We start from the raw sequence: 72,089 nt of genomic DNA, 5'->3' as shown, positions 1-72,089 counted from the left end.
GAAATTAGAAGAGCAATCAACTCCTCAAAATCAGGAAATCTTTCACGAACTGAAATGGATGTCCGAAACTGTGCATAATCCTTTCCTAGACCATTCAAGGTCACAGAAACTAAATCATCATCTTCCACTGGTGACCCAATGGAAGCAAGTGCATCTGCAATCTTCTTCACCTTCATGTGGTAGTCATTGATGCTCATATTTTCTCTTTGCACATTGTGCAACTCTTGCTTGAGCTGCATTTTCCTGGCTTGCGTATTTGTGCTATACATTTTTGACAAAGTATCCCATGCCTCCTTTGGCGTACTTGCATCTTGAATATGCACAATCATAGAGTCTGAAATGCTGATAGACAGCCAATACATAACTTTCCTGGCTCTCTCATGCCATGCTTTAAATGCCTGCATTTGCTGTTGATTGGGAACATCAGGAAGAACTGGTTCTTCTTCATTTCCTGCAACAAATTTCCAATATCCTTTTCCCATAAGGAAATTCGTCATTCTAAACTTCCATGCTTGGAAGTTGTTCTTGTCAAGCTTTTCAGTGACAATCTGTGAAAGAGAATCAGATGCCATTACAGAAGACTGCAAAAAATTCTGTCACTGCAAAAACCACAGCTTCACCCTCACAAGGGAAAATCTGCAAAACTGGCGAAAGTGGTATTTGACCACACAGTCACTTCCTAGTGACGATTTTGCATCAACAGGCAACAGGGATGATTCTGTAACAATGTCTCTGCGCACAAGCATACAATGCAATTTTTACAGTAACTATTCACCGACCTGTAGAACAGTGGATGCACAGCATAAAACTGGGCCTTTTCCTGAGTGCGTGCAGAAAACTTCCGCCTCCAAAACAGGCCCCGAAATGGCCTCAAATCAAAAAAACAAGGTTGCCAAGGGCTAAAGCCCTTACCCGCAGCATATACTGCCCTCTTGCTTCACCGCGAAAGGCGTCTCAACCTGAGACAATGCACTCCTGCACTTTCCGGCTGTGCTACCTGCAGAGATCTGCTCCCGAAACAGAAAATGAAAGCAACACTGCTCCTCTTACCAGAACACTGCGAGCTTGGCTTGCTTTCTTGAGCTCCTTACCACGAACAAGGCTCTGATACCATGTCAAGATTGTGGGAGAGAAGGAAGGAGTCTCGCTTGAAGCTTTCTTGCTTGCACAATGGGGGAAGACACACAAGGGTGGAGGCTGAAAACAGTTTTTTTCTCTTCTTAGTTGTGTAAGCCAAAAGAACTCAAGTACAAAGAAATAGAAGAACCCTATATATGGGTCTCAAACCAAACTCAACTAACTAAGGTGGCATACTAACTGAGCCACGAACTAGAGTAGATAAGGATAGCTATCATGTAGCTATTATTCAGGGGTGGTGTACCAACCGCATCTGCAACTGACAAGTCGGTGACATAAATACACAACGGTCACCCTGGCGTATCACGAGTGGAGCTCGATATCTCAACATGCTTGGTCTCAACCACCTGGTTAATCTCAACAATGACACCAAGCTATATCTTGCCACCATGCAAGCACAAAAATGACACCAAGTTGCAACTTGCCACTATGCAAGCAAAAATGACATACATAGGATGTTGTTCAATGTAGGAGAACTGACGAGCTCATCACAAGGTTCTCTCTCTGATTTGGTGTAATGAAGATTATTCTACATGTTAGAGATGCTCCAAGTGAGAACACATATTAACAAACCATCCTGACTGGGATATGAAGTACACAGAGCCATAGAGACCAAGCTAAAATCCATTTAATAGCCAAAGAACTAGACAAATACTAAGCTGGTGACAACCCTTACGATTTCATAGAACAATTTGAGGAAGTTTTCAAAGTAAATAATCTCGTGGGTAATGCCCACCAAGCTCAAGCATTTGGGGTTTGCCTGGTTGAAAAAGGACGCACCTAGTTTATAGGTCTAGATGCCATAGAGAAGACCTCCTTTGTATTGTCAAAACACTCATTTATCAAGAATTTTGTTGAAGTTGGTTATGGAGATAATCTCATTATTTAGGGTTGATGAATGTAGAATAATAGGAAGGGGAGGGCACGAGAGATTACATCTCTAAGGTCAGGAACCTATTTAAACACATATCCCTAGCAAAGAGACATGCTTTCAAGGTAATCACAAAAGCCTTTATCAAAGGAATTTGTGGTGAAAGGATTTATGAGACCTTAGCCAAAAACTTTAAGCTAAATCACTTCATCATCAATGATATCCCCTATGAGGCTATTCATGTGAATGTTCTACACAGAGAGGATAGTAGGGAAAAACGAACAATGGGATCCTATCTAGACAGAGCTATTGAGATGTCAAACTCTACATGAGCTAGCATCCACTACATACCTTGGTGATGTGGCACGATATTATTTACTAGCATGTTAGGTGATTGACATGAGGATATGCTAGTGATTCTACAACTAGACTACACCCACATAGTCCATCCTTGGTTATGGTACATTCATTGTGCCACATCTTCTTTCCTTGCAGGTTCACACTTAGTGACCTCATGTACATACATTGTGATACTTTCATATTAGTATTTTATCATGTTGTAGAATTAGTTCTTTTGTGGGAAGAAGAAGAAGAAGATTTCAACCCTATCACTCTGTGTTCTCAAGTCTCCATTGCTTTTGTTGTGTGTGTGCTCTTGGGTGCTTCATCTCTCTCCCCTCTTGTCTATTTTCATGGTATCAGAGCCATCCGACAGTTGGAAAAGTATCAATTGAAGGCTGAGGTGAGGGCATTGGAGTATGAAATCAAGTAGTCAACAGGTAATAAGCTCTTCCACCTTACTCAATTTACCTTAGGTTCTAACCATAGCAGGTTTCTGAGGTTGGTAGGGCTATAGTCTCCGATTGTAGTGAAACTTGGTGAGAAGAAAGAATGGTGTATTTATTGGAGACCAACTCTTTAGGGTTTCCCCACTGTGACTTTCACAGTTCTATGCCTATAATAAGTGGTCTCGATAGCAGTTTTGGGGTATAGGAAAAATTTAACTATGTTTACCATTTACAAGTAAACAGGTTACCAAATTTGAATATGTAAGGTCTTAAGTGTTTGTTGGGTTGTAAATGCAAAAGGCATGTGCATACAGATTACAGATTACAGTTATTGTTGTGCAATTAGTGAAAAAGGCTACATGTTTAGTTGTGTTGCACCTAGTATTAGCTTGCTTGTAGATTGTAGTTTTTTGCAAGGTTTTCTATTTGATCAAAATGTCAAACAACTTCAACCATATTATCAGTGAGAAGCTTGATAAGAATGATTGTCCTACATAGAAGTCCAATATGACAAATTTCTTGAAGAACAAAACTGTTTGGAATTACATTGAAGAAGACATGGCAGTAGCATATGAAGTTCCTGCAATAAATGCTATTGCATAACAATTAAAGGCTAATAAAGATTTGGAGCAAATACAAAGTAAAGTCATGTATTGGCTATATGTTAGTGTCATAGATAGCATGATGGGCTATAGCCCCAAGAACAAGAGATTTCTCTCACTCTTGATGCAAGTCACTTTCCATATAGCTATAAGAATGTCACACCCACCATTATTGCAACTCTTACATTAACTAACATTTCCATTTCACTCGCAACTTTGCTCAAAGGCAATCCCATGATTTGGCAAGCATTGAAAAATTGGATGGAAAGTAAAACCTTGCAAACCGGCCTACTTTTTCACACCATACATCACTTCTCAACATTACTATCCCTCTAACCATCAATGTCTTAGGGGTTAACATGTTCTGGGAAGGAGCTCAGTGATATGTTGTGCTTCTCGTGGAAACCCTTGGAGACAGGTGAGGAATAGTTGACACTAGAGCTAGTATAAGTAGTGTCAATCAGAGCATACTCCAAGCCTAGGTAAATCCACCAATTGAATCAGTACACATTAATTTGACCATGACAGATGGATTTAAAGTCATACCCTTGGGAGTCTTACATGATTGGCGATTCAAAATTACGAGAGTACAATTCAAAGTAAATTTTGTTGTCATGAATGGTATAGACTATGACCTATTTCTTGGAATATCACTTGTCCCATGAATGCTTGAGTCAAAAAGATGCACCATTTGCTACAACTCTCATCACATCAAACCTTTAATAGAATCCATTTCAGTGCCTCTTTTTATGATGAACCTCAACTCAACCACCACCACTTTCAAAGGCTACCCAACCCTAATAGATAGGCTTGCATTGTGTGAAATCCTTAGCCAGTGGTGGCTATGCTTTCAAAATCAAATAGACACCAATTTGATTGTTTTTTAAGAACCATGATCAACTCCACATGGCAATGGACTAACTTGCACCAAGTCCTGTTTGACTTCCACAATGACATTTTTGTCTTGCTAATGCGAGATCAAGGCATCAATGTTGAGGAATTAAGTGACTCCCAGGACGACCCTTTCATTCAGGACAATGAAGATTCTAATTTTGACTTTGTAGATTATGACTAAGACAATTGCACCATTGAGAAAATCTTCTTGAACCCCAAGCCCTCTCAACTTGAGACTTTGCTCATTGATGCTAGGGTTGTCAGGGTAATGTTCAAAGTGGAATGGCTTGAATATCTTAAAGCTCTAGACTACAAAAAAATGGGACATTAGAGCAATAACTCATGTTCTGACCTTGAGATATTGCTAGCAAAAAGTAGCAATCATAAAGTGTGGGAGAGCAAGCTTTGACTCCGATACAAAGGGCAATAGCAATTATAACCCAAACATTTCCTAGCTTGCCCAATCCATGTAGTTTAAAAGCAAACTTCGAATTCATTTGTGAAGAAAACATTTGAAGAACAATACATGTGGCACTGTATCATAATCTCACAATCCAAAAGAACCTAGAGATTTACCTCCACGCTTCACAAAATTCAACAAAAGCAATTGAGTAATCGTATTTCTTGGAGCTAAGAGTGAAGGAACATCTAATGAACACATTGAGGTACCAAGAAAAGTCAAAGAGGTGAATATTACAGAGCTTGGGGAACCCCCTAAACCCATGTATATTGGCGAAGGCCTCAATGAAGAGATGAAGCACGACTTGTAGAATTCTTGAAAGAATATTAGGATGTTTTTGTGTAGAGCTACTTTGACCTTAAGGGAGTCCCACCACAAGTCCTTACCCACACCATTCTGCTTAATCCTAATGCCAAGCCAATTAAGCAAAGACCATATTCCATGAATCCTCGCTATGCCCATCGTGTCAAGAAAGAGATTGAGAAACTAAAAATAGCAAGAATCATCTAATGAAATTGAGCATACTGACGGGATATCACCAATTGTCATGGCATTCAAGAAAAATGTCAAAATCTAAGTATGCATTAATTATAAGACCATTATCCCCTCCCATACATAGATCATATGATTGAATGAGTGCCAGAAAAGGAAGCTTACAACTTCTTAGATGGATTTTCATGATATAGCCAACCCAAATGACAGACCAAAAACTACCTTCGACACTAAATGGGGAGTATTTGCATATATTCTCATGCCTTTTGGGCTAACTAATACCCCTATGACCTTCCAATAACTCATAGGCACTATCTTTAAGGAGATACTACGGGAATGGATTGAGGTGTTTGCACATGATCTTTGTGTCCATTCTAGTTGAGAGGAGCACCTTGAGAAGCTCTAGCTCGCATTTGAGAGATATCAACAATACCACTTATCCTTGAATCCTCTAAAATGCCAATTTGGGATAAGATATGGCATCACCTTGGGTCACTTATATCCAAAAATAGAATTGCCGCTAACATAGCTAAACCTCTCTCCACCTACCAATCCAAAGGGGTCTAGTGCTTTCTTGGCCATAGCTATTATTGCATTTCTGTACTCAATTATGCTACAATCACTCAATCACTTTATAAGCTACTAGTCACTTGAGCATGGATTGAGAAATGCCAACCTGCCTATGAAGCATTCAAGAAGGCTCTCATGATAGCACCCATTTTAAGATCCCCAAACTAGACAATCACATTTCATGTACACATTGATGCCTCCAAGATTGCAATTGTCATAGTCTTGTACCAACCCAATGAGCACAATATGGATCTCCTTGTGCACTTCACTATAATCAATAGATCACCGACTCTGAGATGAATAATTCAACCATAGAATGTGAAGGCTCAGCAATGATTTATGTTTTAAAGAAGTTTTTCAATTATCTTCTTGCTATGCCTTTCACTTTCTTTGTGGACCATCAAGCATTGCTTAATCTTGTGAGCAAACCCTGCGCTATTGGTTGCATTGCTTGTTGGCTTCTCTTATTATTAGAATTCAATGTTTTTGTTGTTGCCTTGGAAAGGAAAATAGTACTTCATGTCGATCACTTATCACGAGTGGCTAGTGGTGAAAAGGCCATAGGAGTTGATAATTAGCTTCGTGACGCTCATCTATTCCACATTTATCAAGAAGCTCAACTCTTCAAGGTTGATTTAATACCTCAGTGGGCTGACGACATAGTGAAAATACTTGAAAAAGATCTACCAAAACGATCAATTGAGAAAGTACAACGAATACACTTGTTAATTAAACTCGACCTTACCAATTGATGCCAATCAATTGTATTTCCTATGGAAGGATGGTCTTCTTAGGAGATGCATCTGTGAACAAGAGATTGAGACCATGTTGGAAAAAGCTCACAATGCCATTGTAGGAGGACTCTTTGCCTACACCTCTACAGCTAGAAAAGTGCTTCAAACATAGTTATGATAGCCCACTCTTTTTAAAGATGCTACCCAATTTGTTCAATATTGTGATGAGTGCCAATTGAAAAAAAAAACTATCAAGTAGGATAAAATGGGGCCTTTTACTAGTAATCACATGCCAACCCTTTGAGAAGTGGCATATAGACTTTATGGACCTATCAACCTAGATGCTCAATACTTGCAAGCTACTATATTATTGTAACCACATATTATATGACAAACTAGGAGGACTTAGCTTTAGTTTGATGGAGATAAAAAAGATTACAGATGAAAATGGTTGATGATTGTAAGATATCGCTCTTAAAAAGATGTTGAGGACTAAAATGATTTGATTTTTGTTGTTTTTAAAATGCTGAATGATTGAATTTATGATGGAATTGATGGGTTTGAATGGTTTTTAAAAGTTTTTTGGAATGGGTTGAATATTTTTTAGTAGCTCATTATGATTTTTGATTGAGTTATGATGTTATATTAGGTTCTGTGATATCTATATTTGGTTCTATTATGCCTAATGTGTATCTATTTGAGTTTGTTTTCTTTCCATTTGAGAGGTTGAGATTGTGAATTGTTAGATTTTATTATGGTTGAATATATATTGAATGGTTTTGGTCTGAGTTATGATGTTCTATTGATATCTTCTGTTTGCTTCTGTGAGTGTTCTGTGGAATGAATGCTCAACTTAGGAAAGTTTTCTAATCTTGGAAAGAGAACAATGGAAGCTCTTTATATCTCAAAGAAGTGAAGATGTAGATATTGAAGAGTTGAAGTGAAGACTGAAGTGATAGTGACAGTAGGAAGATCTGAAAGGTCACTCTAGTATCTTTGGTGTCTCTTCGAACCATGCATACCTTCGAAAAGTGCTATTCAATTGTATTGGATAAGTATGATGATGTATGAGTGATTGAGAGTATATATGTGAGAGAGATTGAGTAAAAGATAGCTATTGCTATGCAAAAACGTTGTATCTATTAAAGTTTGTGAGAGATTGAAGAAGAAGACTATGAATAAGGAATAATGAAGACTATGATATCATTTCCATTCAATATTGAGCATTCATTTGTATTCATTTTCTTTATGGTTAGATATGAATAATAAGTTGTGGTGAATCTGTGGTGGGATTGTTTATGATGCTACATAGAGAATTCATGTTTTTGGTGTTTTTTTCCTTCATGTGGTTTCTTGAAAGCATGAAGAATAATCTAGTCAGTGGTTTTGGTGTTATGATGGTATCTTGATGTGGGCCTTCTATGATATACTATTCATGTTTCTAGTGTTTTTTTAAGTATTGTGGTTTCTAGTATTATGATGCAATCTTGATGTGGGCCTTGTGTGATGGACTATTCCCCTTATCTATAGAAGCAACAGAGATGTGCATTTTTGTGTCAACCTATTTGGGAGAAAACTAAAGAAGAAGAACTAGAGAGAATGAACATCAATGAAAGATTTGGCTTTCATTGAGGAGCTTTTAGACATTATCAAGTGGAAGATTATGAAAAAGCTTCAAGAGTCATGGTTAGTGGAGGTCCACAAGAATAAGAAGGACAAGAGCCGAGACTTGTTTGTGGATGCATAATAGTAGGACACGTGGGACACCTAGAGCATTGATAAGCTTCTCTTTGTCCAGTTGGCAATCCACTAGAAGCTAGTAAACAGAGTGTTCTTCACAATCTATGCCATTGAAACCCTTCAAAGTTGATACTAGGTTTTGAAGAGTAAATGCGAGAGGAGTTTATAAATTTGAGGCTCCTCTAGAGAACGAGTGGAAGTATATGTCTCTAGAATGGAATCCACACTAAAGAGATGGACCAACCATAACTTGGATGAAGGCATTCAGAAGGATTTTTCGTTGAGGCCTACAACGACAAGTTTTCATGTTCATGGAATTGAGAAGACTAACTAATCTACAAGCTATAGTGGAAGGTACAAGACTATATGATGAAGTTGAAGTAAGATTGTCTATGACCTCAAGAAGAGGAGTCCGACCTACTCTAATGCTAGGAATGGTGTATCCACCAAATGTAGTCCTAGATATTGTTCCCTAACCTTGCTAACAGTGCCTGAATATAGTGCATTGAATCCACAATTTCCCTATAGACAGTGCCTCAAATGATTCTCCAACCACAAAATCAATGGCTTTAGAAAGGTCCCCTAGTGGCAAATAAACAACAATAGTATAACCCTACCAATCAGAACCAATAGCTAATAATCCAAACATGAGCCCTGAGTTAGAATCAAAATAGAGGTCCCTCTACATCAACCCAACTGGTCTATGCAATGATTATAGAGACCCCCTAAACTCCCATTGCACGTGCTCCAAGAGGAGATAATTTGAAGGATTACTTATTCAATTCAATTTTAAACATCAAGAAGGAATTGATAAATGTGATTATAGAATGGTTACAGATACTAAAAGTAAATATTGTTCGCCTATCATACACTACAAGAGTAGGAACAAATGTCATGTGATCCAACACTTGGTGAGGAAAGTACCATCAAGTGAGGTATTTAGCCACTGAATGTATCCAAGATCCAACCATCCCTAGAGTCTTTTATTCTTATTTCCTATATCTTTTGTCCTAATTTGACATTCCAAAAACTGTTGATACTATCTCCTAGTTGCAAAAAGAGGTTCAAAAGCATTCTCATGCAAAGACATGGCATAAGGATAACCAACCTTATAGTTGTTATCAAAAGTAAGCAGGCCTTAGAGCCTGTGAAAGAAGTTGATGTGGCCAATGCTTTCCTGGATTGTGATACTCCAAAGACTTGTATATGGATAGAAAGATACTTCATCACACAAGTGCATTAATAGATGGAGGCTCTTTAGTGAACATCATGATGGGTGTGACAATGAAAGATCTAGGCCTACAAGGCATGCAGTTGACTCAATGGCTTATCAAACTCATAGATCAAAGTAGAATCAAGCCTTTAGGTATCCTTCCTTACATTAAGACCATAGTTGCACGAAGAGATTATTGGCTAACTTACCTCATGGTGAAGCCAAACTCTTATGGGACATCTTTCTTGCTATTGGTGGGAAGACCATGATGCCAGGAGGCATATTACACGGTGGATTCCATGCCACGGTGGATTCCATGAGGTTTTGCGGTGGATTCCGTAAACTTTACGGTGGATTCCGTGAGGTTTTGCGGTGGACGCCTATCCTTTTCGGGCGTTTTGTTAATTTTATGTGTACATGGGTAATTCCATAGCAGGTGATTCTGCAAAATACATATTTAAATTAATAAACGTTTATGAGTTTAGAGTGCGCATTCGTGATAAATTAAGATTAGAATTGATTTCTAACCAATTTATTTATGTAGCTGAAGACTGCTAGGTATGGTTTAATTGTATTATTTTTCTAACAATTGTGAATGCTTCAGTTGATGTGTAGAGCAAGCAGTGGTGGCAGTGGAAAGCATTGGAGGATAGCGTGTATTCAAATTATCTTCAATATTTTGATGGGCGAGTATCTTAGGCATGGCGCCTATATTTTGTCGCTCTTATTTATCAAAGCGCTTGACATTTATTTATTATTTTTGTATGTGCATGGGCACACGATTTAAATACTTGTATTGGACATTGTATTTGGGTACCGCCTGACTTCTTGAGCGCCCATTAGCTTTAATTCTTTATTGGCACAAACTCAAAAGCTAAAGCGTGCTATTTTGTAATTTGGGCTATTATTTGAGCTTGAAAATGAATAATATATGAAATACATGCTTTGTGGAGCGCTCACACAAGGCATGGGGGGAGATTGCACCCAATTGGTCTCTTGTTCATGTCGTGCAAGCTTTCTTCATTGATTTGTGTGCAAAAAGTAGAGTTCTTTTGTTCTTGGGGACCTTCTGATACTCACTACACGCACATACGGCGACCGATCTGTGCACCAGACCATGGCTATTTGAAGCATGAGCAAGGATGGATTGGTTCAAAGGAACCCTAATCCTAGGTAGGGAAACCCAAAAAAGTGGTGCTGAAGCTCTATGGTTTACAGAAAGGACATGGATCCACCTCCATAGAAGTCTCATTTGACTCTTCCAACAAAGTAGTAGATGGAACATCAGTGGAATAAGACATTGTCAAGATTTGTTTTGCAAAGAAACATGAAGCAGAGTCCCTAACAGTGGGCATCTAAGCCATCTTCCAAAAGACGTAAAGTCATTGTCAATGGCTGAATACCTCCTACCTTAACCAATAATGACTTTTGAAATCGACTTTGATAGCAATATCCTTTACTAGTGGTTTTTAGTTGATCTATACCACTAGTTTCTAGAAGGGATGATGATGATGAGCCATGCCAACATGCACCAACCTCGCAACAAGAAATAACCTTAGAAGGTCCTTGTCATATTACATTCTTGGACACATCCTCAAAAGATAAATCCTCAAGTTAGGAAGTGAGTATTCCACAACCCAAATCAGAGATAGCCCTCATATTATTTTAGCATCTAGAAGAATCTATAGAGTTGCAATCGAAAGCAAAGAAAGATGGTTCTAGCAGATTATCAAAGGAAGAAGCTACTCCCTTGAAGGAGTCAAATCTTTATCTAGAAGCTCTTAATGTAGAACCTTCATCAGAGAGGTAGAAATTGAAAAGAAGTTGACTTTTATTGCTGTAGATGGCACAAAATGACATCTCAAAGTGGGCTAATGTCTTCTAGTAGAGGAGTTGTTGATTTTTCATAGCTTATTGAAGGAGAACTTGGATGTGTTTGCTTGGTCTTACAAGGACATGAAAGGGATTGATACCGCTGTATACCAATATCACATCAACTTAGATCCTGATGCCAAGCATGATACAGCAGTATCAAAGGTAAATAAGTCCCAATCATTCTTCCCTAGTTAAGACAAAGTTGTTGAAGCTCTTAAAAACTGAGTTCATCTACCTAGTGGTCAACAGTGAATGGGTTTCACCCATTGTGGTTGTACCCAAGAAGATGGGAAATTGTAGATATATGTGGATTTCTATAAGCTGAATTCCAAAATAATAAAATATCATTTTTCTATCCCCTTCATTAATCAACTACTAAACATAGTGGTAGGACATGAACTCTATTCCTTGCTAGATGGTTTTAGTGGATACAATTAGGTGCAGATCGTAAAAGAAGACTAGTTCAAGACAACATTCACAATAGAATGGGGTACCGATGCCTACAATTTGATGTTGTTTGGGCTCTGTAATGCTCTTGCCACCTTTCAAAGAGAGTAATGACGATCACATTTCAAAACCACCTCCATGATTTCATTGAGGTATATTTATATGATTTTTATATCTTCAGTTTCCTTTTCCAACATTGGGCACAGTTGGAGCAGTGCTTTGAGCGATGTCGAGAGTATATGTAGTAAAAATGATGGTGAGAGAAAGAGGGAGAGACATTGAGATGAGAATGAATCACACTATTGTATTACACACTTGCATTGCAATAGTTGAGAGTACACATACATATACAAGAAAGTTGTGGATAAGGTAGGTTTTCCTACTAAAGTATCTTCCACATGTTCTAGATTCATCTTATCTAGTTCTCCTAAATATCTAAATATTGTCTTTCTAGATATTCTCTAAGTACATGTTCATATGAGTACATTTCATCATTCTAACACTCCCCCTCTCTAGAAAATGTTAACAATATCTTCTAACATTCTTCCTCCATTCTCAAAAGAAAATAGGATTTTCTTTTGCAGTACAAAGACTTTCTACCAATCATCTTGGCCACAAGAGTAGTAAGATTACAATGATGAGTATAGCATGAGACCTTGTCCTTGTTGTTTGAGAAAGATATAAATCAATCTTTGCTTGCAATGATTTAAGGGATGTAAGTTGATGATGAAGATATTTTGGCTTTGGTTGATGGATACCTTGATGAAGAGTTGATCGCCATAGTTTTCTTCATGATAAACTTGGACACATTATGTATTGAAATTGGAACTTGATAATAGTGGAGTGAAACATCTTCAGTAATAGTATACTTGGTATCAATAGCTCTTTTATCCATACAAAGTAGTTTGTAATAATGTGCTCATGCATTTCATTGTACTTTATCCATTCCTTTACCCTCCTTTGGAAGGCCAAGATAGTTGGCTGATTTGAGAAAGATACAATTTGTAGATGATGCTTTTGGTAAGGTAGCAGGTAGATCATTTCATGATGATACTGAGAAAAAATTGGAAGGGAGAATACTTGAGATTATTGATGAGGTTGTTGCCACGTAAGGTAGAATAATGATTGAGATTTGGGTAAAAAATTAGAGCAAGATGATTCTAGGAAGAAAGTAAATTTGTGAATGGTTAGATAGGATAGGATAAAAGAAAATGATGATTTGATGGATTGGGAGATAAATAAACATAGTGTGGATGGAATGTGATGGTAGGATAATATCATGTGTAGGAGTTTAGGATTGCAAATTGAGAAGTAGTAATGTGATAATGAGGACTTCAAGGAGATAGGATTTTGATGTGAACTTGGAAACATATGAAAACCCCAAATGTGTAGGAGGAAGCCAAGTGTGTGTAACTGTTGCATTTGGTTAAGAGATTGTGGCACAACATTGAAGAAGAGTGTGTGTGCGACCATACAAAGATGAGTACATAGAGAGAGTGGAAGATAAGGACCAATATATGATTTTGAGATTGAAGTGGAGTTTAGATAGTGAGTAGATGTAGAGTGACAAATGTAATGAAATAGGATAGTACTTAGAGATGTAAGGGAAGCAAAAGCGATGTACCTGATGAGAGAGTAACCTTGAAGATTGGTGGAAATATACAATAATAGCTAATGAGAGGAATGGTAGGAGTATCCACATTGTCAACTAAGAGAGTGACAAGGTTTTGCCATCTTTTTAACCACCAAATGTCTTGAAGAACACAATTTAATAGAAAGGCCATAGACACTGTTATCTTAGGCCTCGAGATGTAAGGTAGGAAGGCCATCCCCTTCTTTAATTGTTATTCCAATTGAGACAGAGTCTTCTATTTTAGGACGCAAGAGGAGAGATTAATAAGGGTGACAATCATTATAGTATTGAAAGCGACCAAGAGAGCTAGAACATGTTGGGATAGATGAGTTGAGAGCATGAGAACACAAAGTGGAAGAGTCATGAGAGAGATGTGGGTATGAGGGGCCTCGAGGCGTTCATCAAAGAATTTTCTATGTATTCGATTGGTTGACAAGAGAGAGTGAATAATGGACTTAGTGAGGATAGGAGGATGGAACACATGTGTTGCATGATATGATAGAAATATCTTGTGATGATGGATGATATGAGGGAAAGACTTTACATAAGGGAGAACATTCAGATTTTAACAAAAAAGGTGAGAAAATGTGTGGCAAGTGCAAGGGGACATTAAGATATGTCAAGCATGTGTGTTGGCAAGAAGCAACAATGTATGTGTGAAGAGGTGGATAAGCATTAAGTGTGAGGAGAATAGAAGTTAATTCAAATTGGTGGGGTAGAAGAGGAGAGATAAATGAAGTGTGTTTAGGAGAACTTGACACTTTGAGGATAAGGTTAGGTGAGAAATGATAGCAGTGGAGATATTATAGATACACCAACCTATGAGAAGAATGTGTAAAGCAAGTCCAAAAAGTGGCAATGAAGGCTAATGTGGGGCCCAAAAGTCAACTTGGAGAGGATTTTGGTGTGATAAGCTGTGTATGGGTAGTGGTTGGATGGGCCACAAAAGGTAGGTAGGGTTACCTGTGCTTACATATGCAGAGATCTTGCGTAAAGCCCATAGCATTGATGGGATAGGCATGCAACTATAATCTTGTGGGCCGTGGTTGAAGCTTTTGATCGAGTGCTCGATAGGTGCAGCAGTAGTAGATGGCGAGATGGTTGATCTATCTTGGGCATATGAGAAGACGATTGATCTGAGGCGGATCTGTGAGAAGTCTTAGCTATGGTCAAAGAAGGATCTAGAAAGCTCCTTTTCTTAATCTGGCAGGCACTGGTGGCAATTGCCTGAGGAACAGTCAGTTGAGGCAGAGGCGGCTCAGTCATCATCAACAACACAGGGATAGCAACAATGCTGGGGAGTAGGGGCTATCGTGAGGTGGAAATTGCTCTTAAGTGATGAGTACTTGGGAGAGAGTTGCAGGATAAAGGTTCCTGATGGCGATGCCCTGGAGTCGCTCGGTTGTTGTTGATTGGTGGCTAGTCATTGGAGCTGGGCGGGTGCTATTGTGGGTAGCAGCACAATGGGATAGTGTTGCTGGTAGTAGCACAGACAATGAGCTTTCAAAGCAATCTAGATGTTGATTCTTATGCTAGCATAGAAGCAGGAGGTTGCTGAGTTGTTGATTGGCGGAGTGGAGGCGCTGGGTAAGTCGAGCTAGTCGTGTGATTTAGCTCCGCGTAACTTTGAAGTAATGACTTTATGGACTGTTGAGGGAGATGTAGTACGCTGATGGTAAAGCAGCAAAGTCGGTCAACAGCTATCGTTGAGATGCAAGAGGAGCCGAGGAGAGTCACTTGATGGTAGTTGTCCATGTGGACATTTCTGGATTGTCGCCTGCTCACTGATTGATAGAGATGAAGGTAATGGTAATAGTGATTGCTCATTGGAGTGCTAATTGGACAAGAGGCCACTTCCATTGAACATGCAAGGATTTTGATGTAGGAGCTCATGCTATTGCTACTTGTAGGTGACAATGGCCTTTACTTGTTGATGTACTAGAAAACGAGTCTGCCGTCTTGGACCTTGCACACGGTGAGGAGTATATCTCGAGGTGCTTTTCCTCTTTTTTTTTTCCCCCTTTTCTTCTTTAACTCCTTCTTGAGATAGATGTAGTGAGCCAAAATACAATAGATAAAACCTCTAGATGTAATGGAAATAGATATTGCTCTTGCTTTCAAGTGATGATCTTTGAACCAACATTGATAATGTAGAAGGTAGAAGCAAGGTGGAATCATGAGAGTACCAAGAAAACTCAATGATGACCAACGAGTGCTGATCCAATCATGATAGCTCCTCAAGAGAACAACATTCTAGTGGGAAAAATAGATGTGCATATGTTGCAAACTGTAAGCTTTAAAATGATAGAAGTGACACTTGCCTTGTAATGGAATGCCAAATGGGGCTAAAATGTGGGCTCAAGTCCCACTTCCACTTGATAAAAAATATTGAGGATATATTTGCTCAAATTTAGTAGATTTGACCAAGATTGAAGGGATAGCAAGATATGATGATATTACCAACTCAATAAAATACTTCAATGTTTGTGTAGATATTGCCCCTTTTTTTTAAGTTCTTCTTATAAAGCAACCAATGAATATTGCCACTTTGTGCTCCAAGATAGATACAAAATATTCAAACTTGATGTAGAACTACTCTTTGAAGTAGACCTTTGGGAGATGTAGAGTTCATTGTGAATCTCTCAACGAAGAGCCCTTCTTGTTGATGTAGAGACTTCATCATTGCTTGATAGAAAATCTTTCTTGAAGTTGTTGATGTAGACATAACTTATATTATGAAGAAAACCACACTGAATGTGATGCAAACTCAATGAGCAAGAAAACTAAGATATAGACTAGTGCTTGTTTAATGAGAAGCCTTCCATGAGTGCACTAAACCTAGGCAATGCAACAATTAGATTCAGTGAGTTCTAAGATGCATACACAAACCTTTTAACCTAGGGCCAGCTCTAAGGTTGTAGATGATGGAGGATGCTAGGCCATTAGGAGCTTGATGTGCTATGATCCCATGTATTGAAATGATGGTGAGAGAAAGAGGGAGAGACAATGAGACAATGAGATGAAGAATGAATCACACTCTTGTATTACATACTTGCATTGCAATAGCTGAGAGTACACATAGATATACAAGAAAGTTATGGATAAGGTAGGTTCTCTTACTAAAGTATCATCCACATGTTCTAGATCCATCTTATCTAGTTTTCCTAAATATCTAGATATTCTCTAAGTACATGTTCCTATGAGTATATCTCATTATTCTAATAGTATGGGATCTCCCTCAATCTCGACAAATGTATATTTAGAGTCTCCTCAAGAGTTCTACTAGGGCATATTATTTTTGCATAATGGATAGCAACATATCCATCAAAGATTGAGAAGATTGCATCCTTGATAGCATCGAGTAATCTTAAATAGCTTAGAGAATTTCTTGGCCATGTGGACTACTACAAGAAGTTCACTACACATTTTGCAACTAAGGTAGCCCCTTGCACAAGCTTCTCAGGAAAGATGCCGAATTCATTTGAATAGATGATTATGAAGAAGCTTTCAACACCTTGAAGCAGTGTTTGATGAAAGTGCCTATCCTGCAACCGCTTGATTGGACGAAGGAATTCCATGTATACACTGATATATCAGTTGAATAGCTAAGTGTTATTCTCTCAAAAAGGTGTCTTAAAGCTGGACCAGCCTATTTATTATGCAAGCCAAAAAGGCAGTGATAGGAAAAGAAACTATATGATGACGAAGCTCAAGTGCTTGGCGATGGTGTTTGCCTTGGAGAAGTTTCGGCATTACCTTTTGTCAATGCATTTCAAATTTTATGTGGATCGTGAGGTTCTTTCCTTCTAATGAATAAGGTAGATATGAAGTGATAAATGATAAGGTGGAATGATGAGGTGGCTTCTTCTATTCTAGGAGCTTGATTTTAAAGTTGTCCAGTCATTTCCATGTCATGGCCGATCATCTATCACGAATCCCTCAAAGTGAAAAAGAGGAGTAAGATGATCTGAACCTTCCTGATGTAGCTCTATTTCTAGTGGAGACTATGACCCCATGGTATGCAGATATTGGAAACCCCTTGGCCACACAACAGTACCCTCTTGGTATCTCTAGCAAAGAGAAAAAGAAGCTTCTATTGGAATCAACCCATACACCCTACTAAGCAGTGCTCCATGCAAGAAGAAAGATAGAGACGAAGTATTTTGGAGATGTGTAGCAAGAGATGAGATTGCAATAGTCTTGAAGGCATACCATGATGAGCCATGTGGTGGACACTTTGCAGGAGAAGAAAATAGCTAGGAAAGCTCTACTCATAGGATATTGGTGGCTAACCTCCACAAAGGTGCCTATGATTATTGCAAGCATTGTGATGCCTATCAATGAATGGGAAAGCCCACTCAAACTAGTGCAATGTCATTGCATTTGATTCTTTTCCTAAAGCCATTCGAAAAATGGGGCATCAATTTTTTGGGACCAATCAACTCTCCAACCCAGAAGGAAGCAAAATAGATACATCGTGGTTTGTATAGACTATGTGACAAAGTGGTGTGAAGTCAAAGCTCTCAAGTGATGATGAAGCTCAAGTGCTTGGTGATGGTGTTTGCCTTGGAGAAGTTTCGGCATTACCTTTTGTCAATGCATTTCAAATTTTATGTGGATCGTGAGGTTCTTTCCTTCTAATGAATAAGGTAGATATGAAGTGATAAATGATAAGGTGGAATGATGAGTTGGCTTCTTCTATTCTAGGAGCTTGATTTTAAAGTTGTCCAGTCATTTCCATGTCATGGCCGATCATCTATCACGAATCCCTCAAAGTGAAAAAGAGGAGTAAGATGATCTGAACCTTCCTGATGTAGCTCTATTTCTAGTGGAGACTATGACCCCATGGTATGCAGATATTGGAAACCCCTTGGCCACACAACAGTACCCTCTTGGTATCTCTAGCAAAGAGAAAAAGAAGCTTCTATTGGAATCAACCCATACACCCTACTAAGCAGTGTTCCATGCAAGAAGAAAGATAGAGACGAAGTATTTTGGAGATGTGTAGCAAGAGATGAGATTGCAATAGTCTTGAAGGCATACCATGATGAGCCATGTGGTGGACACTTTGCAGGAGAAGAAAATAGCCAGGAAAGCTCTACTCATAGGATATTGGTGGCTAACCTCCACAAAGGTGCCTATGATTATTGCAAGCATTGTGATGCCTATCAATGAATGGGAAAGCCCACTCAAACTAGTGCAATGTCATTGCATTTGATTCTTTTCCTAAAGCCATTCGAAAAATGGGGCATCAATTTTTTGGGACCAATCAACTCTCCAACCCAGAAGGAAGCAAAATAGATACATCGTGGTTTGTATAGACTATGTGACAAAGTGGTGTGAAGTCAAAGCTCTTAAGTGATGATAGCAATGGCATGGCTCTATTCCTATATGAGAATATTATCTACAATATTTTCTGTCACAAGTCCACACCCTACTACCCTAGAGCCAACGACCAAGTCAAGGTCACCAATTGCATTCTGTGTTCAATCCTGACAAGGACAATTGTTGTGCATCACTGTGATTGGGACAATCGACTTACACAGTCCCTCTCAGCGTACAAAGCCTCACATAAGGCAACAATAGGATAGACACTCTTCCTATTGGTCTACGTCATAGAAGCTAGTGAGCTCGAATTTTTCTCTTTGCAAGTGGCTATCATAGAATGATTAGGTGATGTCGAGTCCTTGCAATGCCATCTCTTACACTTAGAATATCTCAATGAGGCTCCAAGGATGGCCTTGCACTGCATGGAAGCCACAAAAGCTCAATGCAAAGTTTAGCATGACAACTTTACCGAGTAGAAAGAATTCAAAGAAGGTGATCTTCTCCTGGCATATGTCGTGCTTTAGCAAGTATTCTGTAAAGCTCCAATAGTGATAAATGGGCCCCTACAAGATACTTTCTATCAACCTTAATGGATCTATGCAGATATAAGCCATATATGCCTCTAACGATCCCTTCCTAATTAATGGCTATCACCTGAAGAAGTATTTCCGTGGGGATCCTAACAATCACAGATGATAGCTCCTATTTTCCTTTGGTGTCACTTTTTAATTATTCTCATGCTACTTCTAATAGCCATCATCATTTGGATTTTGTTGACAAGGTGGATGCTTTCTTCTATTTCCTCTATTCCATCTCCCATCCCTATTCTCTTTCCTTTTCTTCTAGTCTAATAGATCTGATGTGGATGATTCTAAACACCAACATACTTTTCTTTTTAAAAAAACCAAAAAAATAAAAACAAAGAAACAAGATAGGTTATCGAAGAAAATGTCTTCGGTTCGCGACCTACTCTTCGAGAAAAGGTGGAAATACCCTACAGATAAGGGAGAAAAAAAGGGGGGAAATGTTATGGGAGAAAAGGAAAAAAAAATCTATTACAACAGGTCTCATTCCAAGGAAAGCTGGTAAACACCCTTGGGCAAGAAGTTGGATGTTTGGAGAAGGTAGCGACAACCCCTAATCCAAATAAATCAGACCTTTTGATTATGGTTTCAAGGTACAGTTCCGAAGACATCTCCCTTGGTGCATTGTGTCCCTATGACTCTAGAGAACGTCTGACTCCTACAACAGACATAAGATCTTTATTTAATCCAAGTTTCTAATCTATCGGCTACCTCCCTAGGTATACCTCTTCATCAACAGATGTTTGACGTTGTCAATAATTTGATATTGATTTTCATCGACAACCACTAAGTGATGTGAAATTTCATCATAATAGGATGGGATGTGAGTATGTGATACCCTCTATATTCATCAATAAAGCATGAGATAGAGGGTGGGGTGAGTGACTAGTCCATTTTCTTCAATTCAAGTGAGAGGTGAGATGTGTGAATGGAGTGTTGCATGCACGGTTTGCATCTCCCCATACACAAAGCACACTCTATTATGTGCACATCATAATAAGGCTTCTTGGCCTTCTTTCTCACACTCAAGTGTTTGTCGGGTAGGATACAAAACTGCATCATCAATTACGCACAAGGCATACAATATTCACATAAATGATAGTGAGGATTACACCAATGTGGCTTTTAGGAATTGGGTTGCCCTCTTGTATCTATCAACAGAGCATGAGAGAGGGGGGGGTGAATGTGACAAACCTTTTGTTTCAATAAATTGAGAGGTGAGGTTTGAAGGATGTTATGACAACTTGCGATTAGGTATGCTCTTGTTTCTCCATGTACACATGGGATGGTCCTTTGCAACCACAACAGGACATGTCACTTTGTTCTAGCACTATACTACCAAGCTCCTTGGCCTTCCTTTTTGCACGTATGCCAGACAGGGTAGGATATAATATTTCACTATCAACTATGCATGATGACATACTCCCCTCTAAGCCTTTCCACCTTGTTAAATTCTAAATCAGGTAGGAACCCCTCTTTGAGCAACATGATTACGTGGGGTGAGTAACTACTCTATCATCCTCAACATGAGTGATTGGTGAGATAGAGAGCTATGTGCTTTGTGACAATAACTTGGTGGTCTCCACTTGTACCAATACCTCCCTAGGTATAGCTGGATGGTCCCTCCCATGCTGACCTATGCCATGACGAGTTGTGGGGCCTCTTGTAGTCGACATTGACCCCTCGAGTGGCAATGAGTAACTCCAACATCTAGTGTGCTAATGACTTTCAACTATGACCAACTGTTGAATGGGCCAAATGTACCTAACCCTACCATTGCATGTATATATCTTTGTTATGTCAAAAGTGTGGGGACTCAAGGGTTGGTTAGTTTATCAGTGTCTAAGGTGTGGTTGATTATCATAACCCAGTTTGTTAAGGTTTTAAGTATGGGGATGTGTCCTTGCATGCCCGTTTGTATAAATGCATGACAACACCTTCTGTAGATATTAGATTTATATTATTATTTTTTGGCACATTGTTGGGGTCCCTTCCCACCTCCCCATCTTCTTGCACCCCACCCCATACTCGTGAGGTTTTCCCTTCCCTATTTCAATGGTTTTTAATTTTTCAGTCCTTCTATGTGAATGGATCCTTACTTCCCTAAAACTAGAATATGATATCACAAACCTATTTGTCTCTTTGAACTAGTCACTTTTCCCTTCTTACAGCTCCTTGTTCCGAGTTAGGGTTCATTATTAATTTTTGAAGGATTTTATGTGAATCAGACATGTTTCCATTTCCATGCCCTATCCTTCCTCTTTGACCACACGTTTCTTTTTTACTACTTGTTCGTACAACATGCAGATCAACCATTATTAATTTTTGCATATTTGAAGGTAACTTTGGATTGTGTTTTTGTCATTTTCTCATGTGAACGTACTCTATTGTCACAGGAGCTATGTTTTGACTTAACAATTTTATATGGCTCATCAAACTTGACATTTTTTGTTTTCATCGTACTCCATTCCAAACAAATTTTTTGTTATTAATTTCCCATTGTGCTTTCGTACGTGTTTTTTGATTTTTTTCCATGTGAACACCCCTTTTTGACACTGGATCCGTCATTCAAGTTTACCATTCCATTCCACGTGTTGCCTTGCCTACTTTTCTTTTTTTGCTCCTTAATTCGACATCTAAGTTTTTTGTAAGTAAAAATTTCATGTTTTGCCTTTGTGAACACCCATTCTTTGCCTCATGATCCATGTGTGCCTGCATGAACACCCATTCTTTGCCTCATGAGACACGTAATTGTTTCCGAAGCCTTGCATCCACTTGCTTGTGCATCCATCTACCTTTCGGTCTTGTCAGTGCAATTTTTTAACCCCGCCCTACACACATACACGACACACGGGGATAGGCCTTTCCCAAATTTTCTTAAAGGCAAACCACCTTTAATTTCTCACAAAAATAATATTTAAAGTTTTTTTAAACAAAATAAGAACCCCCTGCCCCCTAACCCGTCACCTCCCTCCCCCACTCCCTTTCTTTGTCTCCCTTCTCTTTCTCTCTCTCTCTTTCTTTTTTATTATTTTCTTCTCTCTCCTCCCCCTCTTTCTCTCTCCTTGTAACTTTCTCCCCTCCTCTCTCTCTCCCTCCCCTCTTCCTTGCGTACCGCCTCCTCATCCTCTCACCCCTAGCCATCTCCTCCTCCTCTTCTTCCTCCTCCATTCTTTCTTCCTCCATGCTATTCCTTCCTCTCACTTCTCCCTCTTCTCTTCCCACCCACTTCTAGCCTCCCGCTGCCTGGTGTCGGTGCATGTAGTGCCCCCTCTTCACCTTGCATGGCCACCCTTTGGTTGCCGATGTTGGTGTTTACAATGCCCCCTCCACCCCGCCTAGTAATGCCTTCTCCGTCGCCAACGTCGTGTTTTGTTTTCCCTACACCACCTTCGTGCCATCGCCAATCCCTAAAGTTGTTGCTCCTCCTCCCATCCACCACCATCTTGCCCTTCCTCCTCCACCTCTCCTCCCTTGCCCCCTTGCCACTCTCCCATACCTGCCCTCCTCCGAGCTCCCCCCCCCCCCCCCCCCCCCCCGCCCAAATACCAACTACCTTCTCCATACCACCTCCACACCCCCATACAAACCACCCCCTCCCTAAAAGCCACTTCCCCTTAGCCCCCTTTCCTGTACCCCCTCTCAAGCCCCTCTTCACGTGCAGAACCCCTTGCTCCCCCTCACATAAAAAACCAATCGACACCAATCCATACTTCCACCATCAGGCCACAACCGATGGCCACCTACACCCTCAACCTGGACCTATGATTCCACACCCCATCGTTGAACCTCCTTCACATGCAAATTGACGTATGTGGCTTTTCCTTACTACTTGTTTGTGTGTGGCTTTTGTTTTTTGTGTGTACGAGGTTTTTTGCCGTTGTTCATACACGAGGACACATGTGTGGTCTTGTTTGTGACAGGAGTTGTTGTTTACATGTAATACGACTGGTCAGAGTACACATATTGTTCTCACCAATTAACAAACATGTTTTTCAAAATAGAAAAAACAAAAATATTTTTAAATGCAAAATATATTTTCAAAATTCAAAAAATTCAAAAATTGACAAATGATAGTTTTTAATTCAAAATTTTAAAAATTACATAATTTTTAAAAAAGTCCTTGAAAAATCTAGTAAAATGATTAAGATTTTATTTTTTTGAAAATATAAAAATTATTTTTAAATATATAAAAATATTTTTTATTTTTATTTTTCATTTATTCAATTTATTTTCACATTTAAAGAAATACGAAAAATTAAAAACCCATTTAAATTCTCATAAAAATTAAGAAAATACGTAAAAGCTAAAAAGATGAAAAAAAAATTCACCCACACATTCATACATGTACTTTCACATCATTTTTTATTTTGGAACATGGTGTTAGTCAGTTTTTTATTTATTACTTTATGGGAGGTTAACTAGTTGCTAGTTGTCTATTTGTTTATTTTTTTTCATGGATTTTTCGACATCGCACAGGTGAAAGAGTTGCATTCCTTTCACCATAGTGCTATCAAATCTTGTAGGTATTCCACACACTTCTGGGTTCTTCCTTTTTCCTTATTCACATGCACCTTAAAATACAATTAAATGAAAAATAAAACTAACTAAACTATTACACCACAAAATGAACACAATGCATCCCATACATTTTAATTAAAATCAACTCGATCATTAATTTATAAAAGGAACCCATATCGCTACATGAGCACATTGCACTATAACTCCACCTAATTTTTGAATTGAAATAAATCCCCAATGTCACATATGCACGTACACACGTACTACAGACACATTATGTATGCACTTTGCACCAAAGATCATATAATTGTAAACATGAATTGTATTTTAGAGACCTTTGTCAAGTCAAAGTCTAAGTGGGGTTGGGTTAAGAAATCTGATTCACTATGCATTAATGAAATAAATTAAAATTATTTACTATCAAATATTTTAACTCCTAAAAGGAATCTGATTACTAGTCATTCACTTACTACACCGCACCATAGGGTGACAAAATGTACTTACGGGGATATGGCTATTGGGTCTTATCAGTTCCTGCCTATTCTGGTTGATAGTCAATGGTCGCCTTATGAGTTTCTTGTCATTGTTTGGCCTTTGGTTAGTGTCAAGTTCATGGTATGATTCATATTTTATTTTATTTTGGGTATTTGATTATGGGGTCTCAAGATGCCTCTGTGCTTGCATATTATGAAGCTATTAGTCGCACATGTGTAGGTCATGTCTAATTTATGGATTGTTTGGGGATAGTTGTCTTGTCCGTCTTGGTTTTTTCCTTGATTTTCTCTCAATCGTGGTTTTTGTGTTATTTTTGTGAGAATTTTGTTTCTTGTTTCTTGATTTTTATGTGCGTGTGTGGATTTTCCTATGTAGTCTGAATGGCACCCCCACTAATAATGGTTCAACATGTCCCAATACATATTCATGACTATTCCTTGTTGGAAGTTGATTGTATTCGTCAAGCCCATCTTTGTAATTTTGTCACCCTCACATTCGCGTGTATGGATACTAATCTCTATTATTCCTTTCTAGAATCCTATAAAAAGCATTTAGGCTGTGTATGGCCATAGCTTCTGTTTATCTTTTGCCAATATCAATGAGGCATTATTTTTACCCCTTGTTGCTTCTCCTATGCCTAGTGGTAACCATATGTTACTAGGTGAGAAGATCATTGCCCTTCTAGAAGGAGACTTATACCCCATTCGTGCCCAACAAAGTCATTACTAGCTTAAGGGCATCAATGGCTAGGATCTCTTCTCTAATATAGAAGCAGTTATGCTATTTCTTATAGGATCATTTTATATCTGGCAAGCTTGTACCAAAATGCATGTCAAAGAAACTCTTTATTGCTTCTGTAAAAATCCTTGAGGGTGTCAAGTTTAATTGGGTACAATTCCTAGATGGATTAGCATTTTCAGCAAGTTCAAAAAGGCTAACTTAGTAATGTCTCCCATGGAGATTTCTTCCAGCAAGTGATTACCCTTAAGCCTCCCCCAGGTGGCATCCCTATTCCTGATTCTGCTACTACTCATGTGCAATCTCCACCTTGAGTTCCTTCTCCTCCTTCAATGTAAGAATTCTGATGAGGAGGATGAACCTCTTATATGAAGACGTAATGAGCATTCTTGTATACAAAATCTTTTGTGTCCTATTCTTGTTTCTAATTCTTCTCCTATACAAGCTTCTATGCCTATTGTTTCTCCTAGTTTCCTTCTTGCATTCCTTTCTTGCACCAACTTATTTGCAATGCAAAGAGAAGGGAAACTTTATCCTCAAACTCCATCATTCTTAGAAATAGTATTGGTTGGACCCATGCTCACATAGATGGCCTCCTGTGTCCAGGCAACATTAGAAACAATGATGACTTCTTCTCTCCAAGCTATGTATACACTCTTTATATAGGAGTCTATACCTCTCTACAAGAAAAAGTGGATTCCTTAACTAGTTAGTTTAGTAAAGCTTTGGAGAATTAAGCCTCAAAAAAAGCTTCCCTAAGTGACATTCACAAGGAGATGACCAAGGTTATGACTTTGTTGGATGGCCCGAAAGAAAATATTGGTTTGATAACATATAAGTTAGTTTTTGCCAAGGATGTTCAAGCCTCACTACATATAGGAGCGTGATTGTTCATGTTTGTTATGGTTGTTTTAGCTTCAAAGCTTAGTAATTATGAGGATGAGTTGTAGCATTTTAAGGAAATTGTTGCAGCACAACAAAAGATAATTGAGTTACAATACAAAGTAATGAACTTTCTATTCCTAGCCCCTGCTCATGTAGTCTCTTCTATTACATCTTCAACAAAGGAGCTAGAAATCATAAAGTAGCATATTAAATTGTGTGATGCTCTTTCTGCTAAGATGGAATGTATTCAGTAGCACATTGATTATTTACATGAATATTCTCTTTGTTCTTTGAAGATTCTCTTTGCTAAACTAATCTTCTGTCACCTCCTCCTGCTTTTGCATTAAATACCAACAAAGGTTTGCCCTATATATGCCTTCAACACTCTTGACTTGGAATCACTAGAAGATGGGTGACACAATGTAGAGAAGAGTGCAAGCTCTACTGCCAAGAGCCACAGACTGTTAATTGTTCAAGCATTTCAAGCGAGCACTAATGGCTACCTCTCACATAGCCGATGCACTATCTCTCTCTACTACTGTAGTGAGCTTACCTTGATGCCCGATTGAGTTGTTTCCTCTCTCAAGCACTCCAATAGCTCCAGGATTCGTGATGCAAGCTCAAGCATCCTCAAACCTCCAACTCCAAGCTCCATCCTCCATAGCTGCACACGAGACAAGAGAAGAGAAGAGAAGAGGAGAGAAGAAGAGGAGAGGAGATGGTGGAGAGCTTCGCCTCCTTGATCCCTCACTCTCACACGCTCACTTCCTCACACTCTTATACTCTCTCCCTCAAGCACACACAAGCAAGAAAAGAGAAGAGAAGGAGAGAAGAAGAAGAGTCCACTTTTCCACACACCAAAGAATGAGCTCGCATTTATCTTTTGAACTTTATATACAAAGCCCTAAATTCCATTTGTGCGATCATCCCCTTTTTACATGGCTGGGGGCCCCCTTTTTTTTCCATTATTCTCCTATCTTCCTAGCTTCCTTCCTACTGCCCCTCTACATTTACAATTTTCACAAGTCAGAGCCCAATGTTCTTAAAATAAATCATGGTTCGCCTTGTGCTCCTTTACAAAAGTATTGACTTGCACTTTTTCTTGAGTGTCTCTTCTTGATTTAGAAATTTTTCACATTTCTTGTGTTTCCTGATTTTTCATGGCGTGCCTTTGAGGGCTGAAATGATGAACGGGTTGCCTCTTACCCATCCAACCTCCAATCCTCACTAAGAGAACTAAAGAGGGGCACCACCTAGCCAAAGGGAGGATGGGCTAGGACATCCCTTTTCTCAAAGAGAATCAAGAGAACCAAGACACAAATTTACAAGAGAGAATATATGTACTAGACACCATATTGGAATATAAGAGAGAGAGATGAGAGGAGAGGGAGACAAGAGGAGAAGAGGTAGAAGAAGCTTGCCATTATGCTACATGGAATGAGAAGATGAGAAGAGAGGGAGATAATAGGAGAATAGGTAGAGGAAGCTTGCCATTATACTATATAATAAAAGAACTTACTCATAGCTTACCTCAAAGAGATGAGGATATTCTAGAATGCTCTCATGGACTTTTCATTGTCCTTCCTCCCCCCTTCTTCATTCTCCATGGGCTCTTTATATAGCCGGATTAGATTAAGCTAATCTTCTTGATTAACATAATCCTAGATGATGTATGGCATCTTTGAAAATATGGAGAATAGTGGATGGGACAAGTCCCCACCTTGGTCATCATGCAAGAAGCCAAGGGTGGTGGTAGACAAAATAGAGAAATTGAGCTATATTACAAGAGGTGGGGTGCCCAAAGCACATTATTATAATATATTTACAAGAAGGATAGAGTGGAAAGTTGGTGTGGTGAAAGAGAGAAGAAAATTGCATGTAGCCAGCAGTCTGCGCCTTCGTAACTTCAAATCCGTGAGGAATTTGAAAAAAGTTTCTTCTGCAACTTTGTATACCAGGTCGAAACCGATCGGGCGTCGCGATAATTTTCTTGAAATTCGCTTTTCCTTGGGAGTTATTGAGATTATAAAAAATGGCTTCTAAAAGCTGCTTTGACTTTAGTCTCCCATATGTATATAAATACATATAAGCATGTGACAAAAGGGGTCCATGCTTGTAAGCTTTTGCACAAGATCCAAATGACACCATGATGTGGATATTGACTTGTGTGCTAGGGTGAGGTGTCCTCTAATGATGGTGATAGATTCCAAATCTTAGTGATGCAGACGTGGCCCATGTGTAGTTGGAGGCTAGTCCTTTGAAGAATCTATGCACTCACTCAACTCTTAGATGTAATCCATTTTCATCTTCACTAAAATAACCATCCCTTTTACCCTTTACATTGACATGCCTCCTAAGAACTTGTTCCCCCCATTTGCTAGAGTTATCATAAACGAGAAGCAATGTAGCATACCTAGTGCTTGAAGAGTAAACCCAAAGTGATATGGTAAGCTCTTGATAGGGGCTTTGGCCAAAATTTTGTGATAATAATCCGGGTTGTAAAAAACCCGAATCATTAGCCCTCCCCTTAGGCTAGAGGTATTCATGCCTCTAGCTTGATAATGATGGTCCAATAGAGCAAGGAGGACTGCACCCCCTCATTGGTGGCTCTTCATTGAATGACTGCTCCAAAGTGTTCATATTTCTTTGAAAATAAGGCTTTAGTCGCCATCCATTTACCCTTGTCTTGTGAACCTTCCCATCCATGTCACCTAGCTTATATCTGCCATTTGGATATCTCCTTATGACCATGAATGGCCCTTCCTACTTGAACACAAGTTTAGCATCCTTTCTGTTATCAAAGCGGTTATCATAGCGTAGCACAAGTGATCCTTCCCTTATGTGTTTGCTAGCCAGCTTCTTATTAAAGGTCTTCCTCCTCTCTTCAGCCTGCATAGAATAGTGTTGGACTGCTGCTTCTCTATCTAACTCCAGCCTCTCTAGATCCAAGATCCTTTCCTCTAACTTCTTATCTTGATTCTTCTCTTGACTGGCTACTAAAACATGCAAACTGGCCAGTTCCACCTCTATAGGAAGCAAAGCTTCTTGGCCATAGACGAGGTGAAATGGAGTATAGCCAAGTGAGATTCTGAATGAAGTCATGTAAGCCCAAAGAGTTGCATTTAATTTTTTATCCCAGTGCTTGGGGTGCATGTGTACCTGCTTGGTAATTATCTTACAAATCAGCCCATTCACTTTTTCGACCAAACCATTACATTGTGGATAGTAGGGAGTAGAATTCCTGTGCTTGATTTTTAGCATTTCCATTAGCTCCCCTACTAGGTTCACCCTAAAACCAGGACCCCGATCAGAGATAATTTCCAAAGGTGTGCCAAACCTACAACAAATATTTTCAAACACAAATTTTTCCACTTCTTGGGCTGTGATCCTACTAGTTGCTGAAGCCTCTGCCCACCTCATCATGTAGTCCACTCCCATTATGATGTATTCCTTGCCAGATTGAGTTCGTGGGAGTGGCCCTATTGCATCAATCCCCCATTTCTCAAATGGGCCATATGTAGTTATGGGATTTTGTTCCTCATGCACTAGCTTCCTTGGTCCGGCCTTTTGGCAATCGTCACAAGTGCAGTACCAATGTTGCACATCTCGATATAGACTAGGCAACACAAAACCGGCTTGGAGAATCTTCCTGCTAGTTATTTCTTGAGCAAAATGTCCGCCACAAACCCCCTCATGGCAGCTCTTAATCACATCCATAATCTCCTTTGCTGTTGGCACCCTTTTAAGCACTGCATCCTTTCCTTTGCAATACAACACATCATTTATCAAGCGGTATTTAGTGGCCTTAGTAGCCAGCCACCTTTTCTCACTTTTACTCATATGTGTAGGTGCCTCACCATGCTTAAGAAAATAAAGCACATCTTGTAGTTGAAACTTACCCTAAAACAAGGGAAGCTTTACTGTAATGATGCCCACCATTACCTCTTTCAATTTTTCAGCTGCTAGACCATCTGCGTCGCCATTTGTGCGCCTTGGCACAAAATAGATTTGGGCTTTCTGTAGCTTTCTCATAAGAGTTTTAGCTTCCCTCATTTTCACTGCTAAGTTATCATTTTTACAAGCCTAGATTCCTTTCATTTGCTTAACAATTAGCATAGAATCACCAAAAACATTAAGCCGAGTGATACCATGTGAGAGACAGCACCTCAAACCTAAAAGCAAGGCTTGATATTCTACCTCATTGTTAGAATAGACATCCTCCAAGCTGATACCTTCTCCATAAAGTTTGTCACCTGCGGGAGTGAACACCACTATTCCTGCTGCCACTCTGTCTTTAATACGCTTGTAGGCCCCATCGAAGTAGAGGGCATGGGCATTCTCCACCCGTGGCGGCTCCTCAAAAGGAGATGTCTCCTCTTTTACATTTTCCTTCTCTTTTTTCTTCTTTTGATGACATCTATGGGTCAACAAATTAGCTAGGCAAGCTCGAGTAGAGTCCTCCACCTTGAAGGTGTAGTCAAACTCTTGGAGTTGTATGACCCACTTAGCGATTCTGGCTGAAACATCCATGTGCTGTAAGGCATAGGGAAAATTCTCTTCTGTCGTGATCACTGTGAATGGCCTAGGGAGAAGATAAGGACGAAACTTTCTTATAGCAAACATTAGAGACAAAACCATCACCTCGACCATCTTGTACCCTCGTTCTGATGCTGTCATTACTCTGCTAGAAAAGTAAATCGGTCTCATTAGGCCAGTTTTAGCATCCTTTTGTATTAGTGCTGCCCCTAGAGCATCTTCCCCAAAACTCGGATTGACAAAAAACTCTTGATCCCAACAAGGCTGGAAAATTATAGGAAGGGTGCTAAGAGCCTTCTTCACCTCGTGAAAGCACCTTTCACTTTCGTCACTCCACATGAGCTCCTCAGAGTGGGTTAAATGTTGCAGTGGAAATATTAATTGGGAGAGGAGATGAATGAACCGCCCCATATATCGCACCTTCTGAATGAAAGAGGTTAGTTGCTTCACAGAAGATGGTGATGGCATCGCCAATAGGGCCTTAACTTTGTTTGGATCTGCTTCAATGCCCCTCTCACTTACGACATGCCCTAACAAAGTTACACTGCTTTCGCCAATGTGACACTTCTCATGGTTTAATTGCCCCCCCATTTGTGCGAGGCGGTTGAAAGCTTCATCCACCTTCCCTAGATGTAGAGCTTTAGAACTATAAATACAAAAATCATCAATAAAGACCCTAATGGATTTCCCAAAATATGGCTGGAAGACATAATTCATGAATCGTTGGAAGGTAGCTGGGGCATTTGTTAATCCAAATGGCATTACTTTGTAAGCAAAACAACCCCAAGGTGTAATGAAGGTGGTCTTCTGTTGATCCTTCTCAGCTATTCGGATCTGGAAATAACCTGAATACCCATCACAAACAGTGTATCTCTCATGCCCGGCCACCTCGTTGAGTATTTCATCCTGAAAGGGAAGAGGAAAGTGATCTCTCTTAGTTGCAGCATTTAGCGGCTTGTAATCCACACAAATCCTCCATTTTCCATTCTTCTTGGGTATCACCACCCCACAGGTGAAACCCACTCTGAGTCCCCTATTGGATAGATGAAGCTTGCCTTTAAAAGTCCTTGCACCTCAGTGAGTAGAGCGTTTTGTTGAACTACTCCCAATCGTCGTAGTCGCTGCACCACTGGCCGTGCTCCCTCTTTTAGATTAATGTGATGTTGTACTGCTGTCACACCTGTGATGTGTTCATAATAAGAAATAAAAAGTGCAGAGTGTTTTATCACCACTTTCATGTAGGCTGCCTTCTCCTCAATTGATAGATCCTTAGCCAACATTTTTTCTAACCCCTCCTTCTCGACCTTTGGAAGCTGCTGCGGAATTTCACTACTAGAAGGCCCTTTTAATGTAATCCCCATCACTTCTAGAGAGCTTTCTTCCTCCTCATTAGAAGACTCTCCCTCTATCATAGATGACCAACCCTCGCTGGAACTCCATTCATCAGCGGTGGTCTCTAACACAAGATCCTCCTATCGGCCCTCCTTCATGTTGTAGATAGTGCTCTTCCATTTTTTATGCAGCCCCTTTTGTGGCCTTAGCTCTAAAGCCCCTGTCTCCCAATCTTGTTTGGCTTTCATTCCCATTAGCCATGGTCGCCCAAGAATGAGGGGATAGCCATCCCCCTTCACTGGCATCACATACATGTCAAGCTTCAATTGCACTCCACACACCTTTACCTTGACTTTCTTTATAACTCCCAAACAATTTACTACTACATTGTTAGCCATTTTGGCCCCAAATTTAGTAGTTTCATTTACCTCTAATCCCAAACGTTGCATCAACTTTTCCGTCATGACACAAATCTCTGCACCTCCATCCACATACGTCTTTGACACTCTCTGCCCATTGATTTCGGCTTCCACTAGAGGCACAATATCTTTCATCTTTCTAGCCTAGATTGCATTCACGTGTCTATTCTTCATGGGTCTAATGCTTACCATCTTTGACCATTGTCGCCGCACTGTTGGAGATAGATGTAGTAATTGGGGCCATGAAATTTTTGGCCCTTGATTCCTCACATGAGCAAGCAAATCATAAGCTCTAGTACCTTTACCCAGGGAAAAATCATCTGGCTCAATGTGTCGGCGTGACCGAGCCCTCCTCTTTTTACTGTTGCATGTCTTTGCAGCCATTGATGACTCTGCCTCCTCTTCCATATTTTCAACCTCCTTTGGTGGTGTAGGCTCCATTCTCTCAATTCTTCGGGCTTTCTTCACCGGCATTGCTTCAACCTCTACTACTTTGGCCTTCCCTTTGACATCACTCTCATCTAAACTAATTATCCTAACATCATGATTCTCTGGCGGTTGGACATGCAAGGGCGGCATCTCTGCAAGTGGTCGAGGATGCTGGAGAACTTGAACCGGTAGTGGAGGCCCTGGATTCGGTGGAACAAACCTTTCCCTAGGTGGTGTCACTTGTTGTTCTCTCCTTCTTGGTTGGAACCCATTTCCTGGAAAACGCCTAGGATGAGGGCAAAAGTACATACCATGGCCAATCTCCCCAGAATTATAGCAAACGTACTCTCTTTCTTGTCTCCTTGGACCTCGATTGCCTTCATTTATGAGGGGAGGGGGTCATACTCCTTGCACCAAATTTAACGAAAGGCTTTGAAGTTGATTAGTAATGCATTGTAGGAGCTCTTGCTGTGGTATCTCCGGTTCAGGTGGGGCCTCTACTATTTCTCTAGGCCTTTGCATGGTTGGTAAAACCTGCATGGGCTCAACTCCCCCCTTCAACTGGGCTTGATACTTCAATTTTTTATCTTTCTCCCTCGCATAAGTGATTGATTCTTCATAGGATGTGGGAAACTTTCCTTTGACCTTCTCCCTTAGTAGAGGATGGAGTCCGGCTAGAAAACAATCTTTCTTAAGGCAATCAGGTACTCTTTCTCCCTCGGCTAAAGACGCTGTCCATTTATCCCACAATTTTATAAACATGCCTTCATATGCTTGGCACTCCCCTGGTAAGGTTTGGCGAAGATCTAAGAGTTGTCTCCAAATATCTTCAGGTAGCTCTGTATCTTGGTACTTGTGCATGAATGTGGTCTTGAGATCCTCCCAATTACCCCTTGTAGCCTCCGAGAGAGCTTGATACCACACTCGAGCATCACCCTTTAGAACTAAAGAGAAGGCCCGTACTTTGGTTGCTTCATCATCCCGGCCTGTGACTAGGAAGGCCATTTCTAAGTCATCCAAAAAGTCTAGAGCTTTCTCCCCTTTGTGCCCAAAAAAACTTGGAAATGCCATGTTGCCTTAGTAGATTACGAAAATAAAAACGTCTAGACTTAAGTTGTATTTTATAAGGGGAAGGATGAATGGGTTCACAGATGCATTGATTTCAGCAAGACGTCTAGGCCCCAGTATGCTTCTAATAATGCCTTGGAATCTAAGTTTTGTGCTAGCTACAATATGCACAGTTTGCATAGCAAGTGGACGGATAGGTCCATACAACTGGTTCTGATTCATGAGAAACTATTATAATAGGATAAATACATGTACATTGAAGGATGCATTGTAGTCTAGCATTGGGAAGATTATAGGTTCTGGTGATACAAGAATCTCCCTTAATCTTTCAGCCCCAAAGTACATGACAAGACGCTGCTGGAAGAAAATCTTCCTACTGATGCATACATTAACTCGGATGTTTTGTACAGAGTGGAAGGTGTAGAAATTCAGGCCATTATTATTATTCATGAGTGGAGACTACTTAAGGGAGTAGAGGGAATGCACTTTCTTGAATTATGAAGGATTTTTCCCAGAGTGTTTCTTTTTGGAACCCACAAACTTTGCTATATAGAGAATTTGCTCACCAGTGATTGTTCTTGCCTTGGTGTGTCCATCCTCGGTGACATATATTTCATAAGGTGTGATGGCCACCTTTTCAACCACACCCAACCTTCGAGCTAATAACAGTTGAAGGTAGTCTCCATACTTTGTACTTCTATAAAACTCCACACCGTTCATGCATAGTTGTCCTCCTTTGATGTGGATTAGGCCAGAGAGAGAGAGGGATTTGATGATTTGGAGACGAGGACCTCTTGGAAGGGCCTTCACTTTGTTTGCAAAACACTCACCACAATTATGAGAACCTAGCAATTGATGGCAACATAATTTTTTCCGTTGTGAGATAATGGAATTTCTAAAGTGAACACCTTTTACCCGCATGCGTGCCCTCATTCGATAGGCATACTTTCTTTCTTGAGCTTCTTTAGGAGACAATTTTGGGAGTCGTGGACTTCGATCAGCTTCAAAAATAGTTGGTGAAGGCGTTGAGGAAGAGCCACTTGGGGAACTTGTTGTAGAGGATGCACCACCATGTGTTGTATCATTCCACATAAGGAGGTAGAGAATTGTGGTTGAGAATGTCCTCAGCGGGGGCACCAAAAATGAGGGCTGAAATGATGAACGGGTTGCCTCTTACCCATCCAACCTCCAATCCTCACTAAGAGAACTAAAGAGGGGCACCACCTAGCCAAAGGGAGGAGGGGCTAGGACATCCCTTTTCTCAAAGAGAATCAAGAGAACCAAGACACAAATTTACAAGAGAGAATATATGTACTAGACACCATATTGGAATATAAGAGAGAGAGATGAGAGGAGAGGGAGACAAGAGGAGAAGAGGTAGAAGAAGCTTGCCATTATTCTACATGGAATGAGAAGATGAGAAGAGAGGGAGATAATAGGAGAATAGGTAGAGGAAGCTTGCCATTATACTACATAATAAAAGAACTTACTCATAGCTTACCTCAAAGAGATGAGGATATTCTAGAATGCTCTCATGGACTTATCATTGTCCTTCCTCCCCCCTTCTTCATTCTCCATGGGCTCTTTATATAGCCTCCATGAGGGATTAGATTAAGCTAATCTTCTTGATTAACATAATCCTAGATGATGTATGGCATCTTTGAAAATATGGAGAATAGTGGATGGGACAAGTCCCCACCTTGGTCATTATGCAAGAAGCCAAGGGTGGTGGTAGACAAAATAGAGAAATTGAGCTATATTACAAGAGGTGGGTGCCCAAAGCATATTATTATAATATATTTACAAGAAGGATAGAGTGAAAAGTTGGTGTGGTGAAAGAGAGAAGAAAATTGCATGTAGCCAGCAGTCTGCGCCTTCGTAACTTCAAATCCGTGAGGAATTTGAAAAAAGTTTCTTCTGCAACTTTGTAGACCAGGTCGAAACCAATCGGGCATCGAGGTAATTTTCTTGAAATTCGCTTTTCCTTGGGAGTTATTGAGATTATAAAAAACGGCTTCTAAAAGCTGCTCTGACTTTAGTCCCCTATATGTATATAAATACATATAAGCATGTGACAAAAGGGGTCCATGCTTGTAAGCTTTTGTGCAAGATCCAAATGACACCATGATGTGGATATTGAATTGTGTGCTAGGGTGAGGTGTCCTCTAATGATGGTGATAGATTCCAAATCTTAGTGATGCAGACGTGGCCCATGTGTAGTTGGAGGATAGTCCTTTGAAGAATCTATGCACTCACTCAACTCTTAGATGTAATCCATTTTCATCTTCACTAAGATAACCATCCCTTTTACCCTTTACATTGACATGCCTCCTAAGAACTTGTTCCCCCCATTTGCTAGAGTTATCATAAACGAGAAGCAATGTAGCATACCTAGTGCTTGAAGAGTAAACCCAAAGTGATATGGTAAGCTCTTGATAGGGGCTTTGGCCAAATTTTGTGGTAATAATCCGGGTTGTAAAAAACCGGAATCACCTTCATTCTTCATTCCGCTTTTGCCTTGGCCCTCTCTTCTGCTCTAGATTTTCTGGATTTTTCGGCTTGTTCGTTTGAGGGTTAACATTACCCCCCTCCTAGTTGAGTGCCAGTCCCATGGCACTTATGGGGTGATGAGTCAGACTCTATTGCTGGAGTAGCCAAGGGGGTTTTTGAGTTTGTGTATGAGTCGTGTTGAAAGGTGTATTGGAGGGATTTATGGAATTGGAGGGCCCTTGAGTTTGGACTGAGCCCTGGTCTTGGAGGGATTTTTGGAACTGAAAGGCCCTCGTCGCGTTGGAGATGATCTCTTGTCTTGGAGGGATTTATGGACTGGAAAGGTCCTTGAGGTTGTAGATGAGCCCATGTCGTGGAAGGAGGCTGGTGGGCAGATCTGTCGTTGAAATTGAATATTGTGTTGGATGGATCCACCGCCTAGCCCTCTGCAGTGATCTTCTTATGCACTGTTCAAAATGAGCTTCGTCATTCACTTTTTGATTGGGGTTGTGGCATCTGCCCCTGGGTTTGTTGGGCCAGCATGGTAGGATGTTTCATAAGATGGGGAGCACATTGCATGGATGATGGGGTCGCTGAAGCTGGTGGTGCGGCCTTCAGTTGTACCTAGAAAGAAAAGAAAGGTGCATTACGTGTGGGTGTGTGCCATTGTCGTGTGGTGCATTGTGCCATGCTAGTGGGATGGAGCTTAGGATGATAGGTCTAACCACATGCAAGTGTTACCTCCCCGGGTATGTCCTGCCCTTTGATGTGCCCTAAGTGGAAAGTGTGGGATCAAAATGAGGCTAGGGGGTTAGGAATGGAGCCGGCCGATGAGGGCCACCGGACGCACCTAACTTGAAGACCCCTAGGTGCAGTGGCTGTGGTGGGTGTGCAACTTGTGGTGGTGACGTGTGATATATTTTTTTATTTAAAAAATATAATAATAAAGTTACATAGTCATGACAGAAGTTTAATCTTCATCATCGGAGTGAGGTGAAGAAGGGCTTAATAGATTTATTAAGGAATCGGTGGCTTTGGAGATACCCCTTGAGATTTAGGCGAATTTGAAGAGTGATGGTGGAGAGGAATGGATGATTGCAATGGGTGAAGTGGCTATCATTCATGTCCTCTAGTAGAGCTAAGCAAAATGAAGGCAATAGAGTGGCTTGCATCATTAGCCGAGCCATCGCGCAACTATCTATAGAGTTAGGATCAAAATGGAGCACTGGGAGGCCACGCTCCTACGGGGTGGGGTCTTGCCTAAGGAGTATCCTAAGAAACCTAAGGTAATTACAAGTGGTAATAAAGGCGGGGTCAGGGCATGAAGAGAATTGGTTAGTGAATTGGATTAGAGCATCATACAAGTTTTATGACATGAAGATAAGGGCATCTTCATATGTAGTACAATGAGGATTATAGATTACGTGGAAGTCATAATGGCCATGGACAATGGAGTCAAAATCCACTCCCACCCTTCGAGGGTAGGGCATAAAGGTTGGGTCATTCCACTCGAAGGGTTGAGTGTTGCAAAAGGCCATCCAAGTGTCCAGGTTGGTATCACAGACCCTTCTTCTCCATGTAGGTTGGCATTCGTAGCCGGGCACAGACTGTGGTACTTCAAAAACTTTATTTTGCCAAAATTTGGCATCTTCTGTGGCCACAATGTGGGGTTCTGCTCTCTGTTCTCTAGCCATCTTTGTCTAGGCCTGCTTTCGATGTTAATCACCTCCTCCACCACCTTGATAGGTGACACTCTATGCAGAGTGGTGGAGAATTGGAATTTGAGGTCAAAGGGACTCCTGGCCATTTGTTGCCTCTCCCAGGTTATGAGGTTGGCATGGAAGCTTGCTAGGGTGTCGTCTACACATGGTGGGATAGGTGCCTTGGGTGCCCTCACTCCCATGGCATTCCATTTTCTCCTTGTCTTCTCCACCATTTGCTTCCTTCTTTCTCTTAGTGCCGCTTTTCTTTCTATGGAGGTGTCTGTGTGCTGTTGCTCTTTAGGCCTCGGGGAAGGAGGCGGTGGGACAAGCTCTTCTTCATGTGGTCCCATTTCAAAGTTCACATCCACCTCCCTTTCTTGGCTTGGCTCTTGCTGCTCCTCCTCAAGGAACCCGAGTGCATCCACTTCCTATGAGGTGAGGCCTACCAATAGGAGATAATGGCATTGTTTTTCCAAGCTTGGGCCGACTCCACTAGGTTGTGGCGGCATCTGCAGTCCAACCTTCAGTGCCCTACAAGCCATTCCTAGTTTCTTTTTCATTGTCTCCATGGACTCTCCCTCCTCTTCCTAGGTGATGTCCAGTAGGGTTTCTAGAAAGGTGCATTGTTGGGTGTGGAAGCTCACTTTTTGGGTAGCCTTCACTCTGCTTTCAGCAAGTATCTTTTCTTTTTCAGCTTGAGCAAGGTGATGTGCCAAGTCTTTGACCCTTTTTTCGTTCTGATTGGCCCATTCTTCCCCCCTTTTTTTCATGTCTTCTAGGCTCTCCCCCTACCTCTGAGCTAGCACTATTAGCCTTCATTCTTGGTCTTTCATTTCTGCCCTTAGCTTTTGCTGCTCTTCCAGTGCTGAGGAAGCCTCTTGGGTTAGTCTCTCCACCTCTGTTTCATAACTGCGAGCTCTTTTCTCCCTTAGCTCCTCTAGCTCTTCTGTGGCTTTAGTGAGTTTCTCCATTTGAGCTTGCAGACCTTCGTAGAGTGGCACAATCTCTTCATTGTGTTGCCGTAGGCATCATGTGGCCTTGGTTTCTCCATTCAAGTGCATCTCTTCCTTAGCTTGTAGTTGCTCTTTCAACTCATTGACTTCCCTTTGGGCCATGGCCATTTGGCATGTTCTTTCCAGCTAGAATGCTGCCATGGCCTCCCTTTCAGCTTCAAGCTCTGCTACCCTGGTTCTCTTCTCCTCATTTTCTCTCTCTAGAGAGAAGCTCTTTGACGTACTCATCATATTCTTCCGGTGGCCTCTCTGTTGCAAGGACGGAGGTTGTAGAGCCGGCCACCTTTTGCCTCTTAGAGTCTTGCCTTGACTCGGCATCTGCCTAGTCGGCCTTTTGGTTCCTATTAGACGGGTTCCTTCTTCTGCTCCTTGGCCCATTTCTTTATTTACATAGTACTTGACCCAAGCCATCATGTTGCTGGCATCTACTTGGGTCGTAGAACTGGGAGTGGAGAGGGCAGTGGTGGTGGTGGCCATCAAGAGGGTAGGGATGGGGGTGATTTGAGCCTTGCCCTTGCCTTCTTGCACTATAGGTGACATGAACTTAGGCACATAGGCACTTGAGCTTGGTCCTTCATTTCTGATCAAGCTTGTGGGCTCTGGCGGCTCATCGTACTTAGACTGTTGCTCAATGGATCTTCATGTGGCAAGGGCCATGTCTTCATCCTCTTTTTTCCTTAGCTCCTCCTCCTCCTCTTCCTGCTTTTTCTTTCTCTTCTCCTTAGCCTGTTTCGACTCCCTGCGGGCCCTTTGCAAGTCTGCCCTTTCTTGTTTCCTCCTCTCCTTGCTGTTCTGGTGCAGTTTTCTTCTTTGTCCCCCTAGTCTCTCCCTGGCTAGTTTGCTCTTCTCGTTCCTTGCCCTCTTCTTCTTCACTCAGTGCCCTGGTGGGGTGGCGACTTGCTCGGTGTCTCATCCACCCCTTCTTCTCCTTCTTTCTACTCCTTTCCCAAGGCTTCTCAGATGATCACAGTGAGGACCCCACTGAATTCAATGGTTGCAGCTTTTGAAGACAAAGCTTTCCTTTTAGCCTTGGTGGAAGGAGATTCTCCTCCAGTAGGCTACCCTCTTGTTGCCAAGGCTTTTGCTGAGGTTTCAATGGTCTTCCTCACAAACCCGTTGAGGTTGACCTCTTCCAGTGACCTTGCTATGACACTCTCTAGCAAGGGGACGTTGATGAGGCTCATTATGGAGTTGTATCTTTGGCTAGAAAATAGCGTGTGCACCATATTGGCTTGGAGTTGGATTTCAGGATCAAGAATATCCACCAAGCTGATGCCATCATTGGTGTGGAATTTTATCTTGTCCATCCTTAGTAAGGCATATGCGTCTCTTTTCGGCTTCCTTTCTACTTTGTTTACTAGGCCCAATGCCTTTTCCACCAGCTCCGGGGTCAATTCAGTCTAAACTTAGCAAGTTTCATCCTCCTCATGCACAATTATGGTACCGCAGTTTCTGTGAAAAGTCCTCAGAAACTCTGCACAATGGAAGTAGTCCACTCCTCGACTCACTGCTTCTACGAATTTCTGCAGGTTTCATTGCTCAATGATCTGCCTTACTGCCCGTAATTCAATGGCCATGTCATCTAGGTTGAAGATATGCCGAAATTTGAACTCGTTGAAGGCTTGCACCAAAAGTCTATATTTTGCTTGTTCTTCCTTTGAAAAAGGAAAATTGCTAACCTTTTCTTGGCCTGCCATGGTGGGTGCATGTCATGAAGCCATATTCACCATTAGTGGTTTTTAAAGTAATTGCAAGAAATAGGAAACGACTACATGCTTGTTGAACTGAAATGCTCACATGTAGAAGTAGACTTTCTCCTTCTAATAGTCTATTGATTTTAACTTTTATTGACCTTTTTTTTTTAAGTTGTTGCATTTTTCCCTTTTAATGTGTGCCTTTCCTTTATTGTTTTCTCTATGTGTTTGGTTTGATTCACCTTACCCCTTCCCCCTTTGCAATGAAAAGAATCCTTCCTAGGATGAGAGGGCTAGAGGATGAAGGGCCTTTAGTACACCATCTTAATGTTTTACTTCTGCATGGGCTAGGCGTAGAAACTCAGATTATATTCTAATAGAGCATAGCTATCCATATCGAAATGGCTGATGCCCACATGTGTAATGTAAGTGAGGACATCAAGTAAGAAGTCACCAAAGGCCACTCTGCTCTAGCAATGTGCAACTCCTCCTCAGTGAGGATGTGATCTAAATGAGGTGTTATTTAGTGTGGTCTTCCATGGGTTGATTACAGAGAGTAGTCAACACCCTATATGAATTTGGAGCTACATAGGTGGGATCGTACTCCGATGCCTTGATTGCACGTCATTGCTCAACATTGGTTATTATTTGGCATCCATCTAGCTCCCATTGCAGTCATAGAGCATACCATTTTTGCAAGAAGGGGGAATTGTTATCGACAAGCCATTGCAACTTCTCGATTTCCTGATTTGTGGCCATGATCGTACTCTTACTATACGATGTGATGAGACGTTGTTTGGCTACTTGTTCCTTGGATACCTCGGTTGCAATTAACTCCACAGCTGCTTCAGAAGCTTTAACGAATACGAATGCTGATGCCTCCCAAGAGCAAGGGAGTGTTTGCACTTCCATCGCTATAGGTTGCCATCTTCGAGCTTGACCACACAAAACGTCATGATAGAACCACTCAAACCACAAGCAACTCAAGACGCTAAATCCATGGAACCTCTAAAGTCTAGCTTAGCAGGGCATAAGTCAATGTATCGGACAAAACCACAACCTATTACTAACAAACCGACCATATCTAGTCCCGGTGATGCCCCCCCTCAACTCTCAAATGCACCAAGTAGAACATCAACTGCCACAACCACGCCCATCAAACATAAGGCCAACAAGCCACAAACTCACAAGTAAACCAAGAGGAAACCATTAGCTACTAACCTCTCTAGCGCTATCAAACCTCAACCACCTGTCGGGCTTAGACTCTCTTATGAGCAGTGCTCAATTCTAACCTTGGCTGTGAATTAAGCTGAAAATACTGGGTTTGAGTAATGCCTTTGGATATTTGGGCTTTAGGTAGCAAAATCTAGGTGTTACCCGCATAGTAGCCTTGCGCATGCAATAAGGTATTGGGGACCCATCACGTCTTGACCGTGCGTCGATGTTTATGGTTCCGGCCTTGGCTTCCTAGATTTTGAGTGCGGATGGTTAGCCGTGTGAGGCCGTGGGTTTCTATTCCTAGGTGGCGCTTCTTGTTTAGGTGCCCATTTTGAACTAGGGTTCATGGGTTTCAGTGTTGGGTCTAGTGGTTTGCTGGCCTTGAGGTTAGGTAGGTTGTGACAAGTCACAACCCCCCTCCTGAGACTTGGTGGTGTGTTTCTCTACTAGTGGCTTTGTGGATGTGGAAGGTGTCACACCGCCCTTATTGAAAGCTGTAACAATGCGGATGCTACCCACGGCCAAGTAGATGCGTTGTGACTCGTAGTCGATATTACAATGAACTTTCTTCTTAAAAGTTTATCCTAACAGTGTTCTGTGCATGCATCCTTAGTGCTGGGCAACACATAGAAATTTATCGGCATGCTCTCAGACTTGATAGAAACTACAACCTTGCACTTTCCCAAAAGTTTTTATGGTTGGCCTCCATAAGGGGTGAGACTAGCATTAGTGGGCTGCAATTGCGGTTTGCCAATTTGAGTCCAATGGTCATGAGTCAAGATATTAAAATCAGCTCCCTTGTCGATCAATGTGTTGATAGTGAATGTGTGTTTAGTGTTGACTGTCATGCGTAGGTAAGCTGGTGGTACTGCTTCCTCATCCCCATGTTTCACCTTAGTGATAATGGCTACTTGCACATGGATAGGGGGTGCTAGCATTGGGGGCTCATGCAATGGGTGCATGGGAGGGAAATACTTCTTTATGCGGCTGCCATTAAAGAAGCCTATACCCTCACCCTCCAGGGTTTCTAGTTTGACATTACCAGTTTGGCTAATGATTCGAACCTTAAAAGGTCCTAGCCCCCAAAACTTCAGCTTTTGCTTATGTCTTTTGACTGAGTATAGCAGTACTAAGTCACCTTGTTCAAAGCTGCACTACTTGACATGCTTGTCAAACCAACTTTTACGTCTTGCCTTCTCGCTTATGAGCGCATGGCTGGCTAGAAGCAGGGTTTTTGTTAAGCATTCGAGTTCAATCATGCGTTCCATCCATGCCCCCTTCCTATCCCATCTTTCTTAAAGGGCGATCCTGAGGCTTGATATGAAGAATTCCAAGGGAAGGATTGCCTCTATACCATATGTCAATCTAAAGGGGGTCTGTCCTACCATTGTCTTGTAAGCCGTGCAGTAGGCCCATAAGGCCGCCAACAGCTTGTTATCCCAATCACTAAGTGAAGCAGAGATGACCTTAGTCAGGAAGTTTATTAGGATTTTATTTGTTGATTCGGCTTGACCATTTTCCTGTGGGTAATAAGATGAGGATTTCCAATGGATGATTAGGAAGTAGGACAGGAGGTGAGCTATCACTTCATTGATGAAGAGGGTGCCTTGGTTGCTAACTAGTTCGATTGGGCAGCTGAATCGTGAGATCACTTTCTCCCATAGAAACTTAGCGGTGGTCCGAGCATCATTCTAGCTCGTGCTTCTATCCACTTTGTCAAATAATTGGTAGCCACAATAATGTATTTGGCTTGTGAATACTGTGTTGCAAGACTCATGGGTACGATGAAGTCAATCCCCCATTTCTCAAGGGTTGTTGGTGCGACAATTGGGGTTAGCTCCATATGATCCTTACGGATAGGGACTTTAGTTTTTTGGCACTCATCCCAATGCTTCACGAATCGCATCGCATCTTGAAAGAGAGTAGGCCACCATAGCTAGGATTACAACATTTTGCGGGCTATCACATCTTTGCTGAAATGTCCTCTTGTGATTCCACTATGTGCCTTTGTCAGTACGTCATGCATTTCATGCTCGTAGATGCATCTGAGCAGAAACCCGTCTTGCCCCAGAAGTGGGCCACCTATCAACTGATAGGGTTGGATTTTCAGGATAAGGCACTTAAAGAGGGCCTTTTCTATCGATCGTTCTAGTAGTTCGTGTTCAAGAACTTGAACTATGTCATCTGCCCAATATGGTGTCATGTCAGCTCTAAACAAAAATTTTTCGCTGGATAAGAGGAATAGATGTGCAGCTTGCAGTTCATCCATAATACCCTGTCCAGCCGCTTCTCCGGTGGGGACACGAGATAGATGGTCAGCCATGTAATGTTGCTTCCCTTTACGCACCACCACAAAGAAGTCAAATTCCAAAAGCAGAAGTAGCCATCTAGCATGCATTCTATAGTGCATGGTTTATTAACTAGATACAACAAGGTTTGAAGAAAGTAAAAGGTGTAGCCAAAATATAATGTCGGAATTTCTTCACGGAAAATACCATGGGAAAGCCCTCTCTCTCCATTTTTGAGTAATTCATTTCAGCCTCAGTGAGTTTTCTACTAGCAAAGCTCAATGGATAATCCAGGTTTTGTGTGCCCACTCGCCATTCTCCAAGGGAGATCCATCTAACATCATCGTCAATTCCAAAGATAGATCCGCCCAGCTGCCATTCCCCAAGGGGGATCCATCCAACATCATCAATTTGAAAGGACAGATCCACCCACCGTTAGCATTAGCGAGGGAACTGCCCCAAGTTCATCTTCAATTTCAAGGGTAGACCCATCCAACACCATCCTCAGGAAGGGCTTGTATACAAACTCAAAAAATCATCTAGCTACACCCACCCCACTTTCCATCTACTACCCATCCATGCCATGGGACTAGCACTCGACTAGGAGGGGTTAATGTTAACCTCAGCACGAGAAAAAGCAGAAAAAGTGTAAGTCGACAGTCAAAAGAGGTGGCCCAAAAGGAAATCTGACACAAAGGAAGAAGTAGGAAGGGAAATGGACGAAAGCACAAGGGTGGCCTCAAAAGCTAAGTCAAAGGCAAAAGTGCATTTTAAAATGCAAGGCATCCCTAAAACTTTTGTAAAAGAGTGCATGTGCAGATTGTAAGGATAGACGGGTGGTAGAAAGGAAGCTAGGAAGATATGAGGACAATAGGAAAGAGGGCCTAGGCCACGACCGGCCATGTAAAAAAGGGGATGACCACCCAAAAGGGATTAGGATTTGGTATATAAACTCAAAAAGTGAATGAGAAGCTCATTCTTTGGTGTGTGGCAAAAGTGATCTCTTCTTCTTCTCTTCTTCTCTCCTTCTTGCTTGCTTGTGTATGCTTGAGAGAGGGAGTGTGAGAGTGTGAGGCAATGAGTGTGTGAGGGTGAGGGATCAAGGAGAAGAAACTCTCCATTGTCTCATCTCTTCTTCTCTTCTCTTCTCTTCTATCGTCTTGCACGCGACTATGGAGGATGGAGCTTGAAGGTGCAGGCTTGAGGTTGCTTGAGCTCGCATCTAGAATTGTGGAGCTACCCGGTTGCTTGAGGAAGGAGGCTACTTGTTTGGGCATCAATGTAAGCTCACTACACCCCCCATAGGATCAAATGCATGTTGACTAGGTGAGAGATAGACATTTGTGCTTGCTTGAAACACTTGAAACAATAAGCAGTCCGTGGGTCTTGGCGGTTGAGCATGAGCTCCCACTACAGAGAGGAGGTAGGAGTGCTAAACAAGGAAATGTTACTTGAGCCTACATGTTGAGAGAAAGGAGAAAACTAATTGTTTAGTCATGGTGCATTGGAGAATGGTTGGCTTGTTAGTAGATATCATTGTGGGATTCGCTTGGTGCTCGCCATGCTATGGATTGGAAGATTGAAAAGAAAGAGAGAGCAATATAAATTTTAAATAGATAATGAACTAAGTAACAAGAGCTATTTATATGACACTTACTAAAAACGATTCAAGTTGTTTACATATGCTTTCACATGTGTGCCCATTTGGAACCTTCCCTTTGCCTCATCATGCACCATGTTACATGTATACTCACTACTATACATGCATTCTAACACTCTCTCTTTTACATACTTGAGTTTCAATGGTTGAGGGCTTTAGCTAATGTGGTAGCTTTTTCATTCTCCAATGTGATTGATTAACGATGCTTGAGTTTCAATGCTTGAGGGATTTAGCTAATGTATTAGCCTTTTCATTCTCCAATGTGATTGATTTACCGAGGCATATCCATAAAGTCAAGGGCATTTTTTCCTTGTTGTGCCTTCATTAAGTCCTTGATCAAGACTTCACCCCCCTCAGAGGTGTTATCAGGTTTTTCCAAAAAAAATTATGCTATGCTCTATTTCATGGAAATAAGATTGCCCATATTGAAGGTTATGATCATCACGTTGGGTAAGGCCAAGTGTATGCATTGATTGTCATAATTAATAGTGCACATGGTTTATCATTTAAAGGTTCTACCCAATAGAATCTCTTTTCCAAACCTTTTGCATTTGATAGTATAGAGAAAATCATGGGGAGGCCTTCAAGTTTAATGCTTAGTAAACTTTACACTTTCCTAGTAGGATGTAAACTTTACTCCCATATGGGCTGATTTTGGTAGTTACTGGGGTGAGTTGAGGTTGCTTGATTTTGTATCCAAGCCTTATACATCAAAAGTATTGTGATCACTCCATCAATTAGAGCATCAAGGGTGTTTTCTCTTTGTGATATGCCTTTGATCCTAGGATAAGTAGGCAGTACTATTTCCTTATCTTTGGGGCCACTCTCTATGATGTTTACCACACACACAACTATTAGTAGTAGTAGTAGCATAGGTGGTTTATGTAGTATGTGGGAAGGTGGGTAATATTTATCTATGCAACTTCCACTAAAGAAATGGATTCATTTGCCTTGTATCAATTCAAGCTTCATATTACTTAATCTGCTAATTTGATATACAAAGAAGGGGATAATACCTCTAAAATTCATCTTTTACTATGACACCTTTCTCAAAGTCTCTTTGCTAAAAATGTTTGTCACTTGTTTGTCATCAAGAAACCATGCCTTCTAGTGAGATTTTTTGCAAATAAATGCATATCTAGCCAAGACTCACATTTTTAAGATCAACAAGATGCTTGGTCCAAGCTTCTTTTCCCTCCCAGTGCTCTTGCATTCATAAAGTATGAACAAGAAGTCAAGTTTAAAAGGTGTCGCCCAATTATAGTTGTGTAGACCATGAAATATACCCATGGTACATTCATCATTTTATTATCCTAGTCAAAGATAGAAAACAAGGATCTTGATCAAAACTATATTTGTAACTTTAGCTTGGCCATTAGGATTAAGTGTAGTAAGGAGACGATTTTATATGAATGACTATAAATGTGGACAACACATGAGCAATCACCTCATTGAAATAAAGTGAGTTCATTTGGTTTCTCACTATCTCAACGGGGTAGCCCAATCATGAGATCACCTACTTCTATGAGAACTTAGTTGATGTCCTAGCATCATTCTTTAAGGGGTTCTTGCCTCAGTCCATTTGGTTACATAATCATAGCCACAATAATGTACTTCACTTACAAGTGCTAGGCTACTAAGCTAATAGGTCCAACTAAATCAATAATCCACTTCTCAAAGGGTTGACTAGCTATTAGTAGTGTCAGCTCCATTTTATCCTTTCTAATTGGTACCTTTCTACATTGACACTCATCACAAGGTTTTACAAAGTGAGTTTCATCTCATAGAATAGAGGAGGCCACTATAACTGGAATCAAAATAATTTTCTTGTTGTTCTGTCTCCATCAAAACATCCTGCTACAACTCCTCCATGTGCTTCAATTAGCACACCATACATCTCATGTTCACATACAGATCTTCTCATAAGACCATTGTGACCTAGTCAATACAATTAGCCTACATAGGGTTGTGTCTTAAGAGAAGATGCTTGAGCCTAGCCTTCTTGATTGAGTGATTTGGGATTTCTTTCTCAAGAACTTCAACAATAATATTAGCCTCATGTAGAGCTAATATAGAGCAAGATATGCCATGTAAAACTCTTGTTCTCTAGAAATCCAAACCAAGTGAGCATCTGAAAGATCATCCACAATTTCTTATATTGCAAATTTCCCATTTGTTATTGTTAACATATGGTCTACCATATAATATTGTCTCCCTTTGATAAAAACAAAGAAGTCAAATTCTAAAAAGAACTAACCATTTGGCAATGCATCCAATTGTGCAACATACAATAATTCCTAATAATCAACAAAATTTGTGAAAGGTGTTACCGAAACATATTGGTGAAACTTTTTGGCAGCAAATGCCAGTCCCAATCCTTCTCTTTGCGTAGTTGGGTAGTTCATTTTAGTATATGTGAGTTTTCTACTTGTAAAACTCACCAAGAATTCTATTTTATGCTCTCTAGGTTGGCACAATACCACTCCAACAACAAACATGAATGCATCAATGTGCATCTAAAAGTCTAATTGACCAATTTGGTGTGCATAAAATTGGTGTTCAGGTAAGAGCATTTTTCAAAACCTCATATTCACATTGATGTTCTTTCATCCACTTAAAGAAAATGAGCATTTGTACAAAGGTCCAGGAATTAACACATAGTTAAACTCAAATCACCTATAATAGCCCTTGTGACCAAAGAAAGCATTGAACATGTTTGTAGTGGGTTGGAAACAATTGATCTTTGAGAAGTCGATGGCAATTTCATTCTTTGATACAACATGCCCTTGAATGCAAGAATGCTTAATCCAAAATGGTATTTCAAGGGGTTCATTGAGAGTTTGTATTGTTCAATATCATTCAAAGACCTACTTGAGTTTTTTAAAGTGTTCCTCCTAATTAATATGTACATAAAGGTCATCTACAAAAACTTCAAGCCACTTTTGAGCATATCCTTGAACATTCCACACATGAGTCTCGGTGAACTAATGTGCCCGCTTGTCCGCTTGTGGGACACGTCTTAGCAACCCATCGGGAGGAGTGTCTAAAAGGCTCCATCCGGCACCACTCGCACGGAATGACATAGGGTTTGCGATCTAGGTCTTCCTGAGTCTACCCTGAGCGGAAGTGTTCAGCCATTCCCACTTGGGATCGACCTGAGGTCAGGGTTCCTTTCCTATCAGCAAAGTCTCTAAACAGAAGCTAGCGTTGAGCTCCAGATGTACCACTTTGCGTAGGAACAATAGAACCGAAGTGGATTCATGTTGCACTTGGTTCATGGAGAATGGGAAACGAGAGGGGTGCGAGGGTCAACATCTCTACCATACGGCATAGTCCAATTCCTTTCCCCTAAAACATAATAAACCGGAAATTCTACATCTACTGACACTAGATCTTTATTGTCTTATTAACTCATCATTTGAGAAAAGTTCCTAGGATGGACCTAAGTCACGTCCACCGCACTTTCCTCAGTTTGCTTTAGTTATCTAATTACCTACCACATTATGTTTTGACATGCAAAAGCAGCTTCCTTAATTAATCAAATTAATCACGCGTTCCTTCACGCAACTTGGCACTGTCACAAAAACAATGTCAAGAAAATTCATTTTTCTCCAACATTTGCTCTTTATTTGTAAAAATCCTGGAGTATATCCAATATCACACCCGAAGGCTATCCTAGCAATCTACAGGATTGCTGTTCCAAGTTCCACCTGTTGACTAGTACACGGGCCTCGAGATCCCATCTCGAGTCACATCGACCTCTTGTGCGGGATCCTGAGGCAATGGATTTATAGCCAGAGCCTCCCTTGGGACCCAAGAATCCTCCTACTCCAAGTAGCACCCTTGGAGAGACCTCTCGTGGCAGGTTAGGTCCATATACTCGGCGCGGCTAACAACCCCCTTGGATAGGGCCAGTTAGACAGTCGGAGGTAACTGTTCTTGTCTCTCCCTCCAGGCTTTAAATTTGAAGTACTAACTATTTTCCTTGAATTAGTTCCTTGAGCAAAGAGATCAAATAATGTACGTAAGTACAAGCACGAACATTTCGGAGGTCGTTTGTACGACCGACTGCTAAGGTATGACTCTTTTTTTTCCCGGATGCTCCCAGCATCCGATCTTGGGTCTTTTCGCGACTTGGCGAGATCCCAATAATTTCAAACAAGATTACACAAGCAAATGGTCTTGGTAAGTTAACTTATTTTTGACTTGCCCTTTTCCCTTGGGTTTTACCTTAGGGTATCTTAATCCCCAACTCAAGCATTAGCTGGTTAGTCAAGGCAACGGACATGCCGTATTCGCAACCCAACCAAGGGTCTTTTAATCTCTAGTTACAACTAAGCTCAGTTAACACACATGGCAACACATGATTCTTCATTTAGACCTTCAAGATGCAGTCTAGATGCATGCGATCCTTCCAATTCTCTTTGCAAGGTTCTATGCAGGATTTCCCAATCAACCTTAACCATCATGCACATTGCACGTTTAGTATAGTTGTACCTCCTAAACGACTTTTATCTCTCTTTATTCCTGGCAATGAGTACTTATTTCTAATGCACCAGATCACATGTGACTTGCGTATATGAAAGTCTAGGGTTTTGTCCAACGATGCAAGTGTATCTCATGAATAGAAATTAACATTTCATGTGTTTTTTTAAACCATGACTACGAAATGTGAATTCTAAATGACTATTCAAGCACTGAACTGGTTAAAAAGCTATCATTTTATGTAAAGTAAGGTGATAACCTTATTGATCCGGGTTTTTTACAACCCGGATTATTACCACAAAATTTTGGCCAAAGCCCCTATCAAGAGCTTACCATATCACTTTGGGTTTACTCTTCAAGCACTAGGTATGCTACATTGCTTCTCGATTACGATAACTCTAGCAAATGGGGGGAACAAGTTCTTAGAAGGTATGTCAATGTAAAGGGTCAAAGGGATGGCTATCTTAGTGAAGATGAAAATGGATTACATCTAAGAGTTGAGTGAGTGCATAGATTCTTCAAAGGACTATCCTCCAACTACACATGGGCCACGTCTGCATCACTAAGATTTGGAATATATCACCATCATTAGAGGACACCTCACCCTAGCACACAATTCAATATCCACATCATGGTGTCATTTGGATCTTGCACAAAAGCTTACAAGCATGGACCCCTTCTGTCACATGCTTATATGTATTTATATACATATGGGGGACTAAAGTCAAAGCAGCTTTTGAAAGCCATTTTTTATAATCTCAATAACTCCCACGAAAAAGTGAATTTCAAGAAAATTACAGCGTAGCCCGATCGGTTTCGACCTGGTCTACAAAGTTGCAGAAGAAACTTTTTTCAAATTCCTCACGGATTTGAAGTTACGAAGGCGCAGACTGCTGGCTACATGCAAATTTCTTCTCTCTTTCACCACACCAACTTTCCACTCTGTCCTTCTTGTAAATATATTATAATAATGTGCTTTGGGCACCCACCTCTTGTAATCTAGCTCCATTTCTCTATTTTGTCTACCACCACCCTTGGCTTCTTGCATGATGACCAAGGTGGGGACTTGTCCCATCCACTATTCTCCATATTTTCAAAGATGCCATACATCATCTAGGATTATGTTAATCAAGAAGATTAGCTTAATCTAATCCCTCATGGAGGCTATATAAAGAGCCCATGGAGAATGAAGAAGGAGGAGGAAGGAGAATGACAAGTCCATGAGAGCACTCTAGAATATCCTCATCTCTTTGAGGTAAGCTATGAGTGAGTTCTTTTATTATGTAGCATAATGGCAAGCTTCCTCTACCTCTTCTCCTATTATCTCCCTCTCTTCTCATCTTCTCATTCCATGTAGCATAATGGCAAGCTTCTTCTACCTCTTCTCCTCTTGTCTCCCTCTCCTCTCATCTCTCTCTCTTATATTCCAATATGGTGTCTAGTACATATATTCTCTCTTGTAAATTTGTATCTTGGTTCTCTTGATTCTCTTTGAGAAAAGGGATGTCCTAGCCCATCCTCCCTTTGGCTAGGTGGTGCCCCTCTTTAGTTCTCTTAGTGAGGATTGGAGGTTGGATGGGTAAGAGGCAACCCGTTCATCATTTCAGCCCTCATTTTTGGTGCCCCCACTGAGGACATTCTCAACCATAATTCTCTACCTCCTTATGTGGAATGATACAACACATGGTGGTGCATCCTCTACAACAAGCTCCCCAAGTGGCTCTTCCTCAACGCCTTCACCAACTATTTTTGAAGCTGGTCGAAATCCACGACTCCCATAATGATCTCCTAAGGAAGCCCAAGAAAGAAAGTATGTCTATCGGATGACGGCACGCATGCGGGTAAAAGGTGTTCACTTTAGAAATTCCATTTTCATAACGGAAAAAATTATGTTGCCATCAATTGCTAGGTCCTCATAATTGTGGTGAGTGTTTTGCAAACAAAGTGAAGGCCCTTCCGAGAGATCCTTGTCTCCAAATCATCAAATCCCTCTCTCTCTCTGGCCTAATCCACATCAAAGGAGGACAATTATGCATGAAAGGTGTGGAGTTTTGTAGAAGTACAAAGTATGGAGACTACCTTCAACTGTTGTTAGCTCGAAGGTTGGGTGTGGTTGAAAAGGTGGCCATCACACCTTATGAAATATATGTCACCGAGGATGGACACACCAAGGCAAGAACAATCACTGGTGAGCAAATTCTCGTATAGCAAAGTTGGTGGGTTCCAAAAAGAAACACTCTGGGAAAAATCCTTCATAATTCAAGAAAGTGCATTCCCTCTACTCCCTTAAGTAGTCTCCACTCATGAATAATAATAATGGCCCGAATTTCTAACCTACCTCCTCCCCTCCCCTATATAAGGGGAGGCTTCTCCCCTTCCCCGGAGACAGACGGAGGAGACTACGCCCCCCCTTCCTTACATCGTCACCCCCCTGACCGCCATCAATTGCTGCGGGTCCTTCCTTGGGGCCTCCGTCCATAGCCACCTCCCCCTCCGTGGCCGTTAGTGGGCTCTTCCTCCCCCCCCCCCCCCCCTCCTCGCTTGGTGACGCTGCACACCTCTCCCCTGGGCCTTCCGATTGGGGCTCTTTCCCCCCCCCCCTCTCGCACCATCCTGCTGAAACAGGTCCCTGGGACCTATGACCATAGCCACCCCCCTTCTAATCACCAGTTGCATGGGGCCCCATGAGGGAGAGTAAGAAGAAGGGAAGTAGAGGGAGAGAAGGAGAAGAAGAGGAGTAGGAGAGAAGTAGAGGAAGAAGAAGAAGAGGGAAAGAAGGAGAAGGAGAGAGGAAAAGGAGAAGTGGGAGAGTGAAGAGAAGAAGAGGGAGAGAAGGAGAAGGAGAGAGGGAAAGAAGGAGAGGGAGAGTGAAGAGAAGAAGAGGAAGAGAAGGAGAAAAAGAGGAGTAGGAGAGAAGTAGAGGAAGAAGAAGAAGAGGAAAAGAAGGAGAAGGAGAGAGGAAAAGGAGGAGTGGGAGAGTGAAGAGAAGAAGAGGGAGAGAAGGAGAAGGAGAGAGGGAAAGAAGGAGAGGGAGAGTGAAGAGAAGAAGATGGAGAGAAGGAAAAGGAGAGAGGAAAAGGAAGAGAAGGAGAGAGGAAAAGGAGTGGGAGAGTGAAGACAGGAAGAGGGAGAGAAGAAGAAGGAGGAAAAAAGGGGTAGAAGAGAGGAGAGGAGAAGAAGAAGGAGAAGGAGAGAAGTAGAAGAAGAAGAAGAAGAAGAGGTAGAAGGAGAAAAGAAGAAGAGGGAAGGAGAAGAGGAGGAGAAGAAGAAGAAGAGAGAGAAAGAAGGAGAGGCAGTGAGAGTTGGTGAGTGACTGCAAAGAGCTACACTCAAACCACTCCCTTGGAAAAGGACCCCATCCAGCGGTCTAACCTACCCGAACCTGTCAAACCGAATACCATTAAGGCCCGGACTGCCCAATCTCCGCAAGGCGAATGGCTCATAAGAAGAAAATCGCGGGAAGCGTAGGCGCCCAAGCTATTGGTAATGCTGGGGAGGTGAGCGGAGCGACCAACGTAACAAACACGAATCAAACCCAGGTTCTAAGCTTTAAAATTAATTAGGTATTATTTCTCGTGAAAGAGATGAAATGGTTTGTGACGTGCATGGAACAAGAACGAGTCTTAGGGTTTTGTTTATTCTAAGTACTAAGTTGCATGCGCAAAAATGGTAGAAGTTGGAATTCGCATAAGATTATGTGCAGGAAATGATAGCTTTTACACACATAAAATGATAAGTGAGGGCTGAAATGATGAACGGGTTGCCTCTTACCCATCCAACCTCCAATCCTCACTAAGAGAACTAAAGAGGGGCACCATCTAGCCAAAGGGAGGATGGGCTAGGACATCCCTTTTCTCAAAGAGAATCAAGAGAACCAAGACACAAATTTACAAGAGAGAATATATGTACTAGACACCATATTGGAATATAAGAGAGAGAGAGATGAGAGGAGAGGGAGACAAGAGGAGAAGAGGTAGAAGAAGCTTGCCATTATGCTACATGGAATGAGAAGATGAGAAGAGAGGGAGATAATAGGAGAAGAGGTAGAGGAAGCTTGCCATTATGCTACATAATAAAAGGACTCACTCATAGCTTACCTCAAAGAGATGAGGATATTCTAGAGTGCTCTCATGGACTTGTCATTCTCCTTCCTCCTCCTTCTTCATTCTCCATGGGCTCTTTATATAGCCTCCATGAGGGATTAGATTAAGCTAATCTTCTTGATTAACATAATCCTAGATGATGTATGGCATCTTTGAAAATATGGAGAATAGTGGATGGGACAAGTCCCCACCTTGGTCATCATACAGAAGCCAAGGGTGGTGGTAGACAAAATAGAGAAATGGAGCTAGATTACAAGAGGTGGGTGCCCAAAGCACATTATTATAATATATTTACAAGAAGGACAGAGTGAAAAGTTGGTGTGGTGAAAGAGAGAAGAAAATTGCATGTAGCCAGCAGTCTGCGCCTTCGTAACTTCAAATCCGTGAGGAATTTGAAAAAAGTTTCTTCTGCAACTTTGTAGACCAGGTCGAAACCGATCGGGCATTGTGTGAATTTTCTTGAAATTCGCTTTTTATTGGGAGTTATTGAGATTATAAAAAATGGCTTTCAAAAGCTACTTTGACTTTAGTCCCCCATATGTATATAAATACATATAAGCATGTGACACAAGGGGTCCATGCTTGTAAGCTTTTGTGCAAGATCCAAATGACACCATGATGTGGATATTGACTTGTGTGCTAAGGTGAGGTGTCCTCTAATGATGGTGATAGATTCCAAATCTTAGTGATGCAGACGGAGCCCATGTGTAGTTGGAGGCTAGTCCTTTGAAAAATCTATGCATTCACTCAACTCCTAGGTGTAATCCATTTTCATCTTCACTAAGATAACCATCCCTTTGACCCTTTACATTGACATGCCTTCTAAGAACTTGTTCCCCCCATTTGCTAGAGTTATCGTAATCAAGAAGCAATGTAGCGTACCTAGTGCTTGAAGAGTAAACCCAAAGTGATATGGTAAGCTCTTGATAGGGGCTTTGGCCAAAATTTTGTGGTAATAATCTGGGTTGTAAAAAACCCGGATCATTAGCCCTCCCCTTAGGCTAGAGGTATTCATGCCTCTAGCTTGATAATGATGGTCCAATAGAGCAAGGAGGACTGCACTCCCTCATTGGTGGCTCTTCATTGAATGACTGCTCCAAAGTGTTCATATTTCTTTGAAAATAAGGCTTCAGTCGCCATCCATTTACCCTTATCTTGTGAACCTTCCCATCCATGTCACCTAGCTTATAGCTGCCATTTGGATATCTCCTTATGACCATGAATGGCCCTTCCCACTTGAACACAAGTTTAGCATCCTTTCTGTTATTAAAGCAGTTATCATAGCGTAGCACAAGTGATCCTTCCCTTATGTGTTTGCTAGCCAGCTTCTTATTAAAGGTCTTCCTCCTCTCTTCAGCCTGCATGGAATAGTGTTGGACTGCTGCTTCTCTGTCTAACTCTAGCCTCTCTAGATCCAAGATCCTTTCCTCTAACTTCTTATCTTGATTCTTCTCTTGACTGGCTACTAATACACGCAAACTGGCCAGTTCCACCTCTATAGGAAGCAAAGCTTCTTGGCCATAGACGAGGTGAAATGGAGTATAGCCAAGTGAGGTTCTAAATGAAGTCGTGTAGGCCCAAAGAGCTGCATTCAATTTTTTATACCAGTGCTTGGGGTGCATGTGTACCTGCTTGGTAATTATCTTACAAATCAGCCCATTCACTTTTTCGACCAAACCATTACACTGTGGATAGTAGGGAGTAGAATGCCTGTGCTTGATTTTTAGCCTTTCCATTAGCTCCCCTACTAGGTTCGCCCTAAAACCAGGACCCCGATCAGAGATAATTTCCAAAGGTGTGCCAAACCTGCAACAAATATTTTCAAACATAAATTTTCCCACTTCTTGGGCTGTGATTCTACTAGTTGCTGAAGCCTCTGTCCACCTCGTCATGTAGTCCACTCCCATTATGATGTATTCCTTGCCAAATTGAGTTCCTGGGAGTGGCCCTATTGCATCGATCCCCCATTTCTCAAATGGGCCATATGTAGTTATGGGATTTTGTTCCTCATGCACTAGCTTCTTTGGTCCGGCCTTTTGGCAATTGTCACAAGTGCGGCACCAATGTTGCACATCTCGATGTAGACTAGGCCACACAAAACCAGCTTGGAGAATCTTTCTGCTGGTTATTTCTTGAGCAAAATATCCGCCACAAACCCCTTCATGGCAGCTCTTAATCACATCTATAATCTCCTTTGCTGTTGGCACCCTTTTAAGCACTGCATCCTTTCCTTTGCAATACAACACATCACTTATCAAGCGGTATTTGGTGGCCTTAGTAGCTAGCCACCTTTTCTCACTTTTACTCATATGTGTAGGTGCCTCACCTTGCTCGAGAAAATGAAGCACATCTTGTAGTTGAAACTTACCCTGAAACAAGGGAAGCTTTACTGTAATGATTCCCACCATTACCTCTTTCAATTTTTCAGCTGCTAGAGCATCTGCGTCGCCATTTGTGCGCCTTGGCACAAAATAGATTTGGGCTTTCTGTAGCTTTCTCATGAGAGTTTTAGCTTCCCTTATTTTCACTGCTAAGTTATCATTTTTACAAGCCCAGATTCCTTTCATTTGCTTAACAATTAGCATAGAATCCCCAACAACATTAAGTCGAGTGACACCATGTGAAAGACACCACCTCAAACCTAAAAGCAAGGCTTGATATTCTGCCTCAATATTAGAATGGACATCCTCCAAGCTAATACCTTCTCCATAAAGTTTGTCACCTTCGGGACTGAACACCACTATTCCTGCTGCCGCTTTGTCTTTAATACGCTTGTAGGCCCCATCAAAGTAGAGGGCATGGGCATTCTCCACCCGTGGCGGCTCCTCAAGAGGAGGTGTCTCCTCTTTTATCTTTCCCTTCTCTTTTTCCTTCTTTTGATGACATCTATGGGTCAACAAATCAGCTAGGCAAGCTCGAGTAGAATCCTCCACCTTGAAGGTGTAGTCAAACTCTTGGAGTTGTATCACCCACTTAGCGATTCTAGCTGAAACATCCATGTGCTGTAAGGCATAGGGAAAATGCTCTTTTGTCGTGATCACTGTGAATGGCCTAGGGAGAAGATAAGGACGAAACTTTCTTATAGCAAACATTAGAGACAAAACCATCGCCTCGACCATCTTGTACCCTCGTTCTGATGCTGTCATTACTCTACTAGAAAAGTAAACCGGTCTCATTAGTCCAGTTTTAGCATCCTTTTGTATTAGTGCTGCCCCTAGAGCATCTTCCCCAAAACTTGGATTGACAAAAAACTCCTGATCCTAGCAAGGCTCTAAAATTATAGGAAGGGTGCTAAGAGCCTTCTTCACCTCATGAAAGCACCTTTCGTTGTCGTCACTCCACAGGAGCTCCTCAGAGTGGGTTAACTGTTGCAGTGGAAATATTAATTGGGAGAGGAGATGAATGAACCGGCCCATATATCGCACCTTCTGAATGAAAGAGGTTAGTTGCTTCACAGAAGATGGTGATGGCACTGCCAATAGGGCCTTAACTTTGTTTGGATCAGCTTCAATGCCCCTCTCACTTACGACATGCCCTAACAAAGTTACACTGCTTTCGCCAATGCGACACTTCTCATGGTTTAACTGCCCCCCCATTTGTGCGAGTCGGTTGAAAGCTTCATCCACCTTTCCTAGATGTAAAGCCTTAGAACTATAAATACAAAAGTCATCAATAAAGACCCTAATGGATTTTCCAAAATATGGCTGGAAGACATAATTCATGAATCGCTGGAAGGTAGCTGGGGCATTTGTTAACCCAAATGGCATTACTTTGTAAGCAAAACAACCCCAAGGTGTAATGAAGGTGGTCTTCTGTTGATCCTCCTCAGCTATTCGAATCTGGAAATAACCTGAATACCCATCACAAACAGTGTATCTCTCATGCCCGGCCACCTCGTTAAGTATTTCATCCTGAAAGGGAAGAGGAAAGTGATCTCTCTTTGTTGCAGCATTTAGCGGCTTGTAGTCCACACAAATCCTCCATTTTCAATTCTTCTTGGGTATCACCACCACAGGTGAAACCCACTCTGAGTCCCCTATTGGATAGATGAAGCCTGCCTTTAAAAGTCGTTGCACCTCACTGAGTAGAGCATTTTGTTGAACTACTCCCAATCGTCGTAGTCACTGCACCACTGGCCGTGTTCCCTCTTTTAGATTAATGTGATGTTGTACTATTGTCACACCTGTGATGTGTTCATAATCAAAAATAAAAAGTGCAGAGTGTTTTATCACCACTTCCATGTAGGCTGCCTTCTCCTCAACTGATAGATCCTTAGCCAACATTTTTTCTAACCCCTCATTCTCGACCTTTGGAAGCTGCTGCGGAATTTCACTACTAGAAGGCCCTTTTAATGTAATCCCCATCACTTCTAGAGAGCTTTCTTCCTCCTCATTAGAAGACTCTCTCTCTGTCATAGATGACCAACCCTCACTGGAACTCCATTCATCAGCGGTGGTCTCTAACAAAAGATCCTCCTGTCGGCCCTCCTTCATGTTATAGATAGTGCTCTTCCATTTTTTATGCAACCCCTTTTGTGGCACATTCCCATTAGCCATGGTCGCCCAAGAATGAGCGGATAGCCGTCCCCCTTCACTGGCATCACATACATGTCAAGCTCCAATTGCACTCCACACACCTTTACCTGACTTTGTTTATAACTCCCAAACAATTTGCTACTACATTGTTAGCCATTTTGGCCCCAAATTTAGTAGTTTCATTTACCTCTAATCCCAAACGATGCATCAACTTTTCCGTCATGACACAAATCTCTGCACCTCCATCCACATATGTCTTTGACACTCTCTATCCATTGATTTCGGCTTCCACTAGAGGCACAATATCTTTCATCTTTCTAGCCTGGATTGCATTCACATGTCTATTCTTCATGGATCTAATGCTTACCATCGTGGACCATTGTCGTCGCACTGTTGGAGATAGATGTAGTAATTGTGGCCATGAAATTTTTGGCCCTTGATTCTTCACATCAGCAAGCAAATCATAAGCTTTAGTACCTTTACCCAGGGAAAAATCATCTGGCTCAATGTGTTGGCGTGAGCGAGCCCTCCTCTTTTTATTTTTGCGTGTCTTTGCAGCCATTGATGACTCTGCCTCCTCTTCCATATTTTCAACCTCCTTTGGTGGTGTAGGTTCCATTCTCTCAATTCTCCGGGCTTTCTTCACCGGCATTGCTTCAACCTCTACTACTTTGGCCTTCCCTTTGACATCACTTTCATCTAAACTAATTATCCTAACATCATGATTCTCTGGCGGTTGGACAGGCAAGGGCGGCACCTCTGCAAGTGGTCGAGGATGCTGGAGAACTTGAACTGGTGGTGGAGGCCCTGGATTTGGTGGAACAAACCTTTCCCTAGGTGGTGTCACTTGTTGTCCCCTCCTTCTTGGTTGGAACCCATTTCCTGGAAAACGCCTAGGATGAGGGCAAAAATACATACCATGGCCAGTCTCCCCACAATTATAGCAAACATACTCTCTTTCTTGCCTCCTTGGACCTCGATTGCCTTCATTTATGAGGGGAGGGGGCCGCACTCCTTGCACCAAATTTAATGAAAGGCTTTCAAGTTGATTAGTAATGCATTGTAAGAGCTCTTGCTATGGTATCTCTGGTTCAGGTGGGGCCTCTGCTATTTCTCTAGGCCTTGGCATGGTTGGTAAAACCTGCATGGGCTCAACTCTCCCCTTCAACTGGGCTTGATACTTCAATTTTCTATCTTTCTCCCTCGCATAAGTGACTGATTCTTCATAGGATGTGGGAAACTTTCCTTTGACCTTCTCCCTTAGTAGAGGATGGAGTCCGGCTAGAAAACAATCTTTCTTAAGGCAATCAGGTACTCTTTCTCCCTCAGCTAAAGACGCTGTCCTTTTATCCCACAATTTTATAAACATGCCTTCATATGCTTGGTACTCCCCTGGTAAGGTTTGGCAAAGATCTAAGAGTTGTCTCCAAATATCTTCAGGTGGCTCTGTATCTTGGTACTTGTGCATGAATGCGGTCTTGAGATCCTCCCAATTACCCCTTGTAGCCTCGGAGAGAGCATGATACCACACTCGAGCATCACCTTTTAGAACTAAAGAGAAGGCTCGTACTTTGGTTGCTTCATCATCCCGGCCTGTGACTAGGAAGGCCATTTCTAAGATGGCCACCCCTCCCACTTGGAGGTTGCATGCCTCCCAGCACCATCACTCCCTCTCTCTCTCTCCCCGACGTGCTGTCGGCAAGGAGAGAGAGGGGGGCTAAAAATATTTGAACTGGTGAAATTTTTTTTCCCTTGAAATTTAAAAAAAAGGGGGGGGGTTTCCTATGGGGGGGGAAGAACACGGGGATATTACATCCTCTCCCCCTTAGAGGAATCGAGATGTCCTCATCTTGAAAGGATCTGGGGGTACTGTTGGTTAAGAGTATCTTCATTCACCCAAGTGGCATCCTCTTCGGGATAATCTTTCCACTGAATGAGGTATTCTCTCAAGATCCTTGACCTCAAATGCCTCTCCTTGACATCTAGGACTCTATCAGGCCGTAGCTCAAGGACTCCTTGGCTAGGCATTACAATTTACTGATCATCAAGTACATGATTTGGATTAGGTAGATACTTTTTCAATAGGCTAACGTGGAATACATTATGAACCTTTAGGGTTGCGGGCAGTTGTAGTCTGTAAGCATTAGGTCCCAGGCACTTAGTGATCTTATAAGGTCCACAATACCTTGGACTTAGCTTCTTGTACTCTCCCAAGGACAATGAACTCTTTTTAGGGCATACGCGGATGAAGACCATATCACCTTCAATGAAGGATCTGTCTTGCTGTTTCAAGTCCACGTAAGCCTTCTATCTATCCTTGGCAGCTTGGATGTCCTGTCTTATTGACTTGATTTGATCATCCATGTCTTCCAGCATCTGCCTTGAAGCTTCTACCCTCAAAGTTGGATCTGAGAAGCTCAAAGGAGTACGACAATCGTGCCCATACAATGCTTGAAAAGGGGTCATCTGAATACTTTGTTGGTAAGAAGCATTGTAGGCAAACTCAAGGAGTGGCAAATATTGAATCCACTTTTTGGGTTCGCGACAGTAGTATGCCCTAAGCATATCTTCAATGACTTGGTTGACTCATTCCGTTTGACCATTAGTTTGGGGATGGTAAGCTGCACTAAAACATAGTTGAGTCCCAATAGCCTTGAAGATAGCCCTCCAGAAGTGTGATGTGAAGAGAGAGTCACGATCACTAATGATTCTTCTGGGGAAGAATGAGCTTTTCATTCACTTTTCAACTTTATATACAAAACCCTAAATCCCTTTTGGGCGGTCATCCCCTTTTCCCCTTTTTTACATGGCCAGCTGTAGCCTAGGCCCCTTTTTCCCATTGTCCTTCTATCTTCCTAGCTTCCTTTCCACCACCCGTCTACATTTACAAATTGTACGGGTGAGAGCCCGGCGCTCCTTGAATTAAACCATGATGCGCTTGCGCTATTTTACAAAAGTTTTGACTTGCACTTTTCCTTGTGCGCCTTTCTCCCTTATTTAGAACTCTTCTTCTTGTGCGTCTTTGTCTTCCGTTTCTCTTTGCCTTGGCCTTTGTCTTTGTCTTCTGCTTTAGCTTTTCTGGATTTTCCACCTTCGTTCATTTGAGGGTTAACATTACCCCCCTCCTAGACGAGTGCCAGTCCCATGGCACTCACCGTCGTAGGTAGCAAGCGTTTAGCATGCACCGAAGACGTGGGTGGCAAGGATATATGTGGTTTCCATGGAGGAGTGTTGGTAGTGGTGGGGAGGAAGGTCATTGGGGGCACATTGGTGGGTTGAGTGGTAGGTGGTAGGGCAATGGAAATTGGTGGTAGGGCTGTTCTTTGGGGGGTTGCACTGATGGAGTACAAGTGGCGGTTTGTTGGGGATTCTATACATGCTGATTCTTGGCAGGCTTACAGGGTGATAAGGCTAGGAATTCAGAGTTGAGTGTTGGTAAAGAGCGAACGACACCTTCGTTGGAGTCTTCAATACCTGCAATTGAAAACCTCTCATGTGGTCTCTCCCTAAGGGGTAGTTATATTCTATTTATCGTGCACAAGTTATATTTTGATTAGTTTGGGAGACAAGTCAAACTCTAAGCAAGCTGAGAGTATTGTCCTGCACTTGAGGACCCAAACTATGTATATACTTTGGTGCAGATATTATGTGAGTGCTCGTGCATACTTAGATATTACGTAATTAGAAGACTGTGGGCTAGTTTCTCGTAACAATGTGTTGATGAAGCAAAGTTGTCCATGTTGAGAAGAAGTATATGTGAAGGTATATGAGACATCCTTTGCATTGTGACTGCACGACATAGCATAATTGAATACAGGGACACCGCACTTTTGAGAGCTGGAAGTGATTGGACTCGCTTGATGAGGACGGTGTACTTTTCATGGCTAATCGTGCGGTACTCACCACAATTGATTGCAATGGTATTAAGGTAGAGTACAAGAGGGAATTGTGCAAGTGGGTTAGGGTGACAGGTCTAACCAGAGGCGAGACAAGCTCCCTAGGTATGTCCTGCCCTTGATGTGCCCTAAACAATTGTGGGTGATGCTAAAGGGCTAGGGGATTAGGAACGGAGCCAGTCGACCAAGGTCACTGGACGTACCTAATTTGAGGACCCCTAGGTACTGTGCTGTGATTGTGGGTGCTTTTGATCTTTTCGTTCTTTTCTTCTTCTTATTTTTTCTTTCTTTCTTTCTCCTTTTTTTTGTGTTTCTTTTTCTTGTGCTTTTTTCTTTCTTTCTTCCTTTCGTTCTCTTCTCTCTTTTTTTTTTTTTGGGACTTGCCTGAGTACAACCATTACAATATGTTGAGGCTATCAGCCTTTCAATGGGTTGGAAAATGTCAAGCTTCGAAGGCTCAGGAAATGGATATTACAGTGATGATTGTGCCCTAGCCTCATTGTTAGAGAAGCAGTTGTTGAGATGGGGAAATACACTTGAGATATTGTAAACCTCCTTGCGACACACGCGATGTTGGTACAATTGAGGTAACGACTGCCATGAGCCAACTATAGAGCTTGACCCAGAAAGAGAGCGTAGTCCATGAACATGCTTTGGGCCATGCGATGTGGGCGGTCGGCAAGGGTGATTTTTTGCTTTCGGTAGCGTGGCTTTGCCGCGGCTCTTTGTGGGGTCAATGATCTTGCGGTGATCAGACATTGAACACTTTCGCACAAAGACTTGTATCATCCTGCATCCACTTGTCACTTCATGAGAGTATATGCTCACTTGTGTTAAGTACATCGAACAAATACAATCATGTTAAGACATAATTTTTCCGAATTCTATGATGTCTATTGGGATGCCTATTTCATTGCTTATTAAGGTCGCATACATTAACGAGAAGTAACGGGAATGTGTACAAGTGGGGATCTTGCCCCTTTACTCATCAAAAAACAAAAATGTTCTGGCATGCTGACTTGTCGAGCTACTTGTACATCATAGGGGTTTAGTTGATAGGTACAAGGCGGGGTGAGTCCGGTTGGAGAGGCGACCGGGGCGGTGCTAGTGTGGGCTCTCGTGAGGCTGGGCAGGGAACATGTCGACCGGGACATGAATGGTGTAGCCTCGGGCCGCCACCGTTTCCAAAATGCCTTTAAATAGTTCATTGAATTCTTTCCTGTCCCGAGCTGCCCTTTCTGCCCTTGAGTATCTGGTGTCCGAGCGTACGTTGGGGGTTTGTGCCACTGGTGTTGCCACATTGTGTGCGCCTCCTTGAGCGTCCGCTCCCCTGGCCCGCGGATTCTTCGGTCTTCATCCAGAGCGGTGTCATTTGGGGCCGCGTTTCTTGGCGTACCTTTTAAGAGTGGGCACGTAGCGCACTGGCAGAGGGGTGTGTGTTGCATGTTCCCGTCGGCTGCGGAGAGCATCCTTGCAAGCTAGCTGCCCTTGGTTCTCCATGTTTTCCTCGCGGGGGGCCTGTAAGATGCGAATCAAGGATTAGGATTTGTCACATGATAAGACCCTTCATATGTAAGGGATTATAGTGCAGGTTATCAAGCGCATAGGACGAGAAGGGGAGGGGTGGGGCATGCAGTGTTGTTATAGAGGGATGGCCCCCGTGATGTATATTTAGCCTCCTGCCATTAGCAGATCTTGGTTCATGCCAAGTTACGTCAGCTGGCGGTCATGGATTTAGGCAGGGCTCCCCCTCGGAAGGATAGACCAGAAAGGAAAGAAGGTGTATAAAAAGGGACTACACCCTGTCTACACCACCAGAGTTGTTGGTCAAGGCTTCCTATGGCGGTAATGTGGGTTGCATGCCCTTCACTTGGAGGTGGGGATGGTCACACGGCTTTTAAATGTGTGATGAGAGGAGGACTTGAGGAGCTTAGCCTGTCAGACCCAACTCTTCTCCCTGCGCTTGACTATCATTACTTGTGTGTGTTGATATTGTTTATACACGGTGACACAAAAATCAGTGTTTATTTATATACATATTTATGAATCCATGTCACTTCACGAGGATAAGAACCAATTGTAGAACTCGAGGTTGTAGTGGAGCGTGGCACACGCATCTAGCACTCATGGCAGCTTACTTAGTACCGATAGATATTTTTCCACATCGAGCAGCATGGACCCTTGTCCGAGTCTACTGGCAACATGTAACTTCTCTTTAGTGAGAACCTTATCAAATAGAGAGTTTTCTTGGCTAGGTTCAGCCAAGTCCGTACCCCGAATGGCAGTCAGCTCGAAGGGAAGTTGGTGCCACATAGGTTGGGTCTCTTTGAGATCGCCATTTGGCCAATCGCTCCTCAGAGACTGTCATGATCTGAGCCCCTAGTTCGGCCATTGCAACGCGGAGTTCGCACCAACGCTGCTCAAATTGACTCTGGCCTGCTGACAGTCGCTTTAGTTACTCTATGTCTACGAGATTCGATCGGCAGAGCACTTCATTGAACATGACGGTTAAGCGCAGTTCGTCAGCCTCCTCATCAGAGATGAGTCACATGCGTTCATGTAAGAGCTTGTTATAGTGCTCATCAAGATGTTCTTGCTCTTCCCAAGATAAGGGGAAGGGCAAGTAACCTCCAAGCTTCTCTTTAGGAAATATGCGCATGTCTGCTAGGACATAGACACGAGCGAACACCTTGAGCTTAGCATCCAACTCAGTTAAGCATTTTGTGACACTTCTATGTTCGACGAGGGCTTTCTCGGTTGCTATCTCATGCAAGGTTCTAGGATTTTGCCTAGGCTTAAGCATAGCTGGGGGTTCAGGCCTATATGAGCAAGATTGGTCAACGCTAGGATTGCTCATGCTCTTGGGGTTTCCATGTTTCTCTTGAGGCTTCGTTATTGCGTCATGGTTCTCCTTGGGTATGACTGGTGCGAATTCGTCACCCCGTCGTGATAGTGTTGTATCCACTCTTGATTTGTCAATGTGAGTTCTATTGTTAGTGGATAGAGTGTTGCAAGCAGCCATTGATGGTAACGATTGTTTTGATTTGTCGGAGCACACGGATGTGACTGAGGTTTCACCGCTATTAGGAGAGACATCAATGGGTTCATTGGTGGATGGACTTGATGCTTTATTCCCCAACTCTCCAGCACTCTTCGTCCCAATGTCCTTGGGGTCCGCAACCACCTGCAACTGTTGTTGTTTTCGCTGTTTCCTCCTCTTTTTCTTGGTCAGCGCAGGTGCATCTAACGTCTCAAGATCTTAGGCTATATCGACCATTTATGTGCTTGGTCGGCGGGCCTCAGCATTTCCCTTCTCTAGAGGGTCCTCATGGGACATGGCTGTGGCCTACTGAATAGCCTCGCTAGGTTGTGAGGGCACAACTACCTCCCTTTTCAGAGAGTCTAGCTCTTCAGGCAACTCTCTTGAGTTTAACTCCTCCAGCCTAGGCTTTAGGCACTTTGAAAGTGCTGGAGTTGTCGAGGAAGTTGGTTGTGACACCTCCTCCATAGGTAAACTACTAAGGGCACGTTCCACAAGGGGCATTGTCACGGCCAAGGGCTGTGACCGCTGTGATCCCTTATTGGAAGTAGTAGCAGCTAGTTTAGTGGGCTGGCTACCCTTAGTGGATTGCGATGTCAAGTCCCTAGGGCGATCAGAAGTGCTCGTGTCTTTTGTTGCTCATTGAGCACTTATCTGTGTAGATCGAGCATGAGTAGACCTAGTCACATTAGGTTGCTTAGGCATATCCTTGGGTCGAGAACTACAGATGGCGTCATGTCCCACCTCTTGGACATTTGGAAGCTTTAATGAAAACATAGGTTGGGAGTGAGAAGCCACCATCGACGACCGCTGTTGTGCTTCCTGTGTCTGTTTGGAAAAAGAGGATGTAGGAGATCTAGGACCCATAGGTGGGCGTGGCACTAGCTGAATGATTTGCTTAAGGCTATTAGACGATTGTGCCATTTGCTTTGTTAAGCAAGCAGCCTTGCCATGAGCAATGTTGTGCCTATGATGCTTATTCTCCCCTTGCAAAATCAAAGGCTCCTTGGGCACTAGTGGCTTTTGCGTATCCTCAACGATTACATCTCTGGCATCTGCTTGTCAAGCACGCTAGGCTGAGGATCTATCCTCCGATTGGTCCCGTTTGATTCCTTGATTTCGACCATGAGGGGCTCGGTCATTCCACTGTTGTTGACTCGAGACTTGGTTTTTTGTTTAGATCTCCTCCTACGCTTCTTTGCTCTTGATACAATATGGCCTTCAGTTGACCAGGGAGGTTTAGCAAGGGGTTTTGGCACCCAAATCCATGGGTTACCTACGTAATACCCTTGAGCAAGTAGCAATGCTTTGGACACCCATCGTGGCATTGTGCTGACCCTCCTCCATCGATGCCTTCGTCTATAAGGCTTGGGCTTCATTTGGGGTCTTCTATGATATTTGTAAGTCCAAAGGCCGTCCTTGGCATTATCTCTCGACCTTCTTGTTTCAAGCATGGCCTCACTCACTGGTTCTCGTTGTTTGACCTGTGCTTGTATCAGTTTTTTCAACAAGTCCTTGCTCTCGTTAGTAGGCTTGACTGTTATGTCAACACATTCCTTGCCTTTCCCTTGAGGTTCGCTGAGGTCACCCTTGCTAAACGTTGTGACTATCCTCACACCCGGTAGTGTCAGGTGTATCCTCTGTGCTACATAGTCGGCCTCACACTTGGTCGCCCTTTTGAAGGGTCTTCCTAGGAGGGATTCTTTCCCGCAGCTAGCACTATTTGGAGGAACATGAAATAGGATAGGCAAGCTTTCCGTTTCAATTGTCGTAAGGATTTTGCACTTCCCTATGAGTGCTTGTGGATGTCCCCCATAAGGGCTAAGAGTTGCACTAGTCGGTGTGAGCTCTGGTTGACCTAGTAGGGTCCATGATTCATAGGTCAAGATGTTAAAATCTACTCCTTCATCAATCAGAGCATCAATAGTATGTTCTCTTTTCACGGTGAGTTTGACCCTAAGATAAGCAGGTGGTACTATGCCTTCATCTTTCGGATCTTGGCTTGTAAATTTAAGCCTTCTGACAGATGCCCTTAAGTCCCCACTTGCATGACCAGATATGGATTCTCCACTGATGTCTTGGGTCATTTGTGTAGCGCTACTCAAGGTATAACTATCGTCAGGACTGTCATATCTAGTCATTCTCGCTATTGTAGCTTGATGTTGTTGCTTTCTGCTTTGACTAGATGCAGTCCGAATGCAACACGTATGTGTTTCTGCAATGTGGCCTTTTTGCCCTTATTGGCTAGATGGGCCCATTGAGGTTCTAGGGTCTCTGTTTGCCTCTATTTGGGTACGGGCTTTTGGTTGCTCTTTTGCAAGTGAGAATCCATGCTCGTGTAGAGCCATTGCTACACTAGGGTCCAATTTGGAGGACCTATCACAGCGCGTGTTTTCTCTCCAGCCTACTCGGGGGAGGTGCGGAGGGGGCAGAGCCCCTCTGCGGGGGTCAGGGGGGGCAGTCCCCCCCGGCCCGCAGGGCCGTTACAGTAAACACCATGCGCAATTTGGAGGACCGTTTATAGCCAAATTTTGAACTACGTGCTCTAAATTTTAGCCCAGTGATGGATCTATGATGTGCCTTTAGCTCTACGTAGCCTTTGGGGTCAATCTCGGGGTTTAGATGTGTCAAAATTTGTGTTCTAGATACATGTCTGATTTTGACAGTTTTCTATCCGATTCTCAGATGTCCGATTTTCAGGAGTTCGATTATCAGAATCGGACGTCCGATTCTGGGTGGTTTGATCGGCCCAGTGGTCCGATTTTGGCCAGGTCCGATTCTGGGAATCGGATCGGACAGGGTGGTCCGATTGCTTCGATAGGATGGTCCAAGTGGTCCGAGTCCGAGTATCCGAGTGGTCCGATTTCCAAAATCGGACAGGTTGGTCCGAGTGGTCCAATCGGACAGGATGGTCCAAGTGGTCCGATCGGACAGGATGGTCCAATTCTGGTGGTCCGATTCTGGACTGGTCCGATTTTGGTGGTCCGATTCTGCACTGGTCCGATTTTGGTGGTCCGATCCTAGTGGTTCGATTCTGGGAATCGGATCAGATAGGGTGGTCCGATTGCCTCGATCGGTTCGATCGGACAGGATGGTCCGAGTGGTCCGAGTCCAAGTGTCCGAGTGGTCCGATTTCCAAAATCGGACGGGTTGGTCCGAGCGGTCCAATCGGATAGGATGGTCCAATTATTGACTGGTCCAATTCTAGGACTCGGACGGCCTGGTCCAACTACGCGACCGACGGCCCGCGAGTTGCACGCGATGCCTCTAGGCTGATGTCTACCTCACCAAATTGTCCAGCGCCTTCCAGATAGATGCAAAACACTACAAGGAAATGCCAGACACGCCTGGAATCACTGTGGTGCTCGGATCAAACGGCACTTCAAGGACCTGTGCCCCTATTTCCCTGTTTTAGCCTGTTATATAGCAATAGAAAACCCTACTGTTTGCCTCTTTTTCTTTGTTTTTTCCTATCCTAAATGCATAGAAATCACAAAGTTAATACCTACACTACTCCATCTCACACCATAAATCTCAAAAAAGCAAAAAACCTACTTGCCAAGGAGATCGAATACCATCTTCAACCCCCTCCCTTCTTACCTATCTCAAGCACCAGTTCGGGAAAAGCCCTTACTTCGATGCTCGATTCAAAGCGCACAAGCACTCAAGGCTTGAATCCGTTGGTCCCGGCAATGGAACCAAAATGTGGGAGCTTTCACTCAACTGCCAAGACCCACGGACCGCTTATTGTTTCAAGCGTTCCAAGCCGAGCACTAATGGCTACCTCTCACATAGTCGATGCGCCATCCATATCTACGGGTGTAGTGAGCTTACCTCCATGCCGTTCGAGTTACCTCCTCTCCCGCGCACTCCGGTAGCTCCACGATTCAAGTGCAAGCTTCAAGCAAGCTCCATCCTTAAGCTCCACGCTCCAAGCTCCATTGCCGCGAGCAAGAGAAGAGAAGAGAAGAGAAGAGAAGAGAAGAAGAGAGGAGAAGATGGAGAGCTTCTCCTCCTTGGTCCCTCACCCTCACACACTCACTCCCTCACACTCTCACACTCCCTCTCTCAAGCACAAGCTCAAGAAAGCAAGAACAAGAAGAAGAAGAAGAAGAAGAGGAGAGCTACTTTTGGCCACACACAAGAATGAGCTTTTCATTTACTTTTCAACTTTATATACAAAACCCTAAATCCCTTTTAGGCAGTCATTCCCTTTTCCCCTTTTTTACATGGCCGACCGTAGCCTAGGCCCCTTTTTCCCATTGTCCTTCTATCTTGCTAGCTTCCTTTCCACCGCCCATCTACATTTACAAGTTGCACGGGTGAGAGCCCGGCGCTCCTTGAATTAAAACATGATGCACTTGCGCTCTTTTACAAAAGTTTTGACTTGCACTTTTCCTTGTGGGCCTTTCTCCCTTATTTAGGACTCTTCTCCTTGTGCGTCTTTGTCTTCTGTTTCTCTTTGCCTTGGCCTTTGTCTTTGTCTTCTGCTTTAGCTTTTCCGAATTTTCCACCTTCGTTCGTTTGAGGGTTAACAGACTTAATCACTTAACACCTTTGCCAACATTTACAATCAGGATAGACAATAGTAAAAGTCTTGTTCATTCATGAGGGCATAGCCCTTTGAGTACATTTATTTTGGGAAAGTAAAACAAGCTGATTGGTACATCAGTTTAGGGAAAATAGGATTGTGTTACAATCGGCTACAAGAACTGAGTAATAATATGGAATGGGGTCATGGATTTTCAGGAAACGATAAGTCATAGGAAGCTTGGGTTATCCCTTCCTTTGATACCCATTCTTCTCATAGCGCCCTAGCACTTTGATTCTGTCAGCAGGGATCACCCGAGTCACTTCTTCATAGACATACTTGTTTTGCTGACTTGTCGAGCAACAACATGCAAGGTTGCGTTTGCGTGAGCTTCGACAAAGATGAATAGCTTCACAATCTTTAAATCCTCCATCCACTTGATTCTCTTCAAGTTGGTCTGAAGGTACACAAGTCGGTGGGCTGCTATGTAGTATATTCCTGATTCTCCCGTCCATCTTCGTTTCGCATAAAGGGTGAAGGATTTAGATGCGGTCTAGAATATTCATCATGCTTAGCCTCTATCGATAATCCGAGGCATTCATTGCAGTCATGAACATGACCTGGAACACCAAGAACTTGCTCCATGCTTCAAGACTCTGCAACCCAGTATCCATAAGTGAGTAAGGAAATGTTTTCAATAGAAAACACTGCTCTATTCCACTCACCTTCCCCGGGCTATCCCCTTATTCCCCTTTTTTTTTCCTCCATTAATTTCCCTTGTAAATCTTAGATCCCGTTGGTTCGCTCTGATACCAACTGTAATGTGCCGCTTGTCCGCTTGTGGGACACGTCTTAGTAGCCCATCGGGAGGAGTGTCTAGAAGGCTCCCCCTGGCACTCGTAGGGAATGACATAGGGTTTGTGATCTAGGTCTTCCCGAGTCTGCCCCGAGTGGAAGTGTCCAGCCATTCCCACTTGGGATCGACCTGAGGTCAGGGTTCCTTTCCAATCACAGCAAAGTCTCTAAAAAGAAGCTAACGTGGAGCTCCAGATGTACCACTTTGCGTAGGAACAACAGAGCCAAAGTGGATTCATGCTGCACTTGGTTCATGGAGAATGGGAAACGAGAGGGATGCGAAGGTCAACCTCTCTGCCATACGGCATAGTCCAATTCCTTTCCCCTAAAACAGAATAAACTGGAAATTCTACATCTATTGACACTAGGTCTTTATTGTCTTATTATCTCATCATTTGAGAAAAGTTCCTAGCAAACCGGGACAACCCTTTTGTAGGACGGACCTAAGTCACCTCCACCGCACTTTCCTCAGTTTTCTTTAGTTATCTAATTACCTACCACATTATGTTTTGACATGCAAAAGCAGCTTCCTTAATTAATCAAATTAATCACGAGTTCCTTCACGCAACTTGGCACTGTCACAAAAACAATGTCAAGCAAATTCCTTTTTCTCCAATATCTGCTCTTTATTTATAAAAATCTTGGAGTACATCCAATATCACACCCGAAGGCTATCCCAGCAATCTACAGGATTTTTGTTCCAAGTTCCGCCCGTTGACTAGTAAACGGGCCCCGAGATCCCATCTCGAGTCACGTTGGCCTCTTGTGTAGGATCCGAAGGCAAGGG

The sequence above is a fragment of the Lygodium microphyllum genome, chromosome 1, assembly GCF_053477565.2.
Source record: "Lygodium microphyllum isolate KBCC chromosome 1, Lygodium_microphyllum_v1.1.10, whole genome shotgun sequence".
In the NCBI taxonomy this organism is placed as follows: Eukaryota; Viridiplantae; Streptophyta; class Polypodiopsida; order Schizaeales; family Lygodiaceae; genus Lygodium; species Lygodium microphyllum.
This window is presented reverse-complemented; position numbering follows the sequence as displayed.